This window comes from Neoarius graeffei, chromosome 6 (assembly GCF_027579695.1).
Source record: "Neoarius graeffei isolate fNeoGra1 chromosome 6, fNeoGra1.pri, whole genome shotgun sequence".
In the NCBI taxonomy this organism is placed as follows: domain Eukaryota; kingdom Metazoa; phylum Chordata; class Actinopteri; order Siluriformes; family Ariidae; genus Neoarius; species Neoarius graeffei.
In genome coordinates, this window is record NC_083574.1 from 29,719,833 (window position 1) to 29,791,921 (window position 72,089).

Below are 72,089 nucleotides of genomic sequence, written 5' to 3' on the forward strand. Positions count from 1 at the left end.
GTTAGTGATTAATCACAATTGAGTTGAAATAAGACTATTTTTATTCAACAAAGATGTGGCACAAACTGCAAAAACAATCTTGAAAATTGCAACAAAGGGGCAATACAATACAGAGCTGCTCAGAGCTCAAATCAATAAAGTGCAAGCTCAACACTGAGAAAGACATTTAGCCTAAATAAGAAAAGTGCTCATTCATTAAATTATTTAAAAAAATAGATCTCCAAGCTATTAACCTGACTACTGAGAACCACTGGAACATTCACAATAGAGAGAGAGATTGAGGGAGAGAAGAGAGAGATCTACAAAACATAATGTTCCTCTTTGCACACTTTTGAACTGAATGTTTTCTGGCTCTGCCTCTCAGATGTGTATAATTCCGGCATTGCCTTCTCTGTAAAATGTCTGCGACCAGGCAACTCATGTTTGGGATCGAGTGTGTTTAGTAATTTTTGGAAGCCTGGTTTTTCCACTATACTAATTGGGATCATGTCTTTGGCAATGAAGTTAGTGATTGCATCCGTTATAGCTCTCCATCTCTGACTCGTTTTCTCATATGGGGTGGCTTTGGAGAACGAGACCGCTATGGTCGTTTGTTTAGCTTGTGGGGGGTTTTAGCTCGTGGGCAAGTAGTTCGGAGTTTAAGAGACTCTTCATACTGTACCGGGTGAGTTTCAGGTGATGGAACATATTTGTAGTGCTGCTGCCTTTCGTGATGACAGTTTTTTTTTTTTTTTTGCACACTTTACAAACTGGCATTTGCTGTTCCACGTCCTCCTCGCGATATCCAAAAAATGCCAGTTGACTGACCCCTTACTAGTTCTTTTAGGAAGTAATTTGTCGCTGAAATTGCCAGAGCTTACACGGTAGCCTATGCAACACCAGCGATTGCACGAACTGAGTCAGCGCTGTAAACCGGAACTAGGAAATCTACCCGCTGGCAGTGTTGCCAGATACTGCTAGTGTTTTCCAGCTCAAAATATGTTCAAAACCCGCCAAAATTCACTTAAAACCGCCCAATCTGGCAACACAACCGAAACTAGAAAATCTTCCCGGAAGTTCCTTTCAGCACTGAGATGTCGCCCGGGATTGGTTGGCAAGTGCGTGACGTGCCTCTCACGTTACTGCCTGAGGGACAGGGAGAAAACCACCGGAAAAGGTTTTAAACAAACACAAGTCGGAAGATGACCATAAAATACTCGATAGTTACGATATAATAATTTTATGTATCGCACACAGAATTTTCGCGATATATCGAGTATATTCGATATATCGCACAGCCCTAGTTTAGATACAAAATAGCGACTGTAAAATGAAAAAGTAAGAAACAAAGTAGGTTTTGACAAGGCTTTCATGAAATATCGGTGAATTTGATCAATAAAAACATGTCCATGATCCTTCCACCATGCTTCCCTGCGATGATAACGTCCGGGTTTTCCTCAAATTGCTGATCGTGCTAAAAAAAATTCCATCTCAGGTAATCAGACGACAAGATCAAAGGGCGAGGAGGGTCTTCCAGTTGATTAATTAACCAATAGTAACTGTTGTAACTGAAACTCACCTTTGTAAAATTGTTTTTATTGGTAAATCTGAAAAGGTGTCGATAATTATGGACTGTCGATAATTGTAGCCACTGCTCTCGTACATCAATCAGCCATAACACTAAAACCACCTGCCTAATATTGTGTAGGTCACCCTTGTGCCACTAAAACAGCTCTGACTTCCCAAGGCATGGACTCCACAAGACCTCTGAAGGTGTGATGTGGTATCTGGCACCAAAACGTTAGCAGCAGATCCTTTAAGTTGTGTAAGGTGTGCAGTGGGGCCTCCATGGATCGCACTTGTTTGTCCAGTACATCCTACAGATACTCAATCGGCTTGAGATCTGGGGAATTTGGAGGACACCTTGAACACCTCGAACACTTGGTCATGTGCCCCAAACTATTCCTGAACAATTTTTGCAGTGTGGCAGGACACATTATCCTGCTGAAAGGAAGCCATTGCCATAAGGGAATACTGTTGCCATGAAGGGGTGTACTTCATCTGTAGCTATGATTAGGTAGGTGATACATGTCAAAGTAACAGCCACATGAATGCCAGGACCCAAGGTTTCCCAGCAGAGCATCGTACTGTCTTTGCAGGCTTACCTTCTCCCCATGGGGGTCATTCCATCTCTTCAAATGTAAGACAGACTTACCATCTGACCTCTACTGTGTCTACTGTCATTAGTTTTTTCAAAACAAACAAACAAAAAACTCTTTCTTTTTTGGGGGGGGGGACTGAGGTGCCTTTAGCAATATCTCAAAAAAGGAAAAAAAAACCCTAATTGAGCAAAGTCCAGATTTTTGGGGTAAATATCTGGCACTCTGATTGTGGAATTTCAGGAGTGTAGCTTAGGTGGAATACAAAATGCTGGGTGCTTGAATTTTCTAAAGAAAAAAAAGTTGACTATCTGACCACCCGCAAGAGATGCGTAAACCTGTAGAAACCACAGTTTTAAAGGTAGGGGACTGATATTTTATATATGGGTCCATGTCAGAAACTGGTCTCTCATTTGGGACATAATGGTCAAAAAATAAATGTTCTAATTTTACTATTTTTTTTGCATTTACCTAACACTCAATGTTTCTTTTGTCATGTTTAATAAGAATAAAGATAGTATCTTGCTTTATCTGGCCTCCACTGTGGAAATGTTTTTTGATTACAATTCAAATGCTATTGTAAAATTGATTTACATATAAAATAACTACATGAAGAATTAAAGCCCCTCCTTCACAGATGAGTGAAAATATTGAATAAATTTCCTCTTTTTGATTGCTTGTGTTAAAAATGCCAAATTATGATGACTGAATTGATTATTCACTTAAATATGAATAATATGATACGTTTTGGGTGTTTGATATGGCGAAATAGGACAATAGAACACAATGGTGGTGGTAAAAGAACAGCGACTGTACCGGCTGAAGGTCACGCAGGTCTCTGCTGCAGCGCACGAGCAACGGGACATCACTACTGCACCGGACGGAGCGCAAGGCGGGGGCGGGGCAAAATGACTGGCCGTAGATTCTATCAAAAGTTCGATCTAAATTGACCATGGTTGCAAAATATTGGCCAAAAATACGCAAACACTCCGAAATATGAAAGTAAGATGAAAAAGAAACAAACATTCTATTGCCTTATACTGCAAGACTAAAAATAAAACTGTCAAAACTCACCTTTTCAGTGATAACGTCCAAACAGATCACCCGCGTAACAGAAAGACCACAAATGGAAGCACGATCAACTTCTAACTGTTGGAGTGGAAAATTCCATTCTACACATGCAAATTGTTAATGTGTGTCCTTCCCCGCACACAAATAACACGCTACGGTAAAAAATAGACCACAACTCATTTTATAGCTCAGAAATTCATACAAGACCAGCTACCATCGTAACATATTCTGTAAGAAACATATTCTATACCTAACTTTCAGCTTTTGTTTTAAAAAACAAAATCGCAGATTTATAACTAAATTTTTATATGGCGTAGTGATTTTAAGTTACTACTTTTGGTGAAGTAGTGACCTTGACCCTGAGGGTTTCCGTTTAGATCAAAACACACGATCGTATTGGTTTTGGGTATGCGGAAAATGGAGTTACAACTGTGATCAAATATTTTGCACGATGTTTTATTACGGTTATGATTATTCTGTGAGCACACCAATCCTTAGGTGTATAAAGTTACAACTTAAAATACAATTAGTGATAACTGTAGACTTTTCAGTGGACTACAACCTTTTTAAGGGAATGCGATGTAGTCAACCATTTATCATGTCCCAGATCAAGCTGACATTTTTCCACAAATTTGCAGAATTTTTGCCAGATTCTGAATATTCACATCAGAGATTTAGTTTTATCTGTATTATTTCTTTCATCATTTTATTTCAAATTAAAACCAACATCGCCATTCAAAACTGTATAGTTTTTTGACTGAGTATATTTAGTGGGGTACCCCCACAGTAGCCAGTTTCTGAGACAGACCCAAATACATCTTCAAATACAGTTGTGGTCACAAGTTTACATACACGGACATGAATGTATAGGGTTTTTGTTGTTTTCTTTTAATGATTCTTTGAATGGTTTCTGCCAATGAGTGCTGTCAAACAACCCCTTTTTGTTGGTACAGAGAAGTTAGCAGCTGTAGTTAATCATGATCACTAACAGGAAGTTAAGAGGCAGGCTTGCAGTACTCGAGTCCAACTCGTGCCTTAATTTTAAGGACTTGTGCATTAACTGCATTAGGACTCATAAATTGGAGGCGAGGACTCAGATTTTTTCTTTATTTTTTGTAACATGCCATAATAATTTGGCATAAGATCTTTATATCTAGGGGCGGCACGGTGGTGTAGTGGTTAGCGCTGTCGCCTCACAGCAAGAAGGTCCGGGTTCGAGCCCCGTGGCCGGCGAGGGCCTTTCTGTGCGGAGTTTGCATGTTCTCCCCGTGTCCGCGTGGGTTTCCTCCGGGTGCTCCGGTTTCCCCCACAGTCCAAAGACATGCAGGTTAGGTTAACTGGTGACTCTAAATTGACCGTAGGTGTGAATGTGAGTGTGAATGGTTGTCTGTGTCTATGTGTCAGCCCTGTGATGACCTGGCGACTTGTCCAGGGTGTACCCCGCCTTTCGCCCATAGTCAGCTGGGATGGGCTCCAGCTTGCCTGCGACCCTGTAGAAGGATAAAGCGGCTAGAGATAATGAGATGAGATCTTTATATCTACGTTAATTTTTGTACTAATTTCGTGCAAGATGTCACACCTGCACGCCTTGGTGCGTGCATTAGATAGACTCTCAGGTGCGCTCCGGACAGCACGTGTGCCAAGCGGACTCTCTCTTGCGCACATGCGCCGTAAACGACTCGTACCTGCAACAGGATTAAGGCCTTATAAAAACTGTGAAAACACACTTACTTTGCGAAGTATTGAGTTGCATTGCGAGCCTTATTTCCTTGTTTGGTTTCCTGATTTTCTGATTCTCGTCTTTGATTCTGCCGAGTCTACGATAGCCTGTTTATGCCTCGCTCGACCTATTGCCTGTTTCAGTTTTACGATTTTGCTGCCATTCTGGATTGTTTACCTGTCTTCACTTGTATTAATAAACACACCTTTTGCACTTACATCTATCTCCCAACCATCGGACTCGACTCAAAATTGTTTTTAATGACTTGGACTTGACTCAGACTTGAACACTGGGGACTCGAGACTGGACTCGGACTCGAGGTTTAGTGACTCGACTCCAACACTGTCTGTAGGCCATAACTCTTCAAACTCTCCAAAGATTCCCAAAACAAAAGAACTTCAACAATTTCAGTTGCAGTTGGTGGTCAAGTCTTTTGGGGGCACAGTGAAGAAAAACAAAAAACAAAACTATATATGAGTGATTCCACGCTTATGGGTACTGAAATGGGGACATGAACTTATTCACCTAAAACCGTTTCTTTTTTTAGCATCAGGTCACAAAACATGTAATCTTTAATGAATGATATGTTAAAAGATAACTTTAATTTTCTGAGATGTAATAAAAACATATTTATATGCCAAAGTCAAGCCTATGAGTTCCAAAATGATGTCTGTTACATTACTTCTGTTACGATTGTCCATCTCGCGTCTGTTACAAATTAATTACAGTCTAGCTATATACCATGTTAATCTTATTGAAAGAATGTGTATGTTTATTCTACTACACATGTTTATTAATTATATTTGCTAAAACATCACCTTCCTATGTTTCAAAAAGTAATTCTACATTGTTAAAATTGAGAATCTATATGTCCACAACACTTCTGTTACGTTCTGACTTTGGCATATAAATATGTTTTTATTACATCTCAGAAAATTAAAGTTATCTTTTAACATATCATTCATTAAAGATTACATGTTTTGTGACCTGATGGTAAAAAAAAGAAATGGTTTTAGGTGAATTTTTAAAAATAAGTTCATGTCCCCATTTCAGTACCCATAAGCGTGGAATCACTCATATATATCACTAACATATAATTTAAAAGTTTATACATAACTTTTGGCATTTGAATTTGCACCTCATTTTGTCTGAATAACAAACACGGTACACAGAAAAGAAAAGAAACTCTTTTGTTCAAACAAACAAAAAAAACCTCGACTAAACTTATGGTTTTGTCATCTGTCCTTTTGTGTAATTTGTACTTTAATTACTTTAGTATTTTAGTATATAAAGTATTACTTTAATACTTCGCACTCCCTGAAAAAGAGAATGCACATTCACCTGTTCGTATGTCATGTTCAGGAACAAACTAATGTTAATGGCGCTAAAACAGTCACCGTCAAATGGTGCAGTTGGAGTTTTGTTCTCGGACTCAACCCGGACTCGACTTGAAATTTTCTTTAATGACTTAGGACTTGAACGCTGGGGACTCGAGACTGGACTCGGACTCGAGATTTAGTGACTTGACCCCAACACTGTTAAGAGGCCTTGGCAAGTGAAAAGACATTTTGGAACTTACAGCACCACTGAATTAATAATCTAAGTGGGTTTATGTGTATTTTTGATCCCGTGTTGATTTCAGAAAACCCAAAATCAATAAAACCTGTGCATCAAATTCTTGTTTTTTAAAGATGTATGCTGTGCAATCATTCTGCCACAGAAAAGGAACAATTCAAAGAAATCACTGAAAGCCCAGTACTGTTCATTCATGTCCCTGGATGGAAATGTCTGACTACAACTGTAATCAAGATGCAATATATTGCCTGAAATAATCCAAATAGATGAATGGTTTCGGAGATATTGCTCGAATATTCCAAACACACACACACACGTTTTCATCCAACTTCAGTGTGATATTCCTCAGGTGTGACACCATGTACCAAATCCAACATGACTTTTGTGGGAAGAGAAAGTGTCTGTTAATGTAAAATCCAAACTTTGTGATGATGTTCTCTCTCAATTTCCCAAAATAAATTTCTGAAACACTCCTGCATTTGTGTACAGCGGCCTCTGAGTGTACAGTACCAGTCAAAAGTTTGTACATCCCTACTCATTCATAGGTTTTTCTGTATTTTGACTATTTTCTACATTGTACAACAAGACCGAAGACATTGAAACTATGAAATATCATATGGAACATATATGGAATTATGTGGTAAACAAAATATGAAACACATTTTACATTCTTCAAAGGACCCTGTGGTACACTATGGATAAACTGATAGACATTTTCATATCTCACCATTTGCAGACATACAATAAATGATAAACAACATGGCAATATCTTTATAGATAAGATCAGGATTGAGATCTTTACTTCATTTGAAATCGCACCATGCTTTCATTCATTTCATACAGACATAAATATATAAGTGAAAGCAGGGCGTGCGTCTGTGTGTGTGATACACCACTTGTATTTTTCATGAGCTACATCCAAGACATGGAGAACCCAAACCGTGGCATAAATCTGTCTGTCACTCATGAGGAAATCAGTGAATTGTTTTGATAAATTTGGGTACTTTTCGTTTGTGTATGTGTCTATGGACACATTTTAATGGAACAAAAACGTGTTCTATTCCCTTCTAGCGAGTTTCATTCATTTGGTTTGACAGCATGCAATATTGTTAGCATATCGCTTATCCTACGTGTATTACATCACTGTACCTAATGGACAATGAGTGTTGAATATGGTTTACAATATTACAGTTTATCAAGACAACATGATGTCACATGTCGAAGCTTATGCAAATATCCAATGAGAAACTTTTCTGCTGCGCATGCGCAGAAGCATTTCTTTGTTCACTGGGAAAGTGAAAGATTCACTGAACACCCAAAAGGCTACCAAAACTTCATTAGATATTCTTCATGCATATTTACAAGAGAAAAACATACCAACAGACATCAAAAAACTGGAAAAGAGACACATTGGAAACGTAAAACTTTGACAATTTGTAAACAAACATGGCCACAAGATTTGCTTCTTTAAAAACTGAAGATTTTGAGAGAATTTTGGCTGCCATTGTGTGTAGCTGTTGATGTTGATTTTAAAAGTAACTAAGTAAATTACACAGGGAAATGAATATTTAAGTATCAGCGAAAAATACTGTGGCGAGCATGCGTGGAAGGAGAGTCTGGAGACAGAAATCTTAGTTTCTCCGTCGTTAGCCTGTGTTACTTGCTCTCAATAACACTGCTTTATTAGCATTCGCTCACACTACTGATGAACACTACACCGGCTGGAAAGTAACTGGACTGCCCTGCTAACAGCACCGAGTCACGGGTAAGCTAGCATTGGCCTTCGAGAATGCTGATATGAAGAGAGTGTATAATAATAATAATAATAATAATAATAATAATCTCATCTCATTATCTCTAGCCGCTTTATCCTGTTCTACAGGGTCGCAGGCAAGCTGGAGCCTATCCCAGCTGACTACGGGCGAAAGGCGGGGTACACCCTGGACAAGTCGCCAGGTCATCACAGGGCTGACACATAGACACAGACAACCATTCACATTCACACCTACGGTCAATTTAGAGTCACCAGTTAACCTAACCTGCATGTCTTTGGACTGTGGGGGAAACCGTAGCACCCGGAGGAAACCCACGCGGACACAGGAAGAACATGCAAACTCCACACAGAAAGGCCCTCGCCGGCCACGGGGCTCCAACCCGGACCTTCTTGCTGTGAGGCGACAGTGCTAACCACTACACCACTGTGCCGCCAATAATAATAATAATAATATTCGCTGGCTTTTTTTCATGGTATATCAGATATATTTAATTCAGCTACTCGTCTTCGACTCTTTCCATATCATGCTAGTTGAATGGAATATATCTGATAGACCACTCAACGCCAGCCAATATTATTTAAATATATGTCACTCAGATCCATTTTGGTTCTCCATGTCCCGGATGAAATTTGTATAAAAAATACGAGTGGTGTTTTTCCCAGTAAAACACTCATGTCCATATTATATATCAGTACCAGTCAATAGTTTGGGCACCTCTACTCATTTGTAGGTTTTTCTGTATTTTAACTATTTTCTACAGAACAATACTAAAGACATCAGTACTATTGTAGGAAGACTCTGGTGTGGGTGGAGCACAGAAGCACGGCAGGCGGTTGTTTGCGATTTGTGCTCGACTTTATTGCTGCTTTACGGCACACAACTTTACGGCACAGTACTCTCTCTCACAGACGCACACACATTTACACACACAGCCTGGAAGCAAGCCCTCCGGGCCATCCTCCCCTTCTCACCCTCCTTTTATCAGGCACAGTCACTGCAGGAGACACACAAACACACGTTAGTTGATAACAGGTGTAGTGACATGACCACTCACCTTCCCTAACTCCGCCCTCCATTCACAGACTGACGCTCGGCCACGCCCCTGCTGCCACATACCCCCACCGCCCGACTCAGGCTGGGGAGCCATCCAGCCTGAAGCTGACTCCCCCTCTCTCCTTGACGGGAGAGGAAGTCCGCCACCGCCATCTGTGACCCCGGCCTGTGGACCACCTCGAATTTAAATGGCTGGAGTGCAAGATACCAACGGGTGATCCACGCGTTGGCATTCTTCATGCAGTGGAGCCACTGGAGGGGCGCGTGGTCCGAACAGAGGGTGAAAGGGCGCCCCAGCAGGTAGTACGGGAGGGCAAGGACCGCTCACTTGATGGCTAGGCACTCTTTTTCAATCGTGCTGTACCTGCCTTCCCACATCGACAGCTTCCGGCTAATGTACAGCATGGGACGCTCCTCCCCCTCCACCTCCTGGGACAGAACGGTCCCCAGCCCTCCGTCCGATGCGTCCGTCTGCAAAATAAATGGGAGAGAAAAGTCAGGGGAATGTAACAGTGGCCCCCCACACAGTGCAGCCTTTTCCTTAGAGAAAGCCTGTTGGCATTGCTCCGTTCACTGGACTGGATCTGGTGCTCCCTTTTTAGTGAGATCAGTCAGTGGGCTGGTGACGTCCGAATAATTAGGTATGAACCTCTGATGGTAGCCAGCCAGCCCCAGGAACTGTCTCACCCCCTTTTTGGTCTTGGGCCTCAGGCAGGCCGCAATCGCTGCCGTTTTATTAATTTGGGGACGCACCTGCCCATGGCCCAAGTGGAAACCCAGATACCGTACTTCCACCCGCCCAATCGCACATTTCTTTGGGTTGGCTGTGAGACCCGCCCACCTCAGCGACTTTAGGATGGCCCTAAGGTGTTCAAGGTGCCGCGGCCAGTCTTTACTATAGATGATAATGTCATCCAGATACGCGGCTGCGTAGGTGGCGTGGGGGCGGAGGACCCTGTCCATAAGCCACTGGAATGTCACAGGCGCCCCAAACAGCCCAAAAGGAAGTGTGACGAACTGGTGGAAGCCAAACGGTGTGGAAAAGGCCATTTTCTCTCGGGATAGAGGAGTCAAGGGGATCTGCCAATATCCTTTCGTTAAATCCAGTGTCGAATAAAAACGAGCAGTGCCTAATTTATCGAGCAACTCGTCAATGTGAGGCATTGGGTATGCATCAAATTTAGACACTGCGTTGAATTTCCTATAGTCCACACAGAACCATACCGACCCATCGGTCTTGTGGACCAGGACCACTGGGCTGTTCCAGTCGCTGTGGGACTCCTTGATTATGCCCATTTCGAGCATGGCTTCAAGTTCATCCCGGACCACCTTTTTTTTTTGTGTTCGGGCAGACGGTAAGGGTGGCTACGCACTACCACCCCCGGGGGCCTCTCAATGTGGTGCTCTATGAGGTGGGTGCTGCCGGGCAGGGGCGAAAACACGTCGGAAAATTCTTTCTGCAATTGGACTACCTCCGTGAGCTGGGTCGGGGAGAGGTGGTCTCCACAGGGGACTGGAGCGGTGGGCGATGTCAATTTTCTTTTTTGAACCTCCGGCCCCAGCTCCACCTTCTCCGGAATTACCGACACCAACGCCACGGGGACCTCCTCATTCCAACGTTTTAATAGATTGAGGTGGTAAACTTGCAGTGCCCCACCCCTGTCCGTTCGCCTCACCTCATAGTCGACGTCCCCGACTTGCCGTGTGACCTCGAAGGGCCCTTGCCACTTGGCAATCAATTTGGAGCTTGACGTGGGCAGTAATGCAAGTACTTTATCTCCCGGTGTGAACTCCCTAAGGCACGTGTCCCTGTTGTACAGTCAGACTTGACGTTCTTGCGCCTGTTGCAAATTCTCCTGGGTTAAGTGCGTGAGTGTGTGGAGTTTGGCATGCAGGTCGAGAACATATTGAATTTCATTTTTACTAGGTGAAGGTCCCTCCTCCCAATTTTCACGTAGCATGTCCAAAATGCCACGCGGCTTACGCCCATATAACAATTCAAATGGTGAAAACCCTGTGGAGGCTTGGGGGACCTCTCGTACTGCAAATAACAGGGGCTCGAGCCATTTATCCCAATTATGTGCATCGTCACTTACGAACTTCCGAATTATATTTTTGAGAGTTCGATTGAACCGTTCTACTAAGCCATCCGTTTGTGGGTGATAAACACTGGTGCGGATAGACTTAATCCTCAGTAGCCCATACAGCTCGCACAGTGTGCGTGACATGAATGTAGTGCCTTGGTCTGTCAGGATTTCTTTCTGAATCCCAACCTGGGAGATAAAGCGGAAGAGCGCCTCTGCTATACTGCATGCTGAGATATTGCGGAGAGGCACTGCTTCCGGATATCACATTGCATAGTCTACCATAGGGCTGAACGATTTTAAGAAAAAATTGAATTGCGATTTTTCTGGCAGATATTGCGATTTCGATTTCAACCATGATTTTTTTTCTTTAAATCAAGTTTCAGTGCAGATTAATTAATACAATGAATTCCATAAAGCTAATGCAAGAATGAAAACTGAGGTCAACAGATTTCAAATGTAGGCCTGTTTATTAACATTGAGTGCCTGAGGAACAAGTTATAATCTCATCTCATCTCATTATCTCTAGCCGCTTTATCCTTATACAGGGTCGCAGGCAAGCTGGAGCCTATCCCAGCTGACTACGGGCGAAAGGCGGGGTACACCCTGGACAAGTCGCTAGGTCATCACAGGGCTGACACATAGACACAGACAACCATTCAGACTCACATTCACACCTACGGTCAATTTAGAGTCACCAGTTAACCTAACCTGCATGTCTTTGGACTGTGGGGGAAACCGGAGCACCCGGAGGAAACCCACGCGGACACGGGGAGAACATGCAAACTCCGCACAGAAAGGCCCTCGCCGGCCCCGGGGCTCGAACCCAGGACCTTCTTGCTGTGAGGCGACAGCACTAACCACTACACCACCGTGCCGCCCCCACAAGTTATAATTACTTAAAATAAAAATAAAAAGAGAGCCATCTTTCTTAAGTAAACTTTTGCTTCTTTTACTTTTCCCATCTACAACATATCAGACATAAAAAAAGGTTGATCAATGGCTCAGCAGCATCAAAATATTGCACTTTTGTAAAAGAATGTACACAAGCATTATAAATTATAACTAGAGCCAACAACTCCCCTGTGGGAAATAAGAGTGATGCAGTGGCTGTAGCAGTCGCTATTGCAGGGCCCCTCCCTCCTGTGTGTGTGAGAGAGAGCGAGCAGCCCCTCCCCCACCCGCGCGCTCAGAGACAGAGAAAGCACACTTTTCCCTCACAGTGCTCCCTCCAAACAACGGGGATTTACACGAAAACGGAAGGAGATATTCACAAAATTCTTTCACACTGAGTGCCACAAGGCTTTCCTGAACGTAATTTTTTTTGTCTGTAGTGTAAAAAATGAGGACAATTTATTGACGAAACAAAACATGGGTCAGTTTAGGAGCACTGAGAAAAACTGGGGCTTTGACGATCTCAAAATCGTGTTGTCTGAGATCGCGATTTTCGGTCGAAAACGATAGATCGTTCAGCTCTAGTCTACCAGAACTAAAATAAAGCGATATCCCTGTGCTGACTGATCTAATGGCCTGATGAGATCCATCCCAATTCTTTCAAACAGGGTCTTGATTAAAGGGAGAGGGCACAAAGGTGCTTTTGGAGTGGCCGTGGGATTTACTAATTGGCATTCGCAGCATGCCGCACACCACCAATGGACATCCCCGCGAATCCCTGGCCAATAGAACCGGGCCATTATTCGGGCTAGTGTCTTATCCTGCCCCAAGTGTCCAGCCATGGGATTAAAGTAAGCTGCTTGAAATACGAATTCCCGGCGGTTCTTTGGAATTAATAACTGTGTTGTCTCTTCGCCAGTTTGAGTGTCCTGCGTCACTCAGTATAGCCTATCCTTAATAATAGCAAAGTAGGGAAAGGCCGGCGTCGCATTTGGCTGGAGACTTTGACCATCGATTACTCTCACTTGGTCAAATGCATGCCGCAGAGTCTCGTCTCGTGACTGCTCTAACGGGAAATCCCCAAGGGAATCCCCGAGAGAGGGAGGAGGGGCGGGGTTCTCCTCACTCCGCGTATCGCCCTGACGCGGTGCTGACGTAGACAGCTCTGTGACAGCTTCTCCCACCAATGCTACTTGGGGGCTTTCCCTAGCTAAATTATGGCAGGACCCACTTTTCACTATGTGCATCATTAATTCCTTAAACCCCAGCCAATCAGTCCCCAAAATTAGCGAGCGGGTGAGACAAGGATTAACTGCCACCTTTACACTATATTTTCTCCCTTGAAATAGAATGTGGACGGACACCAAAGGGTAGCTGTGAACATCCCCGTGCACACACAACACCTTCACTATTCGTGCTCTCCCCAGTGCCTCACCTTGCACTAGGTTTTGGTGGATTTAGGTCTGGTTACAGCCGGAATCCACCAAAGCCTGATACGTATCCCCTTGGACACTTACTGGTATTCGATACGCTCTGGCCCAATCGAGGGCGGTTTCTGGCGGGTCGGGGACCCGGACCACCGCGCCCACCTCCATCATGGAGCACTGATGTTGGAGATGTCCCAGCTCCCCACAGCACCAGCACACTGGCCCAGGCTCTCCCTCTGCACCAGTGTTATGGGCATCACTCACCTGAGGGGGAGGAGACACAGACAAGGAAGGGGGAAATGGGAGGACACCATAGGTGCGCCGGGCCGGCTGGGGGGGAGCCGGCCCCCGCCTCCGCGGTGGGGGAATGGGGCGAGGACGGGAAACAGAGGGAGAGGGAGAAGAGGGAGGAGAAGAGGAGACACGCCGTCCTGCCGTCGGAACTGCCACCATGTGGTCCTCTGCCAGCTCGATTGCCTGGTCCAGCGATGCCGGGCGATGATACTGGGGTCCTGCCCAGTGGTCCTGGTCCACAAGACCGATGGGTCGGTATGGTTCTGTGTGGACTATAGGAAAGTCAACGCAGTGTCTAAATTTGATGCATACCCAATGCCTCCGGACACCTTCCGGAAGTCGCGCAACGAATTGTTCCAGTGTCGCCAGGTCAATCACTCCTTCGGCGTCGTGGTTGTCTGCCCTCAGCCACCACTGGCAGGCGTCCCGGAGTTGCTGCCCGAAAGCGAACGACCGACCTCCTCCAAGCGCAGCGAGCGAAAGCGCTGCCGTTGTTGCTCTGGGGAGCGGCCGACACACTGGAGGATGGCTCTGCGAAGTTCCATGTAGACGAGCCGGCTGTCGGCGGGGAGCTGCAGCGCGGCCAGTTGCGCCTCGCCCGTCAGCAGGGGAAGGAGGCGCGCTGGTCCACCGGCCAACCCCATGCCTCCGCTGCCTGCTCGAAGCAGCGTGAGAAAGGCTTTCGGGTCATCGTGCGGACCCATCTTCGTTAAGGTGAGGTGGGGAGGGCCCGCTCCAGTGGCAGTCGTGGGCCCCGCCGACGCGAGCAGGTGCCGGAACGCCTGGCGGTCCTCCTGTTGGGCCAGCACCGAGGCTTCGAATTATTGCTCCTGCTCCTTCCGGAGGGCGACCAGCGCTTGATGCTGGTTCTGCTGGGCTGTGGCGAGGGCATGGATCAGCTCCTTAAACGGCGAGGACTCCATGGGACTGTTCCCTTCTGTACTCTCCCGGGTTTCGGCACCACTGTAGGAAGACTCTGGTGTGGGTGGAGCACAGAAGCACAGCAGGCGGTTGTTTGCAATTCATTCTCGACTTTATTGCTGCTTTACACCACACAACTTAGACACACTCTCTCACAGATGCACACACATATACACACACAGGCTAGAAGCAAGCCCTCCGGGCCATCCTTCCCTTCTCACCCTCCTTTTATCAGGCGCAGTCACTGCAGGAGACACACAAACACATGTTAATTGATAACAGGTGTAGTGACATGACCACTCACCTTCCCTGACTCTGCCCTCAATTCACAGACTGACACTCGGCCACGCCCCCGCTGCCACAACTATGAAAAACAATGGAATTATGTTGTAAACAAAAAAGTGTTTAAAAACCAAAATCTGTTTCATATTTTAGATTCTTCAAAGGGCGGCACGGTGGTGTAGTGGTTAGCGCTGTTGCCTCACAGCAAGAAGGTCCGGGTTCGAGCCCCGTGGCCGGCGAGGGCCTTTCTGTGCGGAGTTTGCATGTTCTCCCCGTGTCCGCGTGGGTTTCCTCTGGGTGCTCCGGTTTCCCCCACAGTCCAAAGACATGCAGGTTAGGCTAACTGGTGACTCTAAATTGACCGTAGGTGTGAATGTGAGTGTGAATGGTTGTCTGTGTCTATGTGTCAGCCCTGTGATGACCTGGCGACTTGTCCAGGGTGTACCCCGCCTTTCGCCCATAGTCAGCTGGGATAGGCTCCAGCTTGCCTGCGACCCTGTAGAATAGGATAAAGCGACTAGAGATAATGAGATGAGATTCTTCAAAGTAGCCACCATTTACCTTACAATATACACCTTACATGTTACACCTTAAAATATAGTACTGAAATTGCATTATAGTGGGTTTTATTCATTTCGGAGCTTCAATATCTCTGTAACTAACCATATGATTGAGGCTACCTTTCACATGTTATTTTAGCTAGTATACGAAGCATTGTGTGAAATTGAAGCCCTCTAATTTGAAAACTATCTTTTTACAAGTGTTAAATTATACGCTCAGAGACCACCATATACAAACAGAGTATTTAAAAAATTTATTTTGGGAAGTTGAGAGAGAACAGTATCACAAAGTTTGGATATGATATTAACAGAAACTTTCTCTTCCCACAAAAGTCAAGTTGGATTTGGTATACGGTGTCACACCCGAGGAATATCACACTGAAGTTGGCAGAGGTGGACAAAGTACCTAACTTCATTACTTAAGTCAAGGTACAGATACTACTGGTCAAATGTTACTCCGATACAAGTGAAAGTTCTCCAGTCAATTTTTTACTTAAGTACTGAAGTACTTGCTTTTAAAAATACTTGAGTATTAAAAGTACATTTTCTGTCAACACATTGTTGTATTATTATCATCACGATGCTTATAATACCTCATGCCTCTGAAGCAACCTGCTGGATTATTTTGTGAATTCACAAAATGAATGCATGCTGTGCCATCTTGGTGTTTTAACGTTAAGCTAGGTAGCCAGTGAAGCTCTACCTGACATGCTAGCAAACTCTTTTCAAACTCAAAATCATATTGGGTAGCTAACGTTACTAGAAAAGAAAGATTTCTACATTTTGTTCATTTGGCAGGATTATGCTAAAACATATTCCTGAAAGGACTTCAGAGAAGTTAACGTTATTCATGTTAGCGTAACTCTGTTTTTACATGCTAACAGTGTCCAAATTAACTAGCTATGTGTTAACATTAGCCGTGGACAAGGCTACGGCAACTTGGCGGGCAAATCCATAGAAAGTCATTTGACTAACCAGACTGCATAGCTATTGCAACATTATCATTAGCTCTAAAAGCACAGACAACTTCACTGCAAGCTTTCTCTTGGAATAAAACATTTACATACCTCAATATGCTTCCACAGTTTGGACAGCACGTTTTTGTAGGCTGTGATGTGGTTTGTTTTAGGCAAACAAAGCAAAGATTTAAAACGAAATGAATCTTTAATCCTTGCAGAAAACTGAAACATGGGCTCTAGGTATTGGCCATGGGTGCATGCATTCCCCAGAAGAACCGCCTCCTTCTGTTCTGCCATCAACTGATCGTGTTCAAATAATGCTGCGGAGAAATCATTGAACTTGATTTTATACAGTCTATGGACATGACGTGACCCTAGTGATTACTGATAGGCTCTCAGTGTCACCTGTGAAAAAACCAATCGCATTTTCGAAAATAAAAGAAAAAACATCCACTTTCAAAGCTGCTTCATAGTAACGAGTAATGAGGACCTTGATAGAAATGTAGTGGACTAAAACATACGATATTTGTTTCCCAAATTTAGTGAAGTTAAAGTCATAAGTTTCCCAAAAAAAAATACTTAAGTAAAGCACAGATACTCAAAAAATGTACTTAACGTAGGTGAGAACTTCCAGAGGTGGATGTTGAATGAAAATGTGTGGTGGTGTTTTTTTTATTTCCCATTTTCAAGCTTTAATATCTCTGAACCCATTCATCTGATTTGGACCTTTTCAGACACTATATTGCATATATGTGAAGCTGTATATATAATATCAGTCCCCTACCTTTAAAATTGTGGTTTTTACAGGTCTTCAAATCTGCTGAACATCACCCAGGCCTCACACAGTGAAGTCACATAGTTGATTTATTTTTTTATTTTTTCATTCAAGGACCCAGCATTCTTTATTAAACCTAAGTTACACTCCTGAAAGTCCACATACATAGATTCATAGTACTAGTGTAGCTTTGGTTTAATAAAGAATGCTGGGTCCCCACCTCTGTACCTTATTATTATTGGTTTTTTTTTAAAGAAAACTAATGACAGTAGATACCTGAAATTTTGCTGTTTTCCTATAAAAAGTATATCTTCCCTCTGGAATTTTTAGAGCAAATCTGAGGTGGTCGTGTGGGACTGTCCACATGATGTAAAAGAAAATATGATTCATCAGAGCAGGTCATCTTCTTCCATTGCTCCATGGTCCAGTTCGTATGCTCACGTGCCCATTGTTGGTGCAGGGGTCAGTATGGGCATTCTTACTGGTCCTCTGCAACACAACCCCATACACAATCAGCTGAGATGCACGGTGTGTTCTGACACCTTTCTATCAGAGCCAGCATTAACTTTTTCATCAACTTGTGCTACAGTCGCTCTTCTGGGGGATCATATCAGACAGACTAGCCTTCATTCCCCATGCGCATCAATGAGCCTTGGGCACTCATGAGGCTGTTCCTTCCTTGGACTACTTTTGGTAGGTACTAACCACTGCATACCAGGAACACCCCACAAGACCTGCAGTTTTGGAGATGCTCAGCCCCAATCATCAAGCCATCATAATTTGGCTCTTGTCAAAGTCAGTCAGATCCTTACACTTGCCCATTTTTCCTGCTTCCAACACATCAACTTTGAGAACTGACTGTCCTCTTGCTGCTTATGGCATATATCCCACCCCTTGACAGGCGCCACTGTAATGACATAATGTTATTCACTTCACCTGTCAGTGGTTTTAATGCTATGACTGATTGGTGTATATACTCATTCTTATTTATATAAAACAAATAATATCTTTCCGTGAAAATAAGTCTGCTGTACCGACCTGTTAAAAAATGTTAATTATGTAATAGCTTAAAAATTTTATATAAATTTTATATTTACTGTAAAATATAATAAAATAATAGCTTACCTAGGTGGCACAGTGATGTAGTGATTAGCATTGTTGCCTCACAGCAAGAAGGTTCTGGGTTCAATCTCAGTGGCCAACGGGGGCCTTTCTGCATGGAGTTTGCATGTTCTCCCTGTGTCTGCGTGGGTTTCCTCCGGGTGCTCCAGTTTCTCCCACAGTCCAAAGACATGCGGTTAACTTAACATGGGGCGGCCTTAGGCTGAGGTGTTCTTGAGCGAGGCACCTAACCCCCAACTGCTCCCTGGGTGCTGTTAGCATGGCTGCCCACTGCTCTGGGTATATGTGTGTGCTCATTGCTCATGTGTGTGCTCACTGCTTCAGATGGGTTAAATGCAGAGAGGAATTTCACAGGTATACGTGTGATGAATAAAGTTGTTCTTCTTCTTAAGATTCAAAAGGAAAATGAGAAAATACAAAAAGAGTGATATTTGCAGCACAGGGGCCATTATTATAATACTGTAATACACCAATTGTATACTAAACAATGTTGAAGTCATGAACTCTGTTATGCTTATGTCAGCAATGTTATTGAGATATATTTTGGGTAATTATATATTGAAAATAGGAAAATAGGATGGAGTTAAAAGATTGGATATTTAGAGGAACGGTAGATCAATTACATATGGCAAAATGATGAAATTAATTTTCGCAACTGTCACAAAAAGACTAACATTTTAAATTATTCAGCATTTTTGTTTTAATTATTCAGCAATTTTGGTCATTTCAAATTCTATGCATGTAAAATTGGATAGACTTAAAATATCTACTTAATTTCCTTCATTATATTGTAGTAAGTGACACTTATTTTGTGAGACGGTGTTAAAAATTGCTTACAAATGCATTTGATTCAAAATCCAAATCATTGTGTGACAAAACGTATACATTTATACACACATACTCACTGACCACTTTATTAGGAACACCTCTATACTAACTTATTGTGCAATTATCTAATCAGCCATTATGTGGCAGCAGGACAATGTATGAAATCATGCAGATACAGGCCAAGAGCTTCAGTTAATGTTCTCTTTAAACATCAGAATGAAGAAAAATTGTGATCTCTGTGACTTTCACTGTGGCATGGGTGTTGGTGCCAGATGGGCTGGTTTGAGGATTTCAGAAACCGCTGATCTCCTGGGAGTTTCACGCACAACGGTCTTTAGAGTTTACTCAGAACAGTGGAAAAGTTGACTGTTGAAGATTGGCAAAAGACCAGTTGATGTTTTTCCCAGTCATCAACTGTCCAGTTTGGGTGAGCCTGTGCCCACTGTGGCCTGAGATTCTTGTTCTTTGCTGAGCAGAGTGGAACCCAGTCTGGCCTTCTGCTGCTGTAGCCCATCCACCTCAAGGTTTGATGTACTGTGCATGCTGAGCTGCTTTTCTGCTCACCACGGTTGTTGGGTGTTTGAGTTATCGTAGCCTTCCAGTCTGGCTGTTCTCCCCAAACTCCACAGAACTGCTGCTCCCTGGATTTATTTATTTATTTATTTTTTGCACCATTTTGTGTAAACTCTAGAGACTGTTGTATGTGAAAATCCCAAGAAGTTTTGCAGTCTTTGAAATACACAAAGCAGCCTGTTTGGCACCAACAATCATGCCACAAAGTCACTGAGATTACAATTTTTCCTCTTTTTGATGTTTGATGTAAACATTATCTGAAGCTCTGGACCTGTATTTGCATGATTTATATATCCACTACCTAGTGGCAGAGGCAAAAATATAAATAAACAATATTGTTTTTTTGTTTTGTTTTTTTTTAATTGCAGGCTTTTAAAATGTAATGTTAAAAGGTACACCAAGATACTCCATGTCAGATATAGGAACATTTTACGGGAAAAGGAAAAAGAAAAAAACGTAACCAGTAATCTGGTTGTATAAGTGTGTACGTCCGTTAACTCACGCTTTGTTAAAGCTCCTTTTCCATGTCATATAGTAGATACTCAGTCTTTTTGGGTAAGATTCTACCAACATAACACATTGATTTGACAAATTTATTTCAGTCTTCTTTGCAAAAAAGAGCTATCAAATTGACAGGGAATCTCCTGATCTCCTGGTTGGTCCCTTCAGACTGGCATGGTTTGGCATGTTTGTCTCGCCACCTGACCCCATAGCCTCTGTGAGGAATACAAGAAATTGTGATCAAATGTAGGAAGTGAACAGCACTGGCTAGATATTCCTGCAGCTCCTTCCTTTAATGTTACTCTTGACAGCACTGATCATGGGTGTATGATAATTGCTTTTGAACCGGAGTTTCAATATGATTGGTTAATTCTGAGCACAGTCACATTTTCCATTAGAAAAGGCTGAGCACACTTATGCAACCAGGTTACTGTAAGTTTTTTCTTTTACTTTTTGCCATAAAACTATTAAATCTATTTGTTTTTACACCTGAATTTGTTGGTTGCTATAATCACATTAAAGGTGGAAAAAGACTAACTTATCTTTTACTTCACAAAAACTTAGGATTTTAACAGGGGTGTGTTGACTTTTTATAACCGGTTCCTGGTATATTTTATTAATAAATAGTTTCTGGTAATACAGCTACAAAAAGAATAATCACAAGTTTATTGCAATTAATAATATTTATTGCGCATCCTTCATAGGAGCATTTGTGTGAACAATTATAATATTGGTCCTACTGACATCAGTGACATTGCTGTTATTAAGAAGAGATGGAAAGATAGAAGAATTGTCATAGTGGCTAAATATTTTACAGTGATAACTGGAAATAAACACTTTTTAAAAAATCTTCAACTCAAATTTCAGACAAGAGTAGCAATTGTGAACTGAGCTAATAAATGCTACAAACATGTTGGCGGCGTGCAAGCTGTGTCTATGTCAAGGTGAAGTACATGAGTTTTGATTAGTCTGATCTAACTTAGTCATTTCTGTGGAGGGAAAAAAAAAACCAAGCCTGCGCAGACACCATCAGGTTTAAAAAAAATCCTTCCACAGGAGTTTTTGAAAATATCTGCCCATGTGAAAATGCAAAACCAATCTGAGAACGTTAAACCTGAGCACGCCAGCACAGTGAGGATGTATCTTATGCTGTTATGTCTAATGTCTCAAGACTAACTCTAAAAGCATGCATTTTGAGCAGGAGAGAAGGTGAAATGGGGAAGAACACCAACATAGCCAATAGCTCTAAAATAAAAATAACACCCCCCCCCCCCCCCCAAAAAAAAAAATATATATATATTCATATGTATGTACTGATGGGATGGAACTACCGCTGAAGGTTACACTTGAATACAGTGTTCACCCATGTCTTATTGAAAATCCGTTTGTACTGCCAGAGCAGTAGATTCAGGAACAGTACACATCATATTCTGCAGCCTCTACACATGGGTGTAATACATGCACGTTATTAAATAAGAAGTTACAGGTTACATAGGTAATAACCTGGTCAACAACTGTAATAAAAGGAGATCCATCTCATTCATATACAATTTCAAAACCTCAATGGGCATGTGCAGGTTGCCCATTTTTGAAAAATTTTATTTTCAGGTGACCCAGCCCATAATAGTAACTTGGAGTACTTGGAATACTTTTACATACCCATAAAACAGTCTACTATGTTAATAACTGGAAACAAACGGATTAAACAAACTGACTCATGAAACATTCACTGAAAGTTATTAACCAGCTGTCACTGTAACCCACTGACAAAGGAGAAGCTGCACAGAATTTCCATTTTTAACCATACAGTTTACATAGGTACTGTGGCAATCCTATACCATATATTGTTAAATGATGCAGGTCTGCCAGATAAGGGAAAGTGTCTACGTGCCCATGAATCAAGTGCGTTAGTATTAGTTATCACTCGGTATGTTTATAACTTCATTAAAATGTATTCATCACAAACAAAAAATACTGGAACAAATATAAACATGACAGGAAATCTTACAGAACACAACTGCAAAATAAACGACTGGACAAGTAACTTGACAAGTAGCTTGGTCCATTCACTGATATGGCTCAGGGCAGGGTTAAGAATTTTACTATAACTAGCCAATAGAGGGCACCATAGACACTTTGTATGAACATACTGTATCAGTCACTGTAATGTCAACCATTACAGAATTACACATTTCATTGAATATTACAAGAGTCAACTCATTTGATTCACAATTATGACTCGCTTTACTGCTTCAATTTCTTTTGAACTAGTTTTTTTTTTAATTCAATCAAACACAAAATAAACTACATTTTTAATTTATTTGACTTGCCAGTTACAGCAGTTATGGTGACATCTACCTGCTAGAATTTCCATGCTTGTCAAATGATTTGCCCAGTTCACTTAAGCGTATTTCAAAATGAATGATAAATTAATGAATCGCCCTCAAGTGCATGTAACAAATAATGTGAATATGATGAACATTTTAATTTAATCTTTAAAGCATGATTAAGTCCTGCTTCTCTTAAGCATCTAAGTAATGACACATCCTCTTGATCCAGTGAGGCAAATGAAAACATACAAAAATAAAATTCTCCTCTCATAGAAAAAAAAAACATAAAAAACTACCAACAGTATTTTGCAGGAAACAAATAAAAATACTTTATATTTACACCACTGTAAAGTGACTATAACAACTTTCATGTGTTACACAGGTTCATATGTGCATATTCATACTGGGCTCATTAACGTTTACTGCGTAACATCATTTTCTGCACTTCCTTCCTTCAGAATCAGTTATGGGTGTAAAAAACAGGTTCCTCTTGACACAAATGCCATTCTGACTTGGGCAACTGCAAGGAAGCTCCCTTCATGGCAGGCACTCTTGTCAGACACGTTGTATAGAGATTGGATGTGTTGAGTTGGTTATTTATTAAACTTTTAGGCAGATGGCCCTTGTGTGCTTGAGTCTCAAATCCCAGTGTGGAATCTTTAGAAAAATCCACAAAGTTTTTCTTCTTAGATTTTCTTATCTGTTTCTCGAGATGAAACGGAGTCCTGTCCCCTTTATAGGACAACAAAAGGGATGTCTTTTTGTGGCATTGAGGGATTTGGGGATAAGTTCCCTTAGCATCCATATCCAGTGCCTCCTCAGTTTTAGGGCTGAGTGGTAAACAGATTTTAGGACTTGCCCAAGGTTCAATTTTCGGTTGTTCTTTGCTGTCTGAAGCTGGCAGGTATGACCTTGTGATTGCCTTTATCTCACTGTTTTCTGTCTCTTTTACCTTATTGAAGTGCTTGTTCTCATGTATGCTCAGCAGCATTGCAGACTTGCACACTTTAGGGCAGTACCGACAACTATGTTCCATACTGAACCTCTCAAGATGTTTTGCTTCATGGCTCTTTTTGGTGGCAAGGTAGAGGAACCGTTGTGGGCAGTATGAGCAGCGGTAGCGTTTTTCACTACTCAAGCTATGGGTCACTGTTGGGTTAAAGCATAAGCCATCCTCAGTGCAACGTTGGCAGACAAAGTCCTCAGTGAATGGGACATCTGTTTTGGGAAGCTCTTCAAGAGGACACTGCTTACCACAAGTCTTGCAGTGAGGCTGATGGCAGTCGATGATATGCATGCTGAGGGAGGTTGAACTTGCGAAGGAGGTGCTACAGAAATGGCAGGTAAAATTCTCTTTTGGACTATGACTTCTAAGTTCCATCTTTGGCTCGGCTCTCTCTTCTGTGACTCTTTTCTCAAGACCACAGTCCATTTCCATGAAGTCATCATCTGGTTCAGGAGACAATGGCTTTGTATAATACTGAGAAGCCTTTAACCTTTTCCGCTTGGATCTGAATCTTTTGCCCTTTTTAGGTTTGTATGTGTAATAAGGGCGCCACAGTTTGTCATTTTCAGGATCATTCACATCATCGTATGGTTCATCTTCTCTGACTGAGCTTGAAACCTCTGTCCGTAAGCGTAGGTTTGGTAATCCTATATCATCCTCTGCTGCATTACCTTTTTCATTATCTTGCTTCCAGTTTCTTCTCTTTTTCCTCTTTGGGAACAGCTTTGAACCTTGTATCTTGCGACGAATAATGGCCTCATTGCCAATTTTGACAGTTATCTGGCACAGTGGCAAGACTTGGTTGTTCACTGATGGACCAGGACAAGCAGGCTTGGCAATGTATGTTTCTGTCTTTCCATCAGGGCGAAGGTTCTGCGTCAGGGTCTCTGGCTGTGGCTGAAGCAGCTGATTAGCCATTACTTCAATAGTTTGTGCAGCTGCTGATAATTCACTAAGCTTGCTCAGTCCCTCAAATGAGCACACAGGTGGTATGTTGAGGAATGGCAGAACATCTCTGCTTGTGTTACTACTGCATTGTGTGGAAGACGAGTCATTTCTGTTCATTATTGTAGATGGCCTTGTGTTTTCCTCTGTCAAAGACGGGGTGTATCCACAACCAAAAACAGGGGACACAGTGGCCTGAAAGCTTGCCAATCCACTATTAGTGGGGTTAAAGCCTCTCTTTTCAATATGAGTCAAATTCTTATCAGAAGACAAAGGAGTTTCTACACTTTCGTCACAAGGCTTCTCAAAGGTAATGTGAGGCATTTCTGAAGCCACCATCTTTGGAGTTGCCATAAAGGTCACAGGCATTGAGAATAATGATTGACCGCTAGTGGTGCTCTCTGGGTTACAAATAGGAGCTGTGCCTTTAAGTGGAGCAGCTTGCGAGTTATCATCTAGCGGGGCAGTGAAAGAATGCTCATGGCTACCCATCACTTCAGAGTAAGTCTTGTATCTTTTCTTCTTGAACTTCATTGGTAAAAGTCTGTAGAGTTTTATGGGGTATACACTTCCCTTGAAACCACCATTAGCAGATTTTTTATTCACTGCCAGACGTGGATCAATGCCATGGAATGACTTCTGATGGTTTTTTAAGATGTAGTAAGTCAAGAAGGTCTCCAAGCAGAAGATGCACTGATAGCGCCGCTCTCCTGTGTGCCAGATCTCATGTTTGGTACGGTATTCTGCCAAAGCAAAAACTTTATTGCAGTAGTGACAAGGATAGGCTCTTTGCCATGAATGCACATTCTCATGTCTTTTTAAGCTAGACAGAGTTACATAGGCTCGTTTGCACACACTGCATTTATAAGCCCGCTGACTGCTTGATTTGGTAACTCCTTCTTGAAGTGCTTCCAAGGAGCCTGATAACGTACTATCAAGTTCTGGAGGATCTTGAAGATCAGAACTTGGGAAAGACGCATCATCTAGCATGGGTGTGTTACTTGCGTCTAGACTGGCTGAAGCCTCTTTGCCATTCAGCTCCAGCTGTGGTAGAGCTTTCACACACACTTGTTCATGATTGCGCAATCGTTTCAAGTGAATGAACTTTTTATAGCAGTACTTGCAAAACAGATGACTGACAAATCTCCTCTTGTGGCTTTGCACATGGACAGCAAGGAGTGTTGAACTGCTGAAGGCCTCAGGACATTGCTGGCAACGGTAAGTTGTAGATGTTGGTACATCTTCAGGAATTAAGGAAGGTGGATCATCGTCATCCTGTGGGGGCAAAATCTCAGGTGGGGGCAACAAGTCTGGGGCAGAACACAAGGCTGAATTTGAGCTTGAAGACTGCAGCGTCGATGTGGAGTCAGGGGGACTGTTTTGTACAACAGAACTGCTAACAGGACTCTGAACGAGTTCACTAGTTTCACTGGATATGGGTGCCAAACCTTTGCAAAGTCGATGGCGCTTTTTAATGGGACCAAGCTTATGGTTAGTCAGAGTCTTGCAAGGTAGCACTACAGGCTTTATAACCTCTTTATCATATTGTTGTACCTTCTCTTTTAACTCCGAAATTTGAAGGCCTTGGCTTACGGCATATGAGTGTTCAAATACGGCATCAACAGAATCACTTTCGACAGATGGCATTCCTGATAGTGGTTGGTGAGACATGTCTGGTGATTGGTGGCCATTACTACGCAAGTCCACTGAAGTAAATGGGTTGTTAACTTCTGGCACTTCTGTGATGGAGAAAGCATTAGTTATTCGTGGACCTTTGGAGCACTCTTGCTCCTCAATCCGTGGTGCCTCCTTTTTCAAAGTGCAGCAAATAGACATTTTTGTCTGATTAGATGAACTTTCTGATTTAGCAATGGTTTGACTTTGTGCCATTCCAGAGTCTTGTCTTTCATTCTCAAGAAGCTTCTCCAGAAAGGGGATCCCTAATTTTTTCCCTGCAACTATTAAGGACTTATTGTCCCCTTTATTTGCTAAATCCACTTTGGAGGAATAAATGAAATTAAGGATGCTGGCAAATACTTCTGACTTCAAATCTGGAATTTCCAGCACCTGACTGGAACCGCAAGTATCAGAGGCTGTGAAAGCGTTACGGAAATATCCACTAGTTGCAGCCAAGACATTTCTGTGAGCACGGAATTTGATGTCCTCCACAACAATGGTAACATCACAGAACAGGCCAAGTGAGCGCTGCTCACTCAGCCGAGAAAGGACGGCGTGGGAGTGCAAGTTGTCCACCATCCCATTACAGCTGGAATGGACCACCATCATCTACAAGTGGGGATGAAAGAGAAAACAATTTCATTAGGACACAATGTTAATGGGCAGAGTTATTTCACCAGTAAAAATTCTGTGTTAGTGATTGTAATGTTAGTTTCAAACTCGGAACTGCAACAGAGTTGTTGTTGGGTCCTTGAACAATGTTTCTCAACTTGTAAAATTTATTGGACTATGTGAAAATGTCATGATGTTCACAGTGTTCTAAAGTAAAATTTCACACTTTTCAGTTTCTAGACATGCAGATAGTGACTTTAACGTGGTCATATTTTTCCCCCACTGACCATGGTTTCAACATGCAGGATACTAAAAAACACTTACTGACCTCTTTGTTATTTATACTATAGAAAACGAAATACATACAACATACAGTGCGGTCCACATAAAATAACTGACACCCACAGGGTGAAGGCTGCAAGTCTAATTCTACTCAGATGTGTTCTTCCATATTCAGCCCATTTTTATGTAGGCTACATCAAACAGAAAGATATTGAAGCTAGCATGTGGCCAATCACAATACATAGTATTAAGCTAGCAGTATGTTTAAAATGGAAAGAGACCTCTAGACTTTTAGCAAAAAGACACTATGGTTTTTGTTTGCATTATATGGTGCAAGCTTCCAAACAGAACTGCTAACCACAATACCTTTAGTTCTGAGACCTCCCCCCGTCTAAATACCACACAGTTGTGGATGAAGGAAAACATGTTATGTCCTCTGTTTTTATCATTTTATTTTTGCTTTGGAAAATATATGAACACTACAACTAGCATCTCTGACACATTTGTGCTTCTTTCCCCATCAACATGTATGTTTTTGTATTTGGTCAGTCTGCTATGTAAAAGCCTCACAAAATGAAACCTTATATACTCCGTGCTTTTTAAAGTCTAATAGCATAGTTATAACTGCAAAATGTATTTTATGATTTAAGATGAATGTCATGCATCACATTCAAAAATGTTAAATACAAAGAGTTTCTCTCATCAGCAGTTAAAAAGTATGCTTCCCTGGGCAGCTTACTACCAACACTTTGACTGCTCCCTGCACCATGCTGCCATACTATGCTAATTCCTTAGCATTAGGACAAGCACCTGTTCCCTGGTTGATGCATGACTAAATTTTCCTCTTTGAGATTTAACTGTTCAGTATTGTCCATTTGGTTACAGCTGGTGTTACTCTCACTGTGTTACAATGGTAAGGAATGCAGCGAGTTTAGGGAGCAGAAGGGACCAGTGGTCAATTCGGCTGAGGTAATTTTCTATCCTGCCTTGTTTGTGGATGTTTGTACTGGTTAAAATGGGTCTTTTAATATAGTAGCCTGATAAGGTCAAACATCAGTGAGTCATGCAGGAGTTAGTTATCTGCTTCAAAACCTGAATATTTGATTAAAGCCTTACAAAAAGGAAACTGTGGGACTGAGGTGGTTGGTGTGGGAGTTACTAACTGGGTGGATTTGTTTGAGCAGGTCACCAGAACTAAGGCAGGCCCCACTCTAGAGGATAATCAGGCAGATTTTGAGTCCGAGTTGCCCCTTCTGATAATCATGGAGACCCTCCCGATTCAAGGCTGGTCAGAAGTGATTATCTGCCCAAAGGGTTTACAGCTCTTAAGGTCACCAACTGGATCGGAGTCTCCCCAATTTAGAATCATAAATATCAAACATGTTTGATATGACTAGAAATCATGGGGGCAAGGATTGCTGGAGGAATAGCACCTTTCTGGTTGGCCATTTAACATCTAGGTGTCCCAGACTGGTCTCCCCATATCCAGTGTTGTGTGAAGTGCAAAATAGGCCACCTAAACATCATGGCTCACCATCTAGCCTCTTAAACGGCGAAGACCATCTGCTGTGCCTCCACGTTGGCGCCCCTGGTTTTTGCAGAATGTGGCGGATCTAGGGGAGTAAACCCTGAAGAGAAAACAAAACAAAAACTTCAGGGTCAGTCCCTGCTTGAGTCAGCCCACTGACCCTTCAAACAATCAGCTTCTTTGAACAATATGTGGTGATGTGTTATCTCGTGTTTCCATTCCATAGTCTACTCATTGAGGAATGCAAGCACGGAAGAGGGCAGCCTGCTTGCCCACTGCCTGGAGCTAGCAACCCCTTGTTGTGGAAACCTTTACCCGCTATGGACCCGAAAACATCAAATAAGCAGAAATCATGTAATGTGAAAGGAACAGCGATGGAATCTTGAGCAGAGAGTGAGCTGACCGGAAAGCATCATGTTTAGCATGGCATCTCTTAGGCATCTACAAGAGAATGTATAAAAACAACTACATTTCTAAATGATCATTGGTTTCACTCTCTCCTCCACCTGTGTACACAACAACGTGAGCTTGTAGTAGTATCTCACTAGCTACTACTAGCTACTAGCTCACCTCCAGCTCATGCTGCACAAAATGGATAAAGGCGAGTGTCCATACAGCATTTTTTCCCCTCCACCTGAGCGCCAGCATCTCAGTTGTTCCCAAAAAAGAGTGTGCGCACTGCACTCTGTCCCTCCCCCTCAGAGTGTTCTGCTATTTTTTGTTCAGCCACTTTGAGCGGTTCAAACGCTGAACTTTATAAAGCGAGTTTCTGTGAGATCCCAAGTCCCTGGAATCGCAAACTGAAATCGTGTGAAAGTGTGTGGTCCTGCATCTCAATTGAATCTTTTGGTGTGTGGGTTCTTCTGATTAAAATATTAAAAATTGGTTAAATCCTTCATCGTGTCTGTGGTATCCCATGCTTTTAAAACTGGTTAAGAGTTGAAAATCCTCTAGTGTGTACCAGGCCTAAGGGAGCAGAAAAGGATGGTTAGACATTAACCCTCATTCCACACCTTACAATGATGACCCAACAAGTTTTGATCAGAGGACTTGAAAGATAACTACGTTGCAAAAAATGTAGCCATGCCAATCCATGGTAGCCATGTCAATTCATCCATGCCCTCACTTATGAGACTTGTAAAACAGTGGCAAATCAAATCAAAAACACAGAGCACAGTGAAAACTTGGGATGCCACCAAGAAGGCTGAGGCTACCTCGACAATGACCAATTTATGAGTGAAGTTATGAATGAACGAGTACAGAGTCTCATCATAGAGGACCTTGTGTTTCCCTGTGTTGTTAGAAACAATATATACCCTCAACTGACAATAGGTGTGCTGATGCAGTACACCTGACACCAGGTAGAAGTACTGGCCTCACACACGAGACTCTGTTTAAATACTAGCGGACCCCCCTTCCTGGCAGGCTGCAGCATATCTTTGGTTATATGGTCACATACAGTTACATTAGCACAACCAAACAATTTACCTCACCCAGTCAGGTATAGAAGAACTGTCCAGGTCAATTGCACACAATGCAAAGTCTGCAGCTTCAACATGGCATTATTTATTTTGTTACAGATCCCATTGCAACATGGCTGGTCTTAACTGGACTTACTGTTAGTCTCCCAGTACCTATTAGGTTTCACAGGTGTAACAAGATGCTGAATAGGTTTGGGACCAGAACTTTTTACTCGCCAGAGATGTACTACTGGTGATGGAGGAACAGTTTGAGGATATTTTTACCACTAACCCTAAATGAACTAGCCTGACTCAAAACCATTACATGATGCAACACAGACTACTCATCCAACATTTTGTAGACAGCAAAGTGGAAAAAGATACAACTCGGCCATTAGAGTCCTCAAGCCAATTATTCAATTCCATAGTGATGGTAGCCATAGCAAATTGAACCTTCTGGTTCTGTAATGACTTGTGGTGGTTAAACAAGGGGTCAGAGACTGATACCATCCCCATATCCTGGGCAGATGAACTAGACAAGTAGCTTGGTAGGTAATTTCAAGCTTGGACCTGACTAAAAGATACTGGCAGGTGATGGTTGCCTGTAAGGCTGCACCAAGTCCATTTTTTTTCTCAAAAACAACAAAATTAAGGTTTTGGAGCGGCCTGGTTAAAGTCCTGACTTGAACCCCATTAAGATGCTGTGGCAAGATTTAAGTGGGAAGTTTATGCTTGAAAGCCCTCCAACGTGGCTTTATTATTGTCAGGGATGGGATGGAGACGGATGTATGTGCAGAAGACAATTTATTCAATAAAAGTCATGACGGGGCGGCACGGTGGTGTAGTGGTTAGCGCTGTCGCCTCACACCAAGAAGGTCCGGGTTCGAGCCCCGTGGCCGGCAAGGGCCTTTCTGTGTGGAGTTTGCATGTTCTCCCCGTGTCTGCGTGGGTTTCCTCCAGGTGCTCCGGTTTCCTCCACAGTCCAAAGACATGCAGGTTAGGTTAACTGGTGACTCTAAATTGACCGTAGGTGTGAATGTGAGTGTGAATGGTTATCTGTGTCTATGTGTCAGCCCTGTGATGACCTGGCGACTTGTCCAGGGTGTACCCCGCCTTTCGCCCGTAGTCAGCTGGGATAGGCTCCAGCTTGCCTGCGACCCTGTAGGACAGGATAAAGCAGCTAGAGAGAGAGATGAAGTCATGACAGGGAAACAACCCAAAATGGCAGGCAGAGATCAAAAACAGTAACCAAGCAAAAGGTTGGGCAAGGCACAAACAGGCTATCAAAGACACAGACAAAAGCAGAATCAAAAACCAGGAGATCAATCAAGAAAATAAGGCTCAGTAATGCATCCGTAACAACTCAATACTTCACACTGAGCATGTGTGAATACAGTCATGCTGATGCGCCTTAATCCTGTGCAGGTGTGCATAGTGAATGATGCGCATGCAAAAGTCTGCTCGGCACGCGTGCAGTCCCAAGCACGCCCAAGAGCCCGTCTGATGCACGTGCCATGGCGTGCAGGTGTGACAGAACCCCCCCCCCCCCCCCCCCAAGAGCTCCCTCCAGGAGCGTAAATCCATCTTTCCTGGCCCCAGGGATGAGGTCCTGACGCTGGATGGCATGCCAGTGGCGCATCACTCTGAGCCGACTTGGCAATGGATACTTGGCTCAGGTGGGGGCTTGGGCTCAGGCTCAGGACAGGACTTGGACATGAGCTCTGAACATGACTTGGACTCTGGACTGGATATGGGCTTGAGCTCTGGACTGGATGCAAGCATAGGTTCAAACTCTGGACAGGACATGGGCTTGCATCGTGGACTGGTCATGGGCTCCAGGCTGGACATCAGGTCAAGTTCTGGACTGGACTTGGGCTCGAGCTCTGGACATTACTTTGACTCTGGACTGGACTCAGGTTTGGACTTGAACTCTGTCTGCACATCGTTCCAGTCCTGGTCAGGACCCAGCAGTGAGGCAACGATGTTTTCATGGCTGGGCAGCGGCGGAGCGACGACACCTTCATAGCCGGGCGGCAGTGAGCCGACAATGTCTTCATAGCTGGCTGGAGCAGAGGTTGCCCCGTTGTCCTATGGCACCAGTTCTGGAACTGGTGCTGGCATGGGCTCTTGCACTGGAGATGGCACTGGCACCAACTTTGGCGTTGGCTCTAACGCTGGCTCTGGTACTGGCTCTTGCATTGGCTCTGACTCTGGCACTTGCACTGGAGCTGGCTCTTGCTCTAGCAGTGGCTCTGGCTTGTGCTCTGCCGCAGGTTTCGGCTCTTGTACTGGTTCAAGCTCTGGCTCTGGGATTGACTGTAGGATGGGCTGTGGGACTGGCTCTGGAGCAACGGCCTCTAGGAGGAGCTCAGGAGCAACTGTTTCCTCTGCTGTCACTGTGTCGGCCACTGGGAGGAGCTCTGGAGCAGCGGCCTCCTCTGCTACCACTGTGTCAGCCTCAGATGTGATAGCCCCCTCCCAAAAAATTTCTGGAGGTCCTCCTTCTCTAATGCCTCATAAATGTACCAGAGCATGATCTGAAAAGCCTGCGAGCTCCGAAGTCACGGGTGTTCTATTCTTATGAGGTACTTGGCCCATCGACATGCTTGTCCCGTGAGCCAAGACGTCATGCAGCTTGCACAGACAAGTTCTGGAAACTTGGGCTCTTCAGGATCCGCATAAAAAAAGGCACACTGCAGGCTGAATCCCCTAGGGTGATACACTCCATCATAGGGTGCGGGGGTGGCTATTCCAGTACGCTGCCGGAAAAACAAGGCTAGGGGCTGAGGTACGAAAAACCAGAAGTGGCGTGGAATGGCATGCTGAAATATTTCTGCTACATCCATAGTTTGGGCGAAGTATTCTGTCAGGGATGGGATGGAGACGGATGTATGTGCAGAAGATAGTTTCTTTAAAAAAAATGACGAAGGCAAACAATCCAAAATGGCAAGCAGAGATCAAAAATGGTAAACAAGCAAAAAGTCGGGCAAGGCACAAACAGACCATCAAAGACACAGACAAAATCAGAATCAAAAACCAGGAACAGGAAACCAGGAGATCAATCAAGAAAATAAGGTTCGGTAACGCGTCCGTAACAACTCAATACTTCACAATGACCGTGTGTTAAAACAGTCTTTATATAGGTGCGCTGAGGCGCCTTAATCCTGTGCAGGTGTGCATAGTTAACGGCACACGTGCGAGAGCCTTCTCAGCGCACGCACAGTCCGGAACACGCCCAAGAGTCCATCTGGTGCACGTGCCATGGCGCGCAGGTGCTATTATCAGAAGCAGTTGTTGCCGTTAAAGGTGGAACAACCAGTTAAGTTTAGAGGGACAATTACTTATTGAATTGATAATTTAAAATCTTTTGTTTTTCCTAATGTTCTCCTTGCCTTACATTACATTTTATGCAAAGCTCTAAAACCATTGTGTGTGACAAATATACATACACGCGCACAGAAAAGGGGAGGGGCAAATACTTTTTCAAAGCATTGTACTTTTCAATAAAATTTATTTCAAAATATTTTATTAGGTTTTTACAATATTTAAAGGGAGAGAATAAACATACCATTTCCTGAGTGAATGTGCATGAATCATGGAAACACTATTTTTCATTGAAAGTAGCACAAAGACAACATAAATGTTGAAACTAACAAAAATTATTTTTTTTAATATACAGTGGCATGCAAAAGTTTGGGCACCCTTGCTGAAAATGTCTGTTACTGTGAATAGTTAAGTGAGCAGAAGATGAACTGATCACCAAAAGGCATAAGGGTAAAGATGACATTTCTTTAATATTTTCCACAAGATTACATTTTTATTTCCATCATTTACAGGCGTAAAATACCAAAAAATGAAAAGGACCTGAAGCAAAAGTTTGAGCACCTGGCATGGTCAATACTTAGTAACACCCCCTTTGGCAAGTATCACAGCTTGTAAACACTTTTTGTAGCCAGCTAATAATCTTTCAGTTCTTACTTGGGGGATTTTCGCACATTCGTCCTTGCAAAAGTCTTCCAGTTCTACAAGTGTCTTGCATGCACTGCTCTTTTGAGATCTATCCACAGATTTTCAATGATGTTTAGGTCAGGGGACTGTGAGGGCCAGGGCGAAACCTTCAGCTTGTGCCTCTTGAGGTATTCCATTGTAGATTTTGAGGCGTGTTTTGGATCATCGTCTTATTGTAGGACCCATCCTCTTTTTAACTTCAACTTTTTTACAGATGGTGTGATGTTTGCTTCCAGAGTTTGCTGGTATTTATTCGAATCCATGCTTCCCTCGACCAATGAAATGTGCCCTGTGCCACTGGCTGCAACACAACCCCAAAGCATGATCGATCCACACCCATGCTTAAGAGTTGGAGAGGTGTTCTTTTCCTGGAATTTGGCACCCTTTTTTCTCCAAACATACCTTTGCACATTGTGGCCAAAAAGTTCTATTTTGATTTCATCAGTCCACAGGACTTGTTTCCAAAATGCATCAGGCTTGCTTAGATGTTCATTTGCAAACTTCAGACACTGAATTTTGTGGCTCGAACACAGGAAAGGTTTTCTTCTGATGACTCTCTCATGGAGGTCATATTTGTTCAGGTGTCGCTGCATAGTAAAACAGTGCATCACCACTCCAGGGTCTGCTAAATCTTTCTGAAGGTCTTTTGCAATCAAACAAAGGTTTTTATTTGCCTTTCTAGCAATCCAATGAGCAGTTCTTTCAGAAAATTTTCTTCATCTTCCAGACCTCACCTTGATCTCCACCGTTTCTGTTAACTGCTGTTTCTTAATAACAACATTACAATCTGAGGAAACAGCTACCTGAAAACACTTTGCTATGTTCTTGTAGCCTTCTCCTGCTTTGTGAGCATCAATTATTTTATTATTCAGAATGCTAGGGAGTTACTTAGAGGAGCCTATGGCTGTTGATTTTAGGGACAAATTTGAGGAGTCAGAGAATTTATACAGCTTTGAAATCTGCATCATCTGACCTTTCTTAACGAAGAATTTGAACAAGCCACAGCTCAATAAGCTAATTAAGGTCTGGAACCTTGGTAAAAGTTACCTGAGAACTCAAATGTATTAGGGTGCCCAAACTTTCTCATGGTGTTCCTTTTCTTTTTTCAATCTCCAATTGTGCAAAACAAAAATAATACACAAATCTTGCAAAAAATGCTGAAAAGAAATGTCTTGTCTTTACCTTTATGTGATCAGTTCATCTTCTGCTCACTTAACTATTCACAGTAACAAACATTTTCAGCAAGGGTGCCCAAACTTTTGCATGCCACTCTATGCTCATTTTGAATTTGATGTCAGCAACATGTTTCAAAAAAGTTGGGATGGGGCACGTTTATCACCTCTTCTTTTAACAAACACGCTGTTAATGTTTGGGAACCAAGGAGACCAAGGCTTCTTGAGGCTTCATAATGTGCCAAAAGTTTTCAAATGGGAGACAGGCCTGGACTGCAGGCAGGCCAGTTTGGTACCCAGACTCTTTTACTACAGAGCCATGCAGTTGTAATACATAGAATATGGTTTGGCATCATCTTGCTGAATTAAACAAGGCCTTCCCTGAAAAAGATGTCATCTGGATGCCAGCATGTTGCTCCATAACCTGTATGTGTCATTCAGCATTAATATGTCTTCCCAGATGTGCAGGCTCCCCATGCAATGTGCATTAATGCCCCCCATACCATTACAGATGCTTGCTTTTGACGGTCCCTCTCCTCTTTAGCCCAGAGGACGTGGTGTCCATGATTTCCAAAAAGAATTTTGATTCAGCAGACCACAAGACAGTTTTCCACTTCACCTCAGTCCATCAAGTTCGGGCCCAGAGAAGGTGGCGGTGTTTCTGGATATTATTTATAATGTATATGGTTTTAACTTGCATTTGTGGACACGGTGATGAACTGTGTTCACAGATGATGGTTTTTGGAAGTGTTCCTGAGCCCATACAGTGATTTACACTACAGAATTGTGTCAGTTTTTAATGCAGTGTCCCCTGAGGGCCTGAAGATCACAGGCATCCAATATTGGTTTTCAGCATTGTCCCTTCTGTACAGAGATTTCTCCAGATTCTCTGAATCTTTTAATGATATTCTGTATGGTAGATGATGTGATCTCTAAAGTCTTTGCAATTTTACATTGAGGAACATCATTCTTAAAAATTGTTGAACTGTTTGCCCTCACAGTTTTTCATAGAGTGGTGAACCCCTCCCTAGCTTTACTTCTGAGAGACTCAGCCTGTCTGGGATGCTCTTTTTATACACAATCATGTTACTGACCTGTTGCCAATTAACTTAAAAAAATTTTTTTTAACATTACACAACTTTTCCAGTCTTTTTTTTTTTTGCCCCGTCCCAACTCTTTGAAACATGTTGCTGGCACTAAATTAAAAACGAGCACGTTTTTCAAAAAACAATGATTTCTCAGTTTCAGCATTTCATATGTTGTCCTTGAAACCTAGGGTTTCTATGATTTGTAAAATATAGCACTTTTTTTAAATGAATATTTTACACAACATCCCAACATTTTTGGAAACAGGGTTGTACTTGTGCTCCTGAGTATGTGTAAATCTATGCACAAAAAGACTAACTAATGTAAACTTTGATAGAGCAGCTTCAAATCATATATGCAATGGAGTTGCTGCACAATATTTGCATGTGCTAAAATATGGATTACACTTATTTATTTCAAATACATGAACAAGTTTAGCATTTCATTTCATTAGCATGTCATTTCATATTAATTGGATTAATGGTATATTAAATAGACAGTAAGCCAACACAAACCTATTTTAAGACAAATAAGACTAATCTAGAAAACAAGCTGCTGTATAAATGGAGAATGGGCTGGTCTGGGCAAACAGCAGTTGTAAGCCAATGCGATGCAAATGGCAGAATTGATATTACTGGAAGAGTTAGTACATGCTGCACTGATGAGCGAATAGATATTAATGGCCCTTTTCCACTACCCTTTTTCAGCTCACTTCAGCTCACTTCAGCCCGACACGGCTCGCGTTTCGACTACCAAAAACCAGCACGACTCAGCTCGCTTCAGCCCTGCTTAGCCCCTAAAACTCGCACGGTTTTGGAGTGGGGCTGAAGCGAGCCAAAGCGAGCCGAGTGAGGCTGGGGGCGTGAGCAGACACTCCCCTGTGCACTGATTGGTGAGGAGGAGTGTCCTCACATGCCCACACACGCCCCGCGAGCACGCTGGGATCTGTAAACACCGCAAACCCGGAAGGAGAAGAATTACGAGAATTTCTGAAGCCTTATGCGCCTCGCCTCATCTATACGCTCTTGCCAGTATTTGTCCGCGTTGTCGGTGACAACAAGCCACAGCACCAAGACCAGCAACACTAACGACTCCATGTCCTCCATGTTTATTGTTTACTATTCGGGTCGTGAGACTACCGCTTAAAAGATCACTGATGTCACTGTTTGCGCTGCTTAACGACATCACCTGACGTCCACCCACTTTCGCTAACTCCACCCAATATGTCCACCCACTTCCAGCCAGCACGGTTCAGCGCGGTTGTAGTCGAAATGCAACTCCAACAGCCCCGCTCAGCCCAACTCAGCACGGCACGGCTCAGCCCAACTCAGCCGCGTTTGTAGTGGAAAAGCGGCATTAGAGACATACAATTTTTTTTTTTATTTCTTCAGAGGATGAAACCTGGCTTACAAGTCAGTTCCGTTTGCCATGGCATCATTTTTCAAATGCTGTCCAACGCTTTAGATCAAGCACTAATTTGGCTGACAAAAAGATCCTGTGCCATTCCCGTGTATGTCCACATTTTGTCCATGCTTTGATTTCTTACTACTAGCACATTTCAAAGAGAGCTCTACTCCCTTGCATGCTGTGTGCAGTCATTCAGCTGATCCTGAATACATTTCTCCTTGCATTCCTCCTCTAGCCCTAAACTGACACAGTTACTTTACGCCAAAGCCTCATCATGTGTCTATCAAGCAAAGGTTTCTGGCATAAACAGGAGAATGTCACCCATCTGTTTATTTTACATTGCAAGCTTTATTTACATCTTTTCACATTTTGGTATATTTCCTGTAAACTTGAACTTATGTCACTCATTGCTGCAATGTCCTGCACTGCTCTAATCTAATCTGGCCTTTTCAGGTGCTGTTACACCGCTGATTACACTGACAAATTTTTTTAAAATTCTTGTAGACGCGAGTCAAAAGTATTTCCAGTACTGCTTCTGAGAAATTATTCTCTTTTTTTTTTTTGGCCATTTAGTAGTCATTTTGCACTTTCCACTCTGTGAACTTTGCTTTTATGGAGTTTTGTGGGCGTCACTAAATGCAAATCATCTGTGCTATGTCTGCGCTTAGTGATTTATCACCTGATTGCCATTGATCAACACACGCACGTGAGGATGAAGAAAATTAGTTTGTAAATCTGGTGAGCATTTTAGTTTGGTTTAGCTGACACAAACATTTACATATAGCATTAATACAAGATTGGTAAATGAGGTTCAATGTGCTGTTATAACACAAACGCCACAATCCCGCACTGTATATGCAAATTTGTGCGTGCTAATGATAAATACAACATTTATTCTTTTCATAAAACAGTGTATTTGACAACAAAACAAAATACAAATGAGTAAATCTGACAGTCACAGGTAAGCCATCAACAAAAACACCATTTCATACTTACCTTACAGATGTTGCTTTAATGTTATTTTAACTTTATATAAATAGTATTAGTACAGTTATACATACATGCCATTGAACAGAGAACTGTAAACAGCATTGATAGAATAAACATTCAGACCCCCTGATGAAGCTCATTGTGCAAAACACAAGATGGCAGCAGAGTTTCAACAGTGGAAATCATGTCCACCTCATGGTTACCATGCTGATCGCCATTAGTGTGCTAAAGCGGATCAGAATAACCATTGAGCAAAGTGACACTCGGACAGAAAGCAGAAAAAGCAGATTATATTTTATATATGACACACACAAAATTATAAGCATTGCTTATTCAGAAAAGTTTAGATACCTCTTAAGAGGATTTGCTAAGTGTTCTTTGGATAGTTGGGTTTCTGAACAGGTTCTACTTGGTACCCTCTTTGATTAAAAAAAAAGTTGTAGAGCTAGACAAAGAAAAAGAAGAGACGAGAGGGGGTGCTATGGGAGTCTTTCATCATTGCTACAAATGCTGCCTAAAATCCTTCCTGCAACCTCCACTCAAGCTGATCGTTTTTTATTTTCTCACCAACAACTGTGAGCCACCTTAAATTTTTTGTTAGTATTTAATCCTCTATAGATCCAGAGATTATTATACTTGCAGGTCCTTATGCCCATCTATGTGTGGTTTGTGCATGTGTGTATATATCTAGGAGAATATATTAAGTGTCATCAATATTCAATGAGTGGCTAATGCTGATTTCCTGTATCATATTTTGGATGCCCTAAACCAACTTCCTCTTTTAACATTAATGTTTTTAATATTATTGCTCTTCTACATTCAAATAAAAGCACCAATGTGTATGCTTTACAGATTACTTTAGTAACATGCTTATTAAACAGTTATTACGTTGTTATAAATTTGATCTGCGTTTCAAGTCGATCGTTTCTCCTAGCTGCCTCCATCTCTTCTCTTTCTTCTTCTCTCTCTCACCTCTCCTCTGTCACTTTGCCTCAGGTATGCTTTGCTTCTCTTTTTCTTCCTCTTTTGGCAACTCTGTTCCTTTTCTTAGTCACATTTGTATTGTCTCTCTTCCTGTCTCTCTGCAGCTCTCGATCATCTGATTGTGGTCCTATTCTAATTCTTTATGATACCCATGTCTCTCGTTCTCGTCATCTGATTTCCACTGCTGTCCATTTCCTCACTGCAGCGCGGCCATTTTAAATCATGAACGAGAGATGATCCAACCTGAGTAAATACAAAATGGCTGCTGGGGTTTAGCTGACGATTCAGATCACTATCGATTATGAACAGTGCTTGTGTTTCACAATTTGTGACAAGCTCGATGGAAATTAAGCCGGTGCCATTCTTTTTAAAAAAAAAAATTAAGAGCACATTTATCTATTTGCAGATTTAATTCATATTTATTTTAATGTAAGCTGCCTAGCAGTTAGCATGATACACAAAACAAGCAAAGAAATATTACCAACCTACACACACACACACACACACACACACACACACGACATTTTGTTAGAATGACGCTGGATTTCCTGTTTTTAAAGGCATTTTTAAAGGAAATCATTCTCAATTTGCATCTGGTTTGTGAAAGCTATGTGGCCGAGAGTGTGTCTGTGAATATATGAGCGCGAGACAAAAAAAGATAGAAAACCACATGCGAATCTCTATATGAATTACACAGCAAAAAAAAAGGCACAGTTCATCTACCCACATAGGGCTATGATGACATCATCGGGCACAAAAAAGATTTGTTGATTTATTGTATTTTATGCATTGACGAGTATGGGGGGGGGGAAGAAAAAAAGTACATACAAATCTATGCATAAACAAGCAAATCTAAAGCCAGTGTGCACAGCCTTCGTGTGTTCATTCTATCAAAGCAGACAAGTTGGTATGATCACTGCTGAAACAGGCCTCTGTTGTCAGGGCAACGCATTTATCAGCAATTAAGCTGGGTGATGAATGACGAACAGCATAAAAATTGTGCTTAAGAGTCAGCTTAGCAGCATATGTTAAGATGGAGGATAGGCAGCTTTGCTTGCTCTGCTCCTGCATGCGTGTGCCCGTGTGTGTGTGTGTGTGTGTGTGTGTGTGTGGGTTTTGTCTGCTCAGCCTCTGGACTGTCACACTGAGGGCTTGCTGCATCTTTTCCTGCGATGGCGGTTCACGTATGAGTCAGTAAACCTGCTTAATAGTGCAACACATTAAATGTAATTGTTTGGCGTTTTTGTTCATTTTGTTTTTAACACTGATTTTTTTTATGTCGTCTTATTGTTTTCGCATTCTAACTCCCCATCCACAGATGTGCGAAAACGAATGCTGCCACACCCTTATTTAACATAGTGTAAAACAGCAGCACAGAAAAAAAGTGAAGTGCGGTTAATCATGGCTTTTTTTTTTAAACAATTAGAAATAAAAATAAAATTGGACAAAAAAAATCTCCTACCTCAGCAAAATGAAACAGCTGCTGGCGTCCAGTCATACGCAGAGCAAGAATCGCATCACAGCGCTTTCTGTAGAGAAGGAAACACGCAGAATACACTATTTATTTCTGTTCATCAGAGAATGAAGTGAAACAGTCGAAACAGAAAAATGCGCCATCTTGCAACGAAAATAAAAATTGACTCGTTTGGCTCGTTGCTTGCTGTCTAGCACGGCTCTCAAAGTCTGTGCGTCATCTCTCTCTCTCTCTCACTCCCTCGTGCGCTCTTCCTCTCTCTCTCTCTGCCGCTCTCTTTCCACTGAGCTTCAGAGGTGGCATCGACTTTGCTCTGGAATAGCCACTGCAACTTTAATCAACATGGCTGGAAAACGGTTGAGCGCAAGAGACACAGAGATGAAGAGAGAGGAGGGATGCAGAATGGTATGATGCTAATGTCAGAAACATGGCTGAAACACCAGGGAAGACGGACGGTGAGAGAGAAGGAGAAGAAAAAGGCAGAGCAGAACAGATGCATGCTGCAAAACAGAATAGGATGAAAGGGTGGATGATGAGTGTACAACAGGAAAGACTGCTCTGTAGAGGTAGAAGAAGGAAAGAAAGACTAGAAACAGGAAAGCTGAAAGGCAGAGTGACCAAAAGAGACACAAGCAGAGGTAGAAGCAGAACCCAATGATGCTAATGATAGGGGGAAAAACCATGGCGATCTTGGGTTAGCAGCAGTGACAGTGGCTAGGAGATTCGGGGGGGGGTACCTATACATTTGCATACAGACACACACACACGTGAGTGCTGTCTGTCTCACACATGCAATATAGACAGATCAATCTCACATACTGTAGCCCTTTCTAATGCATATTTTAATGCAGCTAAGCTGCAGCCTGATCAATGCAGTGACATCAGAGAGAGAGAGAGAGAGAGAGCGCAAGAGAGAGAGAGATAGGGAAGAGAATGAGGGCACACAAGGATGAGTGCGTGAAAAACATAAGTGAAGAATGAATGAGGGCACAGAAACACAAGGGAAGGTGATGGACAGCAGGAGGAGGGAGGAAGGGATGGGAAGGGGGGAAGGAGAGAAGCAGAACAGATGGATGTTACAAAACAAGAAAGGGTTAAATGGATGCAGACATAAAAATATGGATGAAGGCAAGTGAGAGGCAGGCATTGTTTTTTCAAATGAGTAATTTTTGTGGTTCTGAGTCTCCAAGAAGATGCATGCAATCACTGTGCTAAAGTGAATGTACAAGAAAGCTTGCTTGCATATGTGCATGTAGAAGCTGATATGGTCAAACCAAGCAGCACCCTCCGCTCCTGAAAAGTGAAGCCAACATGGAAGTGCTAAAATCTGCAGGTCCTAGAATGGCCACTTGAGGCTGGCTCCAAAAGTGTGTCAATTCCCATAGACCCCCATGTTAAAGTGAATTTAATGTCTCTAAATACCACTTTTTTTCCTTGTACAAAGCAACAATCATTATGTTGATTGACCGTGTGTTTTCGAACCATAGCGGATACAAAAGGCCATAAATTGATGGAAAATCAATAAGAACAGCCGATTTTAATGGAATCTGCCGAGACTGAACCGGAAGATCCCGAAGGGGTGCGTGATGTCACACGTGTAACAATCCAGGTATCAAATTCGTTCATGTGCACAGCAGTGGTTAGAATCACGTTTGAGAGAATTCTGATAGTGATTGGGATTCTTATATGTCGGATGAAAGGGCAGATGATTATCAAGGATATTCCAGAGCAAATGGTTATCCTTTTCAAGCCGCCAAGATGAGAAACAGATGCCACTTCACTCAGTTCAGGACAGTCCCACTGACCGCCGATAGTGCATCACCAGCCAGAGAGAACTGGAAACACAGATTGGTTTGTGGATTTTTATTCTAAGCTGGCTGCTGCAAAATGTAGGGAAAATATTTACATGTACCTCAATAAATGCAGAAATATAATCTTTAAAACGTACACTTATTCAGTGTAATTACTGAAAGAAAATATGAAGTGGGTGATAATAGGGGAATCAACGAACTGTCCAAATGTCAGATCAAATGTCATTTTTTAAATCAATGGGTTTCTTTTTGCTCCAATAATTCTCATGTGGTTGTTCTGGTGGTGGTGAACACTTGATGAATCAGATTTATTATTAGTAGGCAACACGAAATCTGCCCGCTTCGTTTGCACAAACTTCACCCACTGTTGCTTTAGATTAGTGTCATTTCTCAGAAATTCATGAACCGAATGTCCTGTTGTATATGGATTTGAACATCCAAACACAACTCAGTGCTTTCCCATCATTATTTTTGGAAGAGTCCAACAACAATATCCAATTTCAGCGAGTAAACAAGCACGGAGTCAGATGAACCAAAATGGCCCAGATAACCAGGGTTCCACATGCGACGTCATGAGAGATTTGCCCTGGGGCAAGGCTGCCTTTATCTGGGATCCGGAAGCTGTGATTTATCAATAGTTTTGTGCTTGATAATAAAATAAATAATTAATATTTTTCCTCCTACTTTATTAATTCATTTTCATCATTACTAATGATGTATATTAATTTTAAAGCATTACAATAACGCATTACATACACTTTAAAATGTCCAACTTTACAGCAAAAACAATGTTTACAGCCTGGTACAAAAAAAAAAATAAACGGTTTCAGTCTCTAGAGTTAATTTCCCCCTTCATGACAACTATACGGAGGGTGAATTTTTATATAATTCAACAGTTTAAATTATATTGACCCATACATTTATGCATAATTGGGGCGGGGCCAATTTGAGTGACAGCTGGGTTTGTGTCATGTTAGCTGCTAGCTGGCATTACCTCAGAACTCAAGCCAACTTCACCCCAGGTGATGGATTTATGTAAATAATTTATGGAGCCTTGCCTACTTTCATCTAACAGCTTTTCCATGCAAATAACTTTTACACACTACTACACCTGTATGTTAGTTTAATTTGCTTTATTAGCTTGCACTTACCTTTCAGTATTTTCGATGTCACTGCTGATGAAGTTTATCGGGGTCTCCGCTTCAATAAATTAGGCTCAGACTGACAATTTGACAGCTTGGGCAACTAAAAAAAATTACATTTTGGAGTTTGACAGTGAAATAATATGCATTCAGCATGAAGATTTGCATAGCAACAGTCAATCGTTCACCAAGAGACACAGCTCTTAACTAAATTGCGGGTTTGATCAATTGCTTTAATATCAAATACACTGTGCTATGTGACCATCATAGACTGCCTATCTAACAGTAGCTGCTATTGACCTCAGCCACTCCTAGTCAGCAATATCTCTAGCAAGCTAGCTATTAACCAAGCTAATGTTAGTTATCCAAGTTATCAGGAGGAAGTACAGTGGTGCTTGAAAGTTTGTGAACCCTTTAGAATTTTCTATATTTCTACATAAATATGACCTAAAACATCAGATTTTCACACAAGTCCTAAAAGCAGATAAAGAGAACCCAGTTAAACAAATGAGACAAAAATATGATACTTGGTCATTTATTTATTGAGGAAAATGATCCAATATTACATATCCATGAGTGGCAAAAGTATGTGAACCTCGAGGATTAGCAGTTAATTTGAAGGTGAAATTAGAGTCAGGTGTTTTTAATCAATGGGATGACAATCAGGTGTGAGTGGGCACCCTGTTTTATTTAAAAGAACAGGGATCTATCAAAATCTGATCTTCACAACACGTTTGTGGAAGTGTATCATGGCATGAACAAAGGAGATTTCTGAGAACCTCAGAAAAATCATTCTTGATGCTCATCAGGCTGGAAAAGGTTACAAAACCATCTCTAAAGAGTTTGGACTCCACCAATCCACAGCCAGACAGATTGTGTACAAATGGAGGAAATTCAAGACTATCGTTACCCTCCCCAGGAGTGGTCGACCAACAAAGATCACTCCAAGAGCAAGACGTGTAATAGTCGGCGAGGTCACAAAGGACTCCAGGGCAACATCTAAGCAACTGAAGGCCTCTCTCACACTGGCTAATGTTCATGAGTCCACCATCAGGAGAACACTGAACAACAATGGTGTGCATGGCAGGGTTGCAAGGAGAAAGCCACTGCTCTCCAAAAAGAACATTGCTGCTCATCTGCAGTTTGCTAAAGATCACATGGACAAGCCAGAAGGCTACTGGAAAAATGTTTTGTGGACGGACGAGACCAAAATAGAACTTTTTGGTTTAAATGAGAAGCGTTATGTTTGGAAAAAGGAAAACACTGCATTCCAGCATAAGAACCTTATCCCATCTGTGAAACATGGTGGTGGTGGTGGTGGTATCATGGTTTGGGCCTGTTTTGCTGCATCTGGGCCAGGACAGCTTGCCATCATTGATGGAACAATGAATTCTGAATAGGATAGACTTTGTCATTGCACAATTGTACAACGAAATTGCTGCTCCCATGTCCGTGAATAAAATAAATAAACTTAAAAATAAAATAAATTATACCAGAAAATTCAAAAGGAAAATGTCAGGACATCTGTCCATGAACTGAATCTCAAGAGACGGTGGGTCATGCAGCAAGACAACCACCCTAACCACACAAGTCGTTCTACCAAAGAATGGTTAAAGAAGGATAAAGTTAATGTTTTGGAATGGCCAAGTCAAAAAGTCCTGACCTTAATCCAATCAAAATGCTGTGGAAGGACCTGAAGCGAGCAGTTCATGTGAGGAAACCCACCAACATCCCAGAGTTGAAGCTGTTCTGTACAGAGGAATAGGCTAAAATTCCTCCAAGCCCATGTGCAGGACTGATCAACAGTTACCAGAAACGTTTAGTTGCAGTTATTGCTGCACAAGGGAGTCACACCAGATACTGAAAGCAAAGGTTCACATATTTTTGCCACTCACAGATATGTAATATTGGATCATTTTCCTCAAAAAATAAATGACCAAGTATAATATTTTTGTCTCATTTGTTTAACTGGGTTCTCTTTATCTACTTTTAGGACTTGTGTGAAAATCTGATGATATTTTAGGTCATCTTTATGCAGAAATATAGAAAATTCTAAAAGGTTCACAAACTTTCAAGCACCACTGTATTTAGAAGACATTAGGAGGAAATATTATCGCTAATGTTGTTTTTATTTACAATTATTAAGATTGAAAAGACGACACTCGTTGATCAAATATGTTATCAGACGGTTACACGCCCAGTGATGATTTTTTTTTGTAAACCAGCCATTGAGATTATGGTCTGTATCTTATGGAGCAGCTTTTCTTTTTTAGTTTAGCCAGTAGCTTGTTGGCTAGCTTGCAGAGGTAGCTTGTTAGCGTCAAGGTTGCTTGAGTAGGCATGTTCCAACCATACTATTCCAGCAGCCATGCTTCATTATCCCCGCCCCTTTCTCCATGGACTAGCTGGGAGTTAGGAGCTGCCAAGATGGCGACGCCTGTAGCCTCCTTTTTTTAAGCTTCAAACCCACTCTTCAGAAATCTTAGTGACGTCACAGAGGCTTCGTCCATTATTTTTACAGTCTATGGGTCAAATATGTACACTCAGATATACTGTGGTGTCCCTTCTCTTTTACTAGATATACAGAATGTGGCAGCCCTTCATATGGTACAGTTTATATTATACGATACTGTATATATTATAAGAATAAATACGAAATAAGACCATGTGTGGCGGTGGGGGCGTGGCCAAGCGTTGGTCAGTGAATGGAGGGTGGAATCAGGGAAGGTAAGTGGTGGAATCATTGCACCTGATGGGAATTAACCTGTGTTTGTGTGTCTTCCCCACTGACCAAGCCCTTTAAAAGGAGAGGAGAGCAGAGAAAGGGAGCTCTCCCCAACCAGAACAGTGTGTGTGCGCATGGCTGGGAATTAGGAAAAGGCTGAAAACCAAGAACTAAATCCTTTGTTGAAAACTCAGTTCTGGCCTGCCGTGCTTCTGTGCTCCACCCACCTGGTCCAATACAACACCACGAAATATCTCTCTTGACTTTTACACAGGGCGGCACGGTGGTGTAGTGGTTAGCGCTGTTGCCTCACAGCAAGAAGGTCCGGGCTCGAGCCCCGTGGCCAGCGAGGGCCTTTCTGTGCGGAGTTTGCATGTTCTCCCCATGTCCACGTGGGTTTCCTCCAGGTGCTCCGGTTTCCCCACAGTCCAAAGACATGCAGGTTAGGTTAACTGGTGACTCTAAATTGACCGTAGGTGTGAATGTGAGTGTGAATGGTTGTCTCTGTCTATGTGTCAGCCCTGTGATGACCTGGCGACTTGTCCAGGGTGTACCCCGCCTTTTGCCCGTAGTCAGCTGGGATAGGCTCCAGCTTGCCTGCGACCCTGTAGAACAGGATAAAGCGGCTAGAGATAATGAGATGAGACTTTTACACACCTGATGCGACACTAACTTGTGATGTGAAAAATGGGAGTATGCACACCCAGCCAGATGCAATTAAAAAAAATAATTTCAAAAAAAGTGTGTTCCGTTTTCTGCTCGTTTCATGCCGCTACTGTCAGTAGGGTCCTGGTGGCATCATCTAATAGTGATGAAAAGACGAGCATTATCGATATGATCTCAAGAAACAAAGTTTTGGGTACAAACAACAATAACAGGGATGGTTCTATAATCTTGTCCAAGAGTTGAAGCTCAGAGATTGGATATTGGGAAACAAGAAAAATTGGTTGATGCGTTTATTTGTGGTATGAAAGCTCAGAAAAATCGACTTTGCTGCAAAAAAAGAGCCGCTTTTTCACTGCATAATATTTGTAAGTGTGAAAGTACTTGTGACAAAAAAAAAAAATACTCGTGAAAGTACGGTACTTGTGAAAAAAATATATCGACATGCGAATTAATCATGCACACACACAAAAAAGCCCCGTGTGTGTGTACAAACCACTTTAATAGGAACTTGTTCTTGATTCTAAAGCCCTGGTCACATTACAGTTTGCAATGGGTTTGCGAATACTTGGCGATGAAAAACCGGTAGCATCACCACCTATCATGTGATGCACAGCGAATGTTCTCGGATCTTCACGAGTTGTTTTTTGTTGTCTTCACCTCGTGAGTGTCCAAAAACAGTGCGAAAAATTTCAATGCATGCACTGAAATTTGGTGGCAATGTTTTCGTCGACAAACTAAGCAACGAATACTCGCAGATTATTCTGCGAGTACACCACCTGCCGCAGGGAGGCACGGTGGTGTAGTGGTTAACACTGTCGCCTCACAGCAAGAATGCTCTGGGTTTGAGCCCAGCGGCCGACGGGGGCCTTTGTGTGTGGAGTTTGCATGCTCTCCCAGTGTCTGCGTGGGTTTCCTCCGGGTGCTCCAGTTTCCCCCACAGTTCAAAGACATGCAGTTAGGTTAACATGGGGTAACCTTGGGCTGAAGTGCCCTTGAGCAAGGTACCTAACCCCCAACTGCTCCCTGGGCACTGTAGTATGGCTGCCCACTGCTCTGGGTGTGTGCGCACGCGCGTGTTCACTGCTTCAGATGGGTTAAATGCAGATGAATCTCACTGTGCTTGAGTGTGCATGTGACGAATAAAGGTTTCTTCTTTCTTCTTCTAGATATGGGTTTGGGAATACTTCCTGAAGCTCGGGGAAGCATCACCGCCAAATGTCTCATTTTCATCGATAACCCATTGCAAAGCATCACGAGCTGTCGTGTGACAGTAGCGTTACATTCCTGTTCTTGGCTGGCAGGAGTGGGCTCCAGTGTGGACTTTTGCTGTTGCATGCTGAGATGCTTTTCTCCTCACCACAGTTGTAAAGAGTTGCTACCGGTATGAGTTGCTACAGCCTTCCTGGCAGCTCAAACCAATCTGGCCATTTTCCTCTGACTTCTCTTATCAACAAGACGTTTCCACCCACAGAACTGTCGCTCACTCAATGTTTTTTTTGCTTTTCGCACCATTCTTTGTAAACTCTAGAGACTGGTGTCTGTGAAAACCCCAGGAGATCAGCAGTCCATCTGGCACCAACACTCATGCCACAGTGAAAGTCACAGAGATCACAGTTTTTCCCCATTCTGATGTTTGAAGTGAACATTAACTGAAGCTCTTGATTTGTATCTGCATGATTTTATGTATTGTGCTGCTGTCAAGGGATTGGCTGATTAGATAACTGCATAAAACAGCAAGTGTGTTAGGTGTTCCTAATAAAACGGTGGGCGAGTGTGCGTGTATGTATGTATATACACACACGCTATTTAGTACCCCCGGCCATCCAGTGTTCATTCAGTGTCCTAATCGTAATAGATTTAATTTTACTTAAAACAACAAACCCCCCGACCTCTCTACATGTGTAACCTATTCTATTTATGGAACTTACTGACTTCAGTCTCTCTTGTATTATCTCCAGAGGTAAATGTCAGTCCCAGCATTTGAGAAACAGAAGTCTTGTCTTTTGCTCTTCTTTCCATCTCGACCAATCTCTGTTTGCTCTTACATCGGCCACAATGGCAAGATATCCGTTTGTATACCTAGTACACCAGCTGAGAAATCAAATGTTATCACGTCCCAGGATCTAGCACAAAAGAAGTCCAGCTATACAGCGAGTGGCTGGAGGTGGCAGCCAACCAGGACAGAGAGTAAGAGTGTCTCAGTGTAAACAAAGCAAACGGGAATACCAGAGTTAAAGAATCCAGTACTACATTGTGACAGGAAAACAAATTCAGGACTAATAGAGTTTTAACATTTTTCTTTAGTGTTCTAAATTTGTGGGAAGCCAGTAAATGATGCATGATGATCAGTCGATTTGAGTATGAAGTAGGTACTGAAGCCCCGATATTCAGCCAGCTGAGAGATTACATGGAACAAACCTTCTCCCTTTAGCCAGAGCTTACAGATTAGCTCTCTAACATGAAGTAACTGGTTCATACTGGAGGTTATGTGCTGTTTATGATCTTGCAGAATGATTACACTTGGCTGGTTGATGATGCATGAGCACTGCACACAGCAATATCTTAACATCGCAATGGTTTGTGATAACTCAGTGCTGTCTGTAAGGAGTAAAAGATGATGAAGTGTGCAGTTATAGGAGAACTGCTGCACTGGTGTGAAGCACAGGGCTGTGAACACTGCAGAGTTGATTATTTTTTCATTAAGCTCATGTCTGAAGACACTGATTATCTTTGCCTCTGTATTAAAACAGTGAAAAGAACGGGAGTTAGTGATTAAGTATGCTACTGGATAAGTAAACTCAACTTCATCCTTGATGGGTCTGGGAGATCAGTCACTCAGCATAATTATGTTCATGTGTTATGTGCTTTAAACTTTACTGCTTTTCTACAAATGTCTAAATTATTCCTAAAAATACAGAAACACTTCTAAATACATATGAGACTCATGACACATTAAGTGTTGCATGTGTAATATGTAATACACTAATATAGAGCTGTTAGATTGTTTTAATGTATTACAGCTGGTAGAAACAAACAAATCATACACATGTGAGAAATGCATGGTGCTTGTAAACATGCAGCAGTAAGGCAACATTGTCAGCGGTGTCTCATTGCCTTCGTATCTTATTTCCATTCCAACCTGTGCGCACACGCACCCACACACCTGCCATCAAGATGAGCCTTGGGACTTTTAGTTTCCATTTCTCATCCAAATGTGTACATTGATCAGCACTGAGATGAATAGATGATCTAATGAGATGGCCTGGAGCTACAGAACACAACGCCACCAAGTAGTAGACACTACAGGAGAGTGAACAAACCACAGTGTTATTTTCTCTCTGAGTGGTGCGTAGGAGGTGTGCTGCCACATCATCACTCACTTCCTGTCTAAACATGAGCAGCATTACCATGTTAACACTAACTCACCCATCCTGGAGAGAAATGAGTGCAGCCCATTTGTTGTCAAACTGCCCTGGGCTGTGCTCCAATTATGTTGTCAAAGTGTTCTCATTGCAGCGCACTGAATATAAGTAACACCAGTGTGCACTTGCAGGACCAAACAAGGAGCAGTACCATTCAACAGATGATGTGGTTTCCTAACAAAAACAAATGGGACTGCTCACTCACTTGTGTGCGAAAGTAGCGGGTTTGGGTATCTCAGGTAGTTTTCGTTCATTGATCTTCAGTAACTGCTTTATCCTGGTCAAAGTCATGGTAATGGATCCAAAGCTTTTCCAGGAACACTGGAACTGTCCGTAGATAGAATGTCCATGCAAATACATTTGCACACTTTCACATATGGGGCAATTTAGCAGAGCTAATCCACCTACTGAAATGCTTTTGAAAGGGCAGAGGAAACCGGAGAACACATAGGAAACCGATGCAGACACTGGAAGAACATGTTCAGGATTGAACCAAAGACCTTGGAGCTGTTTGTTACCAAGGCACCCATATCCAGTTTAATACAAAAAAAAAAAAATCTATGAAAGCGAATTCATTGGAGAGTTGTATGATTGGATAGTTTTTCTTTGCTTGACTGTGCGCAGTGCTGGATTGAATTGCTAGCTTGCCAGCAGTATTCAGTAGTGCAGTTCCATTAGCTATCATGTACAAATGAAGGAGTCAGAAGGGGGGGGGACAGAGTTTTATATGCATTTTTGTTCATAAGCAGCATTATATACACATGTACAGCAGTGCCTTCTGGGTATGTTGTGTGACTAAAGCCCTAATAAAAGTGACTGCTTGACAATGGAACAAGAGCTTTAACCTTTTATATTATATATAAAAGGTTAAAACTCAGTCATGCCTTCTGAGCAAGTTGTGTTCCTGAGTACGCTCATCTAATAATCACCTAACACATTTCAATTCAACAAAGTAACGTAACAACCTTCAAGATGGATGACTGCCAAAGGGGAAAGAAAAGGAAGGCAACCGGACAAGGAAGAATGTTAAAAGCAGCACTGGAATGCAGCCTAGTCCTTTAATAGTCTTCCATTTATAGCCGTTCTCTACATATGGAACACGGACTTGATCTGAGACAGCCAATCACTGAAGGGTTATTTTACTGCATTCTTTCACTGTTTTATCAAAGGACACTGTGTTAGATTGCAGCAATGCCTTCTGGGTAAGTTGAGCTCTTCCAGCCCTCATCTAATGCACTTCACTTGAGCGGACTAAAGTAACGGATAGGCGGTTGTGATGGAGGGCAGCCAAGTGGTAAAGGGGGGAAAAAAAGAAGTAATGAGAGAAATGGTTAAAACCAGAATGAAAACACAGCAGGTGACAGGATCAGTCAGCTCTGGAAAAACAAAACAAAAACAAACGAGAACAGTTTGTCTGATTCACAGTAATGCAACGGAAATGCTGCAGCACAGCGAAAACATTGAAACACACACCTCAGTGTTTACTGTAAGACCAAAGCCATGACGTCACACAGGAATGCCAACGAGAAAGGAGTGTGTATCAGAATGACTGAAGTGTGTGCGAAGTGTCACAGCAAGCCAGAGTAGGATGAGTAATTCTGTACCAACCTGCAGTGCAGTTGTCCCGGTCATGATCGTCTCTTGTCTGCTTCTTCTCTGACTACACATTAAAAACACAGTGTGCAAGTCAGTGTGCAGTGCCGCCTGCTGGGGATGATAAATAATGTTTTAAATAAATAAATAAATAAACCCAAAAAGTACCAATAAAGCTACACAGCAAATTCAGAAGTGCTAAATTTTGGGTGTTAGTGAAATTTGAGCAAAAGTAGAGTTAATTTTACTCTGATAGAGTTAAATCCATTATATATGACTTCAGTTGATAAGTAGTTGGTGTCAAAATCGGGTGTAAAAACAAAGCGTCACTAAATCAAACCTGTCAGTGTAATTGTATAAATACTAACTCTGAACTTCTAACTCTCAACTCCGATCCTGGGTTTTACACTTGAAGTGTTCATGTCACCCCACCCACTGCATAGACACACATCGATTGGCTAAAGCCAGAAGATCTATGCGCGCTTCACCGACTGCTGCATGAGGGACCGTGCTAATGACCTGCGTTTATTTTGAACACTTTCATGCATACTGTATACAGGAACAAAGTAATGAACATGCTTTGATTTTTGTTGACCAGTTGACTTACTTTAGACCATTTCAGAAGCAATATTCTAATGAGAGTGAAAGGACATATATTGTTCCATATTGTTACATTTTTTAATGTGACTTCATTTTTTTGGGGTGCAAATGTTTAAAATAAATGTTTAATTGTAAAACACAAAATATGCCCACCTTTATTTCAGCAAACTTTAATTTGAAAATCATTTCCAGGAAGAGCTGTATTTACACCTTTTAAGTGTTATGAGGCTAACACTTTTATAGATAGTTTTCACTGACGTCACGGCATTCCGGGGAACGCCCTCCAGCCGCCATCTTGTGGGGCAAACAAAACGGACCATCGCTATTACCGGCTACGTTATCTCGGACAAATTTATGAAGTTATATTTTCTAAGTTATAGTTTTCTAAAATAAAGATCAATGTCGGCAAAATCAAGCAAACGGAAGTATATAGATACATTAGACGACATCTCACGACAACGGTATGCAGCCAAACTGGCCTTGATTGGGGGAATTGACCCCTACGAAGTGGACAAAGACGCATTTTCAAGTGACTATGCAGGGCTGCCATCCATATCATACCCTGATATTGTGAACTATTTTGTGAATAGTAAAAGTGCCTACACACTTGATGACCTCAAAGCATACAAGTCGCTGGAGTCGTACAATTATTTTGTCTGTGGCTGGGTCCGTGAAGTCCACCATATAAAAACAAGTGACAGTCGTGTCCTAATTACAGCCAAGGTATGTAAACATTGGAATCTTAGAGCTCTCAACACTGCATATAAATATGTGTGTGTATAATATCGAGTTGATTTAAATCGGAATTGATTTAAATCGGAAAGCTGCGCACATTTGCGTGAAGCTGCGCAAATGTGCGCAGCTTTCTGATTCACTGTTTTTTTCTCATCCTTATACTTCCTATGTTTCATGGACTGTAACGGATTTGCAATTGATTGTTTATTTAAACAACTTACCACTTATAAAATGATCGGAGCAGACTTTGCTGTGTTTGGAAGGCTGATAATCCTTGCGGTTGATTCTCACAAGCCATAGATTTCGCCTTTGTATGCTGAGTTTCTTTGTTTGCTCGCCTTCGTGCTCCCGTACAGTGGGAATTCCATAAAAGCTCCACTTGACGTCATCATCTGACCTATTACGACAGCCGTGAATACAACAGGTGTGCACTATTGCTAGCTTTAAATAGCCTGCTTGGGTTCTTTTGAAGACTTTGTACTTGCGCGTTACAATGTGTGCTCAGTGACCCGTACGGTAAGCTTGACCCGCAAGATGGCCGGCACTAGAGAATCCCGACTCTGTGACGTCATGTGAAAACTATGTATAGTCAACAAATGATCCTCTGAAAGAATTAATGTCTAACACTACATATCAGTGTTGAGAAAAACTAACACTGGATGTTGTTAATAAGTGTTAACTTTTAACTCCAAAAAGAGTGAAAAATGACACCAAGTTAGTGTTAAGGTACCAACACTGCAAAAAGAGTTAAATTAACACTCATGGGGTGGACCCATATAGACACTTTAAAAAAGTGTTGAAATTAAATCTGACAGTGTTCATTTGGGTATGCAGATTTTGCTGTGTAGATGAATTCAAAGAAATAGGCCTTACTACATAATGAAGGACCATTCTCCAGTCTCCTATACCATCCTTCATGGAAAAAGGGCTCTTACACACATACTGTCACATGATCAGCTCTGTATTCCTAGTGTCAACTCAAATCTCTCTCTACACACACACACACACACAATACCCATGTGCTATTTTTAGTATTCCCAAAGACAGAAACTGAGAATGTTGATTCTCATACCTGATCCTGTTATTCCTCCACAGTCATGAGTCTGAATCCAGCAGCACTCTGTGTGTGTGTGTGTGTGTGTGTGTATGTATACCTTTGTGTTGTGGTGCACTCTTCTTCCTGGGCAGCAGCCCTTCCTCTGGCCTCAAATTGCTGCGTCATTCCTCTGTTGAATGAGAGAAAGAGAGATAAAGTGAAAACAAATCCCCATTGTCATTTTTTTTTATCTGCTTTCTGACTGACTTTCTGTCTCCTTCTCTGTTTATATCTATTAACATACGTCAGTCACTATCAGGCCTCTCTCTCTCTCTCTCTCATGCCAGATCCCTGACCTGGAAGTTATATAACAACACAGTAATGCTTCTTTTCAGCTGACGCTAAATACTGCGTTGTACCTATAACAGCTACTCTGTGTACAGTCAAAGCAGCTTGCATTGTTTGTTTGTTTGTTTGTTTGTTTTGTCACACGCAATGAAAGAATTTAATGACACCTACTTTTCCGTTCATGACGTTTCTCCCCCGTATCCAGAACGCGTGGGTGTGTGTTAGTTATAAACGCGCCCTCTGTTGGTCATCGGCTGTACAACATCAGCGCCGCACTTCACCACAAGATGGCGGTAAAGCTACAAAAGTAGGAAGGTATCGTGAATACGTCACGTTAGGTGTTACAGGTGCAGCTTTCATTGCTCAAAGGTTTAATATTCATGCTTGTAAGCGAACCTCAGACTTTTTAAGTGTTTTTACAGTAGAATTATATGCCATCCTGATGGCCGAACAACTCCAGAATAAGAAAGTGCTGATTTGTAGTGACAGTGTGTCAGCTATCAGTAGTCTTGGTAAGGGGTTGTCAAAGAGCCGGCAAGATTTGATCTATGAAGTCCTGATGGAAATTAGGGATGCCAAGAGGAGGGGCGTGGAGGTGTCATTTTTATGGGTCCCGGCACATGTGGGCATTTCATTAAATGAAAAGGCTGATAAGTTGGCCAAGAAGGCAGCCAAAAAAGACACAATTGATGTCCACATACACCTATCTAAGTCAGAGGGTAAAAGCATTGTATGGCAAGAGATAATTTTGAGTTGGCAGTCACGTTGGGAGCAAGAACAGAAGGGCGGACACCTTTTTTCACTTGCTAGTAGAGTAACAGACTCAGTTCAGGTTTACAAAAGAGGAGGAGGCAAACGGAAGGAAAATGTTATTATTTCTAGATTGAGAATTGGACACACATTTCTGAACAGTACCTTATTTATTTTGGGAAAACATCAGACTGGATTATGCACCAATTGTTCCTGCCAGGAAATGGAGACTGTATGTCATGTGTTACTCTCTTGTGGGAAATACAATTGCCAAAGGCAAGAACTGGTCAGACAGCTGATGGAGATTGGTCTGGAAGAGGTTTCTCTGAAAAGTGTGTTGGACATGGGGTCAAGTGGGAAGGGAAGAAGACCTTTTTTCCAGTTTTTAATGGACACTGGCCTATATGGTAGAATTTAGTGCGATACGTTTTTAGTTCAGTAGGTGGCAGCAATGCAACTTTTTAGGATGCCGGCTGCCTTAAAACCCCAAAGAAGAAGAAGAATACGTCACACTGATGCCGGAAGTTAATTTAAGCATTTTGTTGTTTGTAGATAATTGTTTTGCCATTGTCTTTCAGATTAGAAATGTGTCATCTGCACTGTTTCATGAGCAAAGCAATTAACACAACTCGACCAATGTAACCAGTCAAATCTGTGGTTGGTAGAAAAGAGCAACTGGACTTGCTTGAAGATTCTCTCTTCTACCAACCACAGATTACTATGTACCTGGATGACTGAGAATCATCACAGACATGTTTCTACGCACTTTGGGATGAGATCCCTTTGACTGGTGAGGGAGTATGAGAGGACTTCCAGAAAACTGGCAGACATCTTAGCCAGAGAGGATCGTTCATTTTTGTCAACCTGGAACAGAGGTGGGTGTCTAAGACATCTTTTATCAGCCACCTACAATGCAGCCATCAGAATTCTGATTCTATGATGATCCATGAGAGGATAAATACCTGATACTCCCTATTAGTCAGACAGAACTGAGGAAGCCTTTCGGATGAGAGGTGAAACGTTTTCAAGAATCTTCAAGCAAGTCCAGTTGCTCTCTTCTACCAACCACAGATTACTATGTACCTGGATGACTGAGAATCTTCACAGACATGTTTCTACACACTTTGGGATGAGATCCCTTCGACTGGTGCGGGAGTATGAGAGGACTTCCAGAAAACTGGCAGACATCTTAGCCAGAGAGGATCGTTCATTTTTGTCAACCTAGAACAGAGGTGGGTGTCTAAGACATCTTTTATCAGCCACCTACAATGCAGCCATCAGAATTCTGATTCTATGATGATCCATGAGAGGATAAATACCTGATACTCCCTATTAGTCAGACAGAACTGAGGAAGCCTTTCGGATGAGAGGTGAAACGTTTTCAAGAATCTTCAAGCAAGTCCAGTTGCTCTCTTCTACCAACCACAGATTACTATGTACATGGATGACTGAGAATCTTCACAGACATAACCAGTCAAATATACTACTAACTATAAGACCTCAAAATACATAATGTATAATAAAAATAGTGATCGTGACTGATAGGCTTCACAGATCAATCAGGTTCCCCAGACTTGAGAACTTTTCCCAGTAACCAAAACTAGTCACTGGGACAGAACCCATTTAACTTTCCTTACAAATTCATTATGCATGTTTTCGCAAAATAATTCACACAGTGATTAGCACTATATCACTTCACAGCAAGCAGATTCTGGGTTCGATCTTGCAGATAAAAAATAACCCACTTCAGGGTTTCACTTCAGGATTTGATTTCCATGGTTGATTCATTAAACAACAGTTTACGCAGAACACCCAAACATAACTCCGTGATTTAAAAAAAATACTGTAAACAGCTGTAAGCTAGAATAAATGAAACAAAATCAGTATTTAGTATGAGATGACCATTTGCTTAAAAAAGTAGTCTCAGGTACAAATCAGTGCAGTTTTATAAGGAAATGAGCTGCAGGTTTTAGGAGAACGCTAAAATGTGTACTGACTCGATAATGTAGAAGTCATAAAATAGAAATCTATAACAAAGTGTTTGAATGAAATAATAATAATAATAATAATAATAATAATAATAATAGGGTGCCTAGGACATTTGCACAGTACTGTGTGTGTGTGTGTGTGTGTCTGTATACAGTGTCTTGCAAAAGTATTCATCCATCTTGGTGTTTGTCCTGTTTTGTCGCATTACAAGCTGGAATTAAAATGGATTTTTGGGGCGTTAGCACCATTTGATTTACACAACATGGCTACCACTTTAAAGGTGAAAAGTGTTGTTTTATTGTGACACAAACAATAATTAAGATGAAAAAAACAGAAATCTTGAGTGTGCATAGGCATTCACCCCCCCACCCCCAAAGTCAATACGTTTTAAGGCCAATTTATGCTGGCAACCCAGTCCTCGCAGATAGCGTCGCAGACAGTGTCTGCGTAGCCCCCCCACCTTCGCAGACGCTCTGCGTGCACCTCCCAAAAATTGTGACCACCGCAGAAGCCTCGCAGACAGCGTCGCAGACAAGAGGGCTCTGATTGGTCCGCTGTACACGCACTTCAGCTTCCCTACTTTCCCGGTTTGTTTTGGTTTCATGATCGGCATTTTTAAAAACACGAGCGAAGATGGAGCAGCACGAAGAGCGGTTGATCGAGGAAGTACGTACATCTATATGACTCCAGTTCTAGTCATCATAAAAAAAAAAGTTCTAGTCATTATAAGTAACCAGAGGATAAACACTCCACTAACCACACCCACCAACTACTCCTAGCGACTTCGCGCCCCCTTGCGTTGTGCCGGTGAATAACATCGTGCACGCCTATTATCCCCGCTCAACAATAAATTACAACTGTCTGCGAAAAGCTATCTGCGAAAGCCTTGTCGCACGAGCATGCAGAGGCCTTTAGAACAACCCTTTGCTGAAATTACAGCTGCAAGTCTCTTGGAGTATGTCTCTATTAGCTTAACACATCTAGCCACTTGGAATTTTGCCCATTGCTCAAGGCAAAACTGCTCCAACTCCTTCAAGTTAGATGGGTTGCGTTGGCATACAGCAATCTTCAAGCTATGTCACTGTAGATGTCAGAGTGGGTGGGTGGAGCACAGAAGTACGGCAGGCCAGAACTGAGTTCCAAAACTCTTTTATTTTTTGCTTTTCAGCTTTAACTTTTCACACTCTCCCAGTTGCACGCACACACAAGTCTTCTGGTGCGGGAGAGAGCTCCCTTCCTCTGCCCTCTCTCTCCTTATATAGGGCGTGGTTGCTGGGAAGACACACAAACACAGGTTAATTCACATCAGGTGTACTGATTCTGCCACTTACCTTCCCTGACTCTGCCCTCCGGTCACAGACCGACGCTTGACCACGCCCCCACTGCCACAGTCACAGATTCTCAATTGGATTGAGGTCTTGGCTTTGATTAGGCCATTCTTACAAACACTTAAACGTTTCCCTTTAAACCACTTCAGTGTAGCTTTAGCAGTCGGGGGCGGTGTTCTGCAAGGAAGGCGACTCCTGACACGGCTTGTGTATGCATGTGGTTTATGGCGTTTTTTTTAATGTTATGGTGTTTTTATTCATGTTATTTTGTGTTTGTCAACTTGTTTTGATCCATCGTTATGTGGATGGCAATAATGCTGTACTTGGCCTGCATGTGGCTCATAATCATGGGTCTATGGCCCGCAAACGGACTCTGTTTGCAATCGCTGCAGCCATTTACCTCCGCTCCAGGTAGACTCACCTAATCCCGGGACTTACTGTTAGGGCTACACGGTCTCTACTCCGAGCCAGCCAATGCATTCCTCTGTGCTAACAACATACCTCTGGAGATAGTACGAGGTCAAAAGCGGAAGCGATCGCAGAAGAGAAGAGGTTCCAGATGAGGGATACGCAACAGGCTGAGGAGGAGAGGCAGCCGGCTACCTTTACCTGCCATCACTCTGTCAAATGTCCGATTGCTACGAAACAAGACAGAAGAACTCTGTAGACTGATCAAGTCTGACCTGGATTATCAACGAGCCAGCATTTTTTGTTTTACGGAGACATGGCTCTCTAAAGATATGGACTTTCAGCTGGAAGGATTTGACATCATCCGCTTTGACAGAGATGTAGTCAAAACATGGAAGTCGATTGGGGGCGGGCTCTGCATGGCAGTTAACAGGGGGTGGGCTACCAATTACATGGTGAGGGAGTCGGAGTGCTGCAAACATTATGAAATATTGACTGTGTCCTTCAGACCATGTTATTTACCTAGAGAATTCTCACAGATCACTGTTATTTTAGTGTATGTCCCAGGTCCTGATTTTAACTTGGTGCCTGAGCGCATAGCTGAAACTTATAACAGAGCTGTCATTAAGACTGGAGAGCAGCCAGTATTCATACTGGGTGATTTTTACAGGTGTGATATCTCCATATATCTTCCCAGTCTGGAGCAATATGTCACAACTCCAACAAGGAAACGTAACATGCTTGACTTGTGCTTTGGGAATATACCTGGAGCATACATTTAAAAACCACGCCCACCTCTGGGTCTGTCTGACCATAATGTCATCCTGCTGCTACCAAAGTACAGGTCACAATTAAAGACGGGGGAAATTATAACAAAAACCATCAGTACCTGGAATGAGGATGCATCAGAGACATTAAAGGGCTGTTTTGAGGTGACAAATTGGGATGTATTCTTTGATGACTGTGGGGATGATTTTAACATGCTTTCCAATGTACTTACTACATACATTTTATTCTGTGAAGAAACTGTCACTCCCACTAAACTTGCAACTATTTATCCAAATAACAAAAAGTGGATTACCAAGGACATGAAAGCCTGTTTGGTCAAGAAGAAAAAGGCTTTTCAACAGGGTGACACAGAGTGAGGGAGCTGCAGAAGGAATTCAGGAGGAAAGCCAGTCTGGCTAAAATTAAGTATAAAGACAGCGTGGAGAAGAAATTAACATCAGGAAATGCGAAAAAGGCATGGCAGGGATTAAATATCATGATGAGCAGAGCATCCAAACCTGCAGTGGTTGCCTGTTCAGATCCCGCCTCCCTCGCTGAACAGCTAAACTGCTTCACCTGTTTCAACAACAACGGTACACCAGGGCTCTACATTAACTTTTGAAACCACTTGTCCTGTTGGGCAAGTTGAAAGGAAATTTACTTGTCCAAATGTGAAGTTGACTTGTCCGAAGAAAAATTTGAGAAAAAAACCCACAAAAACTATTTGTAATAAACTAATTTCACCAGAATTACTTTAACGCAATCTATTCACTGCAGAAAAAAAAAATTGGACTCCATCAATCATTAATTTATTTATGAGAAATTGAAAATCAGAAAATTAAAATTATGCAGTATATTTTCATTTTTAAATTATTAACTTTGAATATATATCCTCCACTGATTAATTGTTGTTGTCTAATTATTCATTGTGGCTCCTGTATGGTATTTAATGGTTGCGATGAAAGTTGCAGTGTTTTTTAGGTTTTTGTTGTGATTACATTGCGGGAGGAAGTGAAAGTTGCGAGAAATTGTTGCGATTTTCTCTTTTTGTGATTAAAATTGAGTGATATGTTAAATATTAAGTTACTACTGAAAAACTATTGATTAAAAAAACAGACAGTGAGAAATGGTCCTATAAACAACTTTACCAATATAAAAGATTACCACGACTACAAAAATGCAGAAAAATAGGCTTTACTTATCCAAATGCACCTGTTGGTTCAAAAGTTAAAGTGCATAGAACCTCACAGCACAACATGAAGTTACCTTAAAATATAATATAAATGCCTCAGCTTTCATGTAAGAAAAAAAAAACTATTAATACTAGTACTGTGTGCAGGCAGTCTCTCCTGAAGACTAAATTAAACAATAATTATAAACTAATAAAATAAATGCCTCAGCTTTCATGTAAGAAAAAAACTATCAATACTAGTACTGTGTGCAGGCAGTCCCTCCTGAAGACTAAATTAAACAATAATTATAAACTAATAAAATAAATGGCTCAGGCTTCATAGAAGGAAAAAAAACAATTTGAACAGAATCTCACAGTATGATGCTGAAGCTGCCTAAACAATGGAAAATAAAATACCATTTTGGCAAAAATGTTGGCATCCATTAATTTCTTGTATTAAGTAAAAAATAATGTAAAGTGCGCACAGTCCTTCACTGTAAACATAACACACTTTCAGTAACAGAATTTAAGCCTATATAAACACTGACTCACACATGCTGCTTCTCTTGAATGTATACACGGAAGTAAGGCGGAAGGTAGTTTGTCGACGTCACCTCAACGATTGGTCAAATTTGTGGGAAAGTTGTGGTGATTGGATATAATTGCAACACTGCCCTGAATTCACGGGGATTGGTTGAATTTGCATTGATGTTGCAAATCGCAACATCGCAAAATCCTGGAGGGTCTGGTAAACGACCGTTTACTTTTCAGCTCAAATACACGAAGCGGTATTGGCCGGTTTCGCAAGGGGAATATTGCGCATGCGCGCATTGCTCTTTCTGAAGAGAAACATCCGGCGATTCATCAAAACAAAATGTCGAGTGAGATGGTTCGGAAATCATGTGAATAAACTGATAAATTTGATATGTAGCCTGAATATCGGCGTATTTTGGCACTTGTCCAATCGGACAAGTAAATGAGATGATGAACTTGTCTGACATAAAGGATCACTTGTCCTGGACAAGCGGACAACCGTTAATGTCGAGCCCTGTACACCAGTAACTTGGACTCCTGAAACCCTCAGCTGCCCCCTCCAAGCTCCCACCATTGATGAGCAGCTGGTAATCTCCATCCTGCATAGAGTAAACCCTGATAAAGCCGCTGGCCCTGACAGGCTTAGGCCAAGTTTACATTAGACCGTATCTGTCTCGTTTTCTACGTGGATGCACTGTCCGTTTACATTAAACCGCCTGGAAACAGGAATCCGCCAGGGTCCACGTATTCAATCCAGATCGTGTCAGCTCCGGTGCTGTGTAAACATTGAGAATACGCGGATACGCGGATACGCTGTGCTGAGCTCTAGCTGGCATCATCATTGGACAACATCACTGTGACATCCACCTTCCTGATTCGCTGGCGTTGGTCATGTGACGCGACTGCTGAAAAACGGCGCGGACTTCCGCCTTGTATCACCTTTCATTAAAGAGTATAAAAGTATGAAAATACTGCAAATACTGATGCAAATACTGCCCATTGTGTAGTTATGATTGTCTTTAGGCTTGCCATCCTTCCACTTGCAGGTGGTAAGTGATATGCGCTGGGATCACACACACAGAGGCTCAGTCCCGAATCACAGCTTGTGCACTTCACTCACGTGCTCTGTGAGCTGCGCAAGGCCGGAGTGCGCACCCTCCAGAGGGCACTCGCTGTTTAGGGCGGAGTGATTTGGAGCGCAGGATGCCTGCGGAGCCGAGCATATCCGTGTATTGGTATTGCTGTGTGCACGCAAATCATGTATTGATGTTGCTGTGTGCACACTAATCGTTTTAAAAACGTTAATCTGATTATCCGCTGATACGGTCTAATGTAAACATGGGCTTAGAGGCAGGGTGCTCAAGGAATGCTCAACCCAGCTAGGTGGGGTGTTAACCAGGCTGTTCCAGCACCTCTTGGACACTAGCAGCGCCCCCGACCAGTGGAAGGAATCCACCATCATTCCAATTCCAAAGAAGACACGATCAAAAGATCTGAAGGACTACAGGCCAGTGGCCCTGACATTGATCCTGTGCAAATGTATGGAAAGAGCAGTGCGTACATTATTGTTAGGTGAGCTGTCAGACAAACTGGATCCACTCCAGTTTGCATACAAAGCAAAATGAGGCACTGAGGATGCAAGCCTCATGCTTCTCGACACAGTCACCAAACAACTGGACTCTACACACCATACACACGGATTTTATTTATGGACTTCTCATCTGCTTTTAACACTTAACACCAACACTCTGCTGCACTGCCTCTCTGATCTCCTGGTCGACCCTGCACTTGTTTTATGGATAAAGGACTTTTTAAAAGACAGACCACAGCATGTGTTTTTAAATGGTTTTAAATCCAGCACAATGGTTTTAAAGACAGGGCTGCCCCAGGGCTGTGTTCTGTCTCCCATTCTCTTCTCTGTCTATACCAACAGCGTCTCCTGTAGCAGAGAAGGAATGACTCTCAAAGTACGCAGATGACATGGCCTTGGTAGCCCATCTGACTGACTCCCAGGCAATGCAACATTATCAGCAGGAAGTTCATGCCCTGGTCCAAACCTTTGCTGAAAGCTCATTAGAGCTGAATATCTCAAAGACGAAGGAACTGTGCTGTGGGTCCAGGGGTAAAAACCCAGAGCACTTGTTCCAACCACTCAGCATCCATGGTCAGCTGGTGGAGCAGGTACAGACTTTTAAGTATCTTGGGACAGAGTTCGACACCTGCCTGTCCTTTTCACAACATGCTGACTCTGTCTACAAAAAGGCACAACAGCATCTCTACCTGCTCAGGAAATTGAGGACTTTTAATATCAGCAACGACATTTTAACACTTGTTTATAGATCACTCATTGAATCCAATCTCATCTACAATATTTCAACCTGGTTCAATTTCCTCACTACTACCACCAAAACAAAACTCTCCTGCATAATAAATCAGGCTAGTAAAATAACCAGAACAGCCCAACTACCTCTGACTGAACTGTACAGGTGCTCAGTGATGAGGAAAGCCACCCTCATCACTGAAGACCCCTCCCACCCCCTGCACCACTCCTTCATGTTGCTGCCATCTGGCAGACGATACAGACCCCACTGGCCCGGAAAAACATCTATAAGAAATCATTCATCCCCTTTGCAATAACTGTTCTAAACAGCACAAAATAGGTTGCACTATTTGTTGTTGTGTGTGAATGTGTTTGTACAGTAAGTGTGTTTTTAATTTCTGTTGAAGCCATGTCTAAGACAAATTTCTGTTTTTTTACTGAAGAACAGACAATAAAGTTTCTAATCTATGTTTTGGGTCATTGTCCTGCTGGAATGTGAACCTTCGTCCCAGTCTCAAACCTCTGGCTTACTCAAACAGGTTTTCCTCCAGAATCACCCTGTATTTAGTGCCATCCATCTTTCTTTTAGTCCTGATCAGCTTTCCTGTCCCTGTAGATGAAAAATATCCACACAGCATGATGCTGCCACCGCCATGCCATCCTCAAAATTTCAAAGATTGCCATTCATACGAACAAGGTCAAGCAGCAGACATTAGGGACACCACAATTACAGACTGGGAGAGGGCAAAAATGACTCTCCATGGACCGGGATGATTGTCGACTCCTTCGAATATCACTCAACAACCATTGGATGATATCAAGTGACCTACAAAAAGAATGGCAAATGGCAGCTGGGGTTAAGTGGACGACAAGGACGGTTTGAAACAGGCTCCTCCGGGCGAGGTTGAAGCCATGTAAAGCTAGAAATAAGCTCTTCATCAATGAGAAGCAAAGAAGAGCCAGGATGAGGTTTGCTAAAGACCATAAGGATTGGACCGTAGAGGACTGGAGTGATGTCATCTTCTCTGATGAGTCCAATTTTCAGCTTTTCCCATCACCTGGTCATCTAATGGTTAAACGGAGACCTGGAGAGGCCTATAAGCTTCAGTGCTTTGCACCCATTGTGAAATTTGGTGGAGGATCAGTGATGATCTGGGGGTGCTTCAGCAAGGCTGGAATAGGGCGGATTTTTGTTTGTGAAGGACACATGAATCAAGCCATGTACAAGATTACCCTGGAATAAAACTTGCTTCCTTCTGCTCTGACGTTATTGTTGTTGTCACTGGCAAACCTGATCTGGGCTTGGCCAGAATTGCAGCAGTAGGGTGGCCAGTTCCTTTCTGCGCACTCACACACACATTCACACCTATGGGCAATTTAGAGTAGACAGTTAACTAACTGCATGTCTTTGGACTGTGGGAGAAACCCATGCAGACACAGGGAGAACATGCAAACTCCACACAGAAAGGCTCCTGTCAGCCACTGGGATCGAACCCAGAACCTTCTTACCATGAGGCAACAGTGTTAACCACTGCACCACCATGACAACCTCTGCTTTGGCAATCTTCCCTAACTCTGAGGATTTGGTTTTCCAGCAGGACAATGCTCCATGCCACACAGTCAGGTTAATCAAGGTTTGGACGGAGGACCACAAAATCAAGATCCTGTCATGGCCAGCCCAATCTCCAGACACGCACTCCATTGAAAACCTCTGGAATGTGATCAAGAGGAAGATGGATGGTCACAAGCCATCAAACAAAGCTGAGCTGACTGAATTTTGGTGCCAGAAGTGGCATAAAGCCACCAAAGTGCAATGTGAAAGACTGGTGGAGAGCATGCCAAATGCATGAAAGCTGTGATTAAATGTCAGGGTTATTCCACCAAATATTGATTTCTGAACTCATTCTAAGTTCAAACATTAGTATTGTGTTGTTTAAAATTGAATGTGATCTTGATATATATGCATTATTCAAGGTCTGAAAATGCTTCATCTTTCTTATTTTGACCAGTTGTCATTTTCTGCAATTAAATACTCTAAGTGACAATATTTTTATGTGGATGTAACAACTCTTGGACTTACGGGGAAACAGAGGAACTGGAAACAGACACACAGAGACACAGGTTAATAGACAGCCAGTAATTTGACACAGGTGCACCTTATCACATTACCCGCTGGTTCAACCTGCCTCCTCACCATTCACAAACGACGTTCGACCACGCCCCCACTGCCACAGTGGAATTTCAGGGAAATGTTGTCAGTAGTTTATGGAATAAAACAAAAATGTTCATGTTCCTCAAACACATAACTATAAATAGTAAAACCAGAGAAACTGATAATTTTGCAGTGGGCTCTTAATTTTGTACACACACACACACACACACACACACACACACACACACACACAGAGCTCTAGAAAAAATTAAGAAACCACTGCAAAATTATCAATTTCTCTGGTTTTAAAAATAACAAAACTAATTTATACTTGCACATGGAGAGCTTGAGCAATGTAGGAAAAAGTTGTGATGGAAAAGAGCAAATATGAAATACAGCAGAGGAAGAAAAGATGAAGTGTATGGGTCTAATTAATTAACTAATTGCAATTAATGTCAAAAGAGATAGCAGGAACTAATTAATGTTCTACAGTATCAAGTGTAAATAAAACGAGATAAAAGTATGAAGAAGAATGGAGGTAGAGGGAATCACATTGTTCAGAGCATCTCCAAAGTGTCCATCATCAGCTGGTCATACTGACTGAGGAGATGCAAAATTGCAGAGGCTAAGGCTGCTGGATTGCTGTAGAGCTCCAAGGGCTGAGAAAACTGTACTTTTGAAAGCACTGTAAGCTGATCCTCTAGACAAATCTCACACACACACACACACACACAGAAATCCAACATCGTGCCACAGAGTTAGGACTCCAATCCTGAGAGACTGTGTATCATGGTTTCAGAAGATGTTTAACACTTACAATAAGCACTGTGAAGTACAGTTTCGCTGCAGGCTCCCACGTCAATGTCCCACATGCTGATAAGCATAAAAAGGTGCTCCAAGAATCCTTGCTCAAATTTTAGGAAAGAAAGGCAAAAAACTCATTTAATACTGTGTGATGTCAGGGTTAAAAATATGGGAAAACAAAATGAGATAAAATATACCATGTTCTGGAACTATATAAGCATCACTTTTAAATCTCCTGATAAAACACTTACTGCTTCAGGAGCCAAGATATTAGTGAAGTAACTAAAGAGAAGCAGCCCATAAAACATGTCCAGGAAGTTGCAATTATGGAGCTGCATAGAGGAGAAATGTGAGGTTAGGTGTTTAACTTTTTATATCAAGTTCAGCATCAAGTGCTCTATTCATGGCAGAAGCAAGGTTATAAATAATAAATGAATCAAAATGCATCAATGAATGGATGGGTAAATAAATAAGCAAACTAATAAATTAATACAATTTAGTCAAAGCTATATTAAAAAGTAAAACAATTTAAAAATGTAAAATATTTACAGCAGCACACACATTATTTCACATGTTGCATACTTGCCAACAGGTTGGTGTGGGCTAGACATTTGGCTCTTGCAGGCCTCTGGGCTGCCATTTGGGGCTCTAGAGATTACATAGAATGGTGAGAAAAACAAAAAACCAGAGGGTCTGCAGGCTGAAACATCTTGTTAAGGAGAGAGGTCAGGAGAGAATGACCAGGGGTAGGTTTCTCACTAACATTTCCCTTTAGGGCTAAAGTGTGAGTTGAGAGACTCTCTTAAGTAATGAACGTTGTCTCTGTCTGTGGTTTTCCCGAATTCACTCATAAGAAGGAGTCTTAAGAGCAACTTTATGAAGAGCTTCTTTGCTATGCACGTCCCTAATATAGGCATTAGTAGTTGCTAAATCCAGTCAGTGAGGTCACATGGCATTCATTTTTAACCAAAAACCAACAAAATATAGTGTTTAAAATATGTTAAAATACTGTATCATCATTAAGCATTACATATATAATGTGGTAGTTAATAACTGAAACTATGTTAGATTTTTAGGCAATATATTTTTTTTAATTCCAAGCGTGTTTTTAATTCTTCGTGCGGAAGTGACGTCATGCTTGATGTCTCGACTCAGAAGTCCACCATGCTGGATGATGACAACAACCAGGAACCAGTGCTTCACATGTGAACTGCTACAATGCTTTGTGAATTTCTTTTGATTTCACTGCCTTTGAAGAAAGACAATACCCACTTTGTGTGCAGGATATAATTGCTGTAATAATTATACTCATGATAAAGGGAAACAGTTCTTCAGAACTCCCAAAGTAATTAAAAATGGTCCAGAGAACGCTGTGCGCTGTGGTTCAACATACATCGTAAGGACTTAACTGAGGAAAAAGCAAATTACATCCATGTGTGTAGTGACCACTTTATATCTAGTAAGAGTTTAATTGTGAATGAAAGTGATGTTTTCTGCTGATTCAATGGAACTTTTGAGCTTTGTTTGTTTGTTGGTTTAATAATATAAAAACAAGAATAATTAGAATATCAAAATATGTTAATAAAATTTACTACTTATGGACATGTCATTGCATTCTGGATTTGTATATCATCCGACATGGCGGCAGGTGCAAACGTCACACTGTTTTTGTCACGTGGTTGCATACATAGAATTAAATGAAAGAATGAGCGAATAATAAGCTAAATAATTAAGTAAATGTGTTCCCTGTGCCTGCTCATTCCACTGTTACCCAAACATGTGGTCATGATAATTTCAACTGTAAACCACAATGCCAAGTAGGCAATGTTCTCCCTTTTATATATACAACCCCGATTCCAAAAAAGTTGGGACAAAGTACAAATTGTAAATAAAAACAGAATGTAATGATGTGGAAGTTTCAAAATTCCATATTTTATTCAGAATAGAACATAGATGACATATCAAATGTTTAAACTGAGAAAATGTATCATTTAAAGAGAAAAATTAGGTGATTTTAAATTTCATGACAACAGCACATCTCAAAAAAGTTGGGACAAGGCCATGTTTACCACTGTGAGACATCCCCTTTTCTCTTTACAACAGTCTGTAAACGTCTGGAGACTGAGGAGACAAGTTGCTCAAGTTTAGGGATAGGAATGTTAACCCATTCTTGTCTAATGTAGGATTCTAGTTGCTCAACTGTCTTAGGTCTTTTTTGCCGTATCTTCCATTTTATGATGCGCCAAATGTTTTCTATGGGTGAAAGATCTGGACTGCAGGCTGGCCAGTTCAGTACCCAGACCCTTCTTCTACGCAGCCATGATGCTGTAATTGATGCAGTACAGTGGTGCTTGAAAGTTTGTGAACCCTTTAGAATTTTCTATATTTCTGCATAAATATGACCTAAAACATCATCAGATTTTCACACAAGTCCTAAAAGTAGATAAAGAGAACCCAGTTAAACAAATGAGACAAAAATATTATTCTTGGTCATTTATTTATTGAGGAAAATAATCCAATATTACATATCTGTGAGTGGCAAAAGTATGTGAACCTTTGCTTTCAGTATCTGGTGTGACCCCCTTGTGCAGCAATAACTGCAACTAAACATTTGTGGTAACTGTTGATCAGTCCAGCACACCGGCTTGGAGGAATTTTAGCCCATTCCTCCATACAGAACAGCTTCAACTCTGGGATGTTGGCGGGTTTCCTCACATGAACTGCTCACTTCAGGTCCTTCCACAACATTTCCATTGGATTAAGGTCAGGACTTTGACTTGGCCATTCCAAAACATTAACTTTATTCTTCTTTAACCATTCTTTGGTAGAATGACTTGTGTGCTTAGGGTCGTTGTCTTGCTGCATGACCCACCTTCTCTTGAGATTCAGTTCATGGACAGATGTCCTGACATTTTCCTTTAGAATTCGCTGGTAAAATTCACAATTCATTGTTCCATCAATGATGGCAAGCCGTCCTGGCCCAGATACAGCAAAACAGACCCAAACCATGATACCACCACCACCATGTTTCACAGATGGGATAAGGTTCTTATGCTGGAATGCAGTGTTTTCCTTTCTCCAAACATAACACTTCTCATTTAAACCAAAAAGTTCTATTTTGGTCTCATCTGTCCACAAAACATTTTTCCAATAGCCTTCTGGCTTGTCCACGTGATCTTTAGCAAACTGCAGATGAGCAGCAATGTTCTTTTTGGAGAGCAGTGGCTTTCTCCTTGCAACCCTGCCATGCACACCATTGTTCTTCAGTGTTCTCCTGATGGTGGACTCATGAACATTAACATTAGCCAATGTGAGAGAGGCCTTCAGTTGCTTAGAAGTTACCCTGGGGTCCTTTGTGACCTCGCCGACTATTACACTCCTTGCTCTTGGAGTGATCTTTGTTGGTCAACCACTCCTGGGGAGGGTAACAATGGTCTTGAATTTCCTCCATTTGTACACAATCTGTCTGACTGTGGATTGGTGGAGTCCAAACTCTTTAGAGATGGTTTTGTAACCTTTTGCAGCCTGATGAGTATCAACAACGCTTTTTCCGAGGTCCTCAGAAATCTCCTTTGTTCGTGCCATGATACACTTCCACAAACATGTGTTGTGAAGATCAGACTTTGATAGATCCCTGTTCTTTAAATAAAACGGTGCCCACTCACACCTGACTGTCATCCCATTGATTGAAAACACCTGATTCTAATTTCACCTTCAAATTAACTGCTAATCCTAGAGGTTCACATACTTTTGCCACTCAGAGATATGTAATATTGGATCATTTTCCTCAATAAATAAATGACCAAGTATAATATTTTTGTCTCATGTGTTTAACTGGGTTCTCTTTATCTACTTTTAGGACTTGTGTGAAAATCTGATGATGTTTTAGGTCGTATTTATGCAGAAATATAGAAAATTCTAAAGGGTTCACAAACTTTCAAGCACCACTGTATGTGGTTTAGCATTGTCATGAATACAAGGTCTTCCCTGAAAGAGACGTCATCTGGATGGGAGCATATGTTGCTCTAGAACCTGGATATACCTTTCAGCATTGATGGTGTCTTTCCAGATGTGTAAGCTGCCCATGCCACACGCACTAATGCAACCCCATACCATCAGAAATGCAGGCTTCTGAACTGAGCGCTGATAAAAACTTGGGTCGTCCTTCTCCTCTTTAGTCCGAATGACACGGCGTCCCTGATTTCCATAAAGAACTTCAAATTTTGATTCGTCTGACCACAGAACAGTTTTCCACTTTGCCACAGTCCATTTTA

General features: G+C 42.0%; 1 protein-coding gene across 1 annotated transcript; it reads right to left on the reverse strand.

The window, feature by feature from the left end:
• Nucleotides 1–21,216: 21,216 nt before the first annotated feature.
• zbtb38 (zinc finger and BTB domain containing 38) lies at nucleotides 21,217–55,811 on the reverse strand. The gene is given in 5 exon segments (XM_060923552.1): nucleotides 21,217–27,119; nucleotides 52,888–52,986; nucleotides 55,081–55,125; nucleotides 55,128–55,433; nucleotides 55,763–55,811. Coding segments are annotated over 4 exon segments (3,942 nt in total). The 5' UTR covers nucleotides 55,149–55,433; nucleotides 55,763–55,811; the 3' UTR covers nucleotides 21,217–23,342.
• Nucleotides 55,812–72,089: the final 16,278 nt, after the last annotated feature.